The 72,089-nt window shown below is 40.3% G+C and overlaps 1 protein-coding gene across 4 annotated transcripts; it reads right to left on the bottom strand.

Annotated features, from left to right (window-relative positions):
- Window positions 1-2,053: 2,053 nt before the first annotated feature.
- On the bottom strand, window positions 2,054-36,226 carry wnt5a (wingless-type MMTV integration site family, member 5a). 4 transcript variants are annotated; one of them, XM_073072221.1, is made up of 5 exons: window positions 36,131-36,226; window positions 25,614-25,744; window positions 24,066-24,313; window positions 20,541-20,833; window positions 2,054-4,325 (listed from the first exon to the last, which is right to left on the bottom strand). In XM_073072221.1, the coding sequence occupies exons 2-5, from the start codon at window positions 25,691-25,693 to the stop codon at window positions 3,867-3,869; spliced, it is 1,080 nt and encodes a 359-aa protein (XP_072928322.1). In that variant the 5' UTR covers window positions 25,694-25,744; window positions 36,131-36,226; the 3' UTR covers window positions 2,054-3,866. The 4 variants fall into 4 exon arrangements, with proteins under 4 accessions (XP_072928322.1, XP_072928321.1, XP_072928320.1 ...); XM_073072220.1 differs by having other exon boundaries at window positions 35,972-36,208; XM_073072219.1 differs by having other exon boundaries at window positions 35,735-36,208.
- Window positions 36,227-72,089: the final 35,863 nt, after the last annotated feature.

Consider the following 72,089-nt stretch of genomic DNA (forward strand, 5'->3'; position numbering starts at 1 on the left):
CAAAGCATAGCCTTATCCCCACCGTTCCTCAATGTCGGGGTGAAGACGGGGTTGGCAAATAGTTAGCCAAACATACATAGGAAGTGTAACGTATGAACTCAGCGGCACTTTCACAAAATGGGGTTTTGCAGAGTTGTTAACCGTGTCCAACTATCAGCTACTCCCAACATCTGCATTTATTGCCTGGGAAACCTACCTACCGCCCTTTGCTTACAGGTTGAAAGTATAAAGAATTCAATTTTTGTGTTTATTTTGTCGCTTTATGCACTGCGAAATACACAACTGTACTCATTGTAGCGATGTTCTCTGGGTTTAAAGGGCGCCGTTGAAAGGATGTACGTGAAGACGATTAGAAACACAAAGCTACATTGAGCAGTAAAGCGGAAACTGGACCGGTCATCTTAACAGCGAAAAAAATATTGACATGTAAAATTTCTCAAAATGAAAGCATTGATCAATAATCTAGAGAAGTTGGAAGAAGAGTCTTGTAGGTAAAGAGACAGAAAGAGGCTGTTCACTGTTAAAGTACCACTTCATTTTTCCGCACAGGAACTGTTCCTGATGGAGCGGTTATATTTGGAATGGTGCCGACAGCAATCTGTTAAACGTAGTGAAGTTTTCAGAACATGCATGTCGATTATCATCAAATAAATATTTGACAAGTTTGTTTGAAGTGGAAGATTACCTTGAGAGTTGCGCAAAAGTGCTTGCTTCCGCGCATTCCAAGGTACTGGGCAAAAAAGAAAATATCGGGCAATTTTATTAAATCAGTACATCAGTACAACCTTTTGAAAGGTTGTCAGAAGAGGTAGGGGTTTTAGTAATGGATTATTTAAGGACATGTATTGATTAGGATTAAAATACACATTGCTGAACGTTTAGCAAACTGAATGTGTAAGTTTGTGGATGTTTGCCCCTCCTCCCCCTTCGTTATCCTACTCTGACAAGAGTGCGTGCCTTAGAAAATACGACAAACCCAAAATAACTATTGCAAACTTTTTTTTAAAAAAGAATATCTGGTTTGCATTCAAATGGATGCTGATGGATATTTGCAAATCAAATACAACATTTTCCCTCGGAGTGCGGCGACATCAATCTGCTAATAGGGATGCAACAAATGAAGCTGACAAAGTAAGTTGGAAATATTTGAACGGAAAACGAGCTTGGGAAGACTCGGCGAGCTCAGGTTTATACCTCAGGGTATTTCTCAGCATATGGGTTTGCTTTTGACTGCCTTACTTTCGGTTACTACCAAATTCCAGTAAGACAAGGAGGACGGTGGGGGGGGGGGGGTGGAGCGGGGAGCAATATTTCCTCATTTAAAAAGGTTTGGAAACAGATGGATTAAATGGCAAGGGAATCTGTCGCAGCAGCCGCTGAGCTGCTCTGCTTTGGAGCACCGGTACATGAAGAAGATTTTAATAAGACCATCTTTTCTTCAGTTTATGCCTTCCTGTCTCTAAAACAGTGGTGATGATGAAGAAGACTCTCAGACTTTACTACAGACGACTGGAGACGTGTTGTGCGCCTTTTAACGTTGCAGAGGCGCCATTTTAAAACTCCAGAGAGCCTCTTCGGTTGGCTTGAGGCAGAAAGCACCAATACTTGGCCTCCTACCTTCATTTGGATCTTCCAAAAATAGTAAAGACACTTTATAGCCTCTCTTCCCGTCTGCTTCCCAAGCTGACCTGTCAGATGATGATGGCGCCCTGGGTCTCCAACTGTTGGCAATTCAGATCAATAAGAAAAGGAATGACAGAAAAAATGGCGGAAACGTTCAGCCGGTTAGGTAGCATCTTTGGAAAGAGGAGGATGCTGGCTCCCTGTTATCGAAATGAAAAATAAATCGCTAATGATTCTCGTTAAGGTCTTAAGTATTAACCCAATTAATGGTACTGCTGATAGCGCCTAAAAATAAATATGATTCGAAGAGTCCACTTCAATTGAAATAAAGTTTTGGAGAGTTCTGTTTTCCTTAAAAAATGCCAAATTAATAATAAAAAACATTTCCGGAACCAACACACGTTTTCACTTGCTGATATACAAACAATAACACATTTGAACTATACCAGTTTTATTTTCAACGTTGAAAATAACTCTCCTTATAAATAGCCATTAAACATTAAGGGGTGGTATAAGAATTAAGGTTATTCGGTGAACCTCGATCAAGATACGGTTCAATAATCAGATCATCAAAAGCATACAACACAATATACTAGATTAAAGTTATCCACGGTTAAATTAATTGCGACGACATTTTTACTGGCCTGGGTTATATCTATTATTGCAATATTGAACTGTTATAACTAAAAAGAGATCCATTTTAAAATTGTACATTGAAGACATGTCGAATGCGAAGCAATAATGAAATTGTGCCTGGATCGTGAGGGACACGCAGACAATGTTTGCCTTATTAATATAAAAACACCAAGTCTGGGTGCCCTGTTTTCCGGGTAAACATTTTCCGCGCTAACCCGACATAAAATTAAGCAGCCTTTGGGAACAAACGTAACACAGATTATAAACCAAACCTCAAAAAATGTGTCCCAGACGATTTAATAAATGGGAATGTAGAGTGCACACGTGCTGACTGTAGCAATTTTACAACTTCTGTCAGTACAACATTCCGTCGGAGTTGAATGTTCCCAAACTGCTCCCGGGGTTGAAAATGAAACATCCCACAGACAGAAGCAAATCCCACTTCGCGTGACATTTCCAGAGATGTAAAGAACCAATGAAAAGTGTTCGGTGACCATTAATACAGCAAATCCGTTAAAAAACGCTGAAAGGTAGACCACTCTATTCTAAATATAACTTGCAAATAAATACAATTTAAACCGCTGATTGTAAACGTATATACAAAGCTGGAATATTAGACACCAAAATAAACCTTAGTTTGCCCGTAATATATAGTTACCATCCCAGCAAGTTCTCCCGTTTTCGACCTGCAGTTATATATCTACTATTTTGGAAATTAAAATATTGCAATTAAAGATGTTCAGTAAATTATTGCCTGTCTGTAAGACAGTTCATTATCCATGACATGTTTGGAATAGAATGTTGAAATGCATAGAAACCGGACAACCACCAGAGCAAATATTGTCTGCAAAATAAATACATGACAAGCGATGAAGTAAACTATGCTTTTAAATATTAGAAAGCGACATTAAACTGGACGTTTTCCATCAGATGACAGGAACCCTGTATGTTTAAGTCTCAGGCTGGCTAATGAACGACTGTCAGCGTAAGGTTTTTTTTTGCATGCTTTAATGCATATTCTGAAATATATCTAATAAATTGTCATTTTTATATTTAAAAATAATCCTTTAGTCGGGTTGTCAGCGTGGCGTCGTTTTCCTTAAAATAACGAGTTAGTTACGGGCGTCCAGTTGACATTGTTTTCGCCGTTAGGTCCATCCGCTCAGAATTCGTCAACGCCAACCATTTCATGTGGCCAGTCTGGACCATTTTACAGGCGGAATTAGCTAAGAGATTAGCTGCCGCTTCCCCACCTCTCCCCTCTCCCCAAAAAAGCGTGGCTGTTATTCCCGAGTGCACTCCTTGTCTATCAGGTTCGGCATTGCCCGGCTGGTCGGGATTGATAACCCGCCAGTATACAGGTGCTCATTGAACGGCAATGTCATTCACCTCCACTTTGGTCAGACTTTATATGATGTGTTTTCAGCAGAGATAGAGTCCATGTGCTATTGTGTTTTCTTTGGCTTGGTCAATTCGTTTTCAATTAGCTCAAGTATTAGATGAACTATTTCAGCTACGGCAGAGTCCCCTTCGGAGTCTCTAGTTCTCGGGGTCCCTGTGTAGCTCTAATTTTCAGGGGCTGGGGGCTGGGATTGGAATGAGTGGTGCTACTTGCAGACGAACTGATCGACTACTTCCGTGCACTTCTTGCACTTGACATAGCAACACCAGTGGAACTTGCAGTGGCAGCGCTCCGTACGCATGGTCTTGAATTGGTCGTAGCCACGGCCGCAGCACATGAGCGCACACCCGTCCATCCCCTCCGAGGTCTTGTTGCACAGGCGCCCCTGGGTGCCCAGAGAGCCGGTGCTCTCGTTGCGGATGCAGTAATCGGGGCTCTGGTCGACGTAAACCAGGTCCAGGGTGGTGGGCGCGTTGAAGCGGCTGTTGACTTGCACCAGTTTGCCGCGCCCGTTCAATTTCATGGCCGTGGCGCTGTCGTATTTCTCCTTGAGTGCGTCGCCCACTTTCCTGAAATCCGCCAGCTGCAGCCAGCAGGTCTTCAGGCTGCAGGAGCCCGACACCCCGTGACACTTACACGCCACGTCCGCCAGGTTGTACACCGTCTGCAGCAAACAGAGAGGGGTCACGTTAAAAGAAGATCTTAGGCAAACACGGTAAAGTGAACGCATGAAACATACTTTTAAATGACTGCAGATTGAGCAAATCTGAAATTTTAAAAAAATCAGAAAATGTTGGTAGTAAAAACTCAGCAGGTCTGGCAACTTCAGTGGAATAAGAAACGTCAATGTTTCGGGTCTGGGACATTTCATCAGAAGGAGTTTACAGTTAACTTCGGTCGCTTCAGGACAGGGGAGATGACCTGGCTTCCTGAATTTTCAGGCTCGGGGATTTCCCACTGATCCTGTTCCCCAGCCCTCCGAACTCAACCTGCCATTCTATCGCCACTCTGTTGACGTGCCCACACCCACAAACTGCGTTTGCCAATTATATGGGCGTTTTCCAACTGCAAAGGCTAAGCACTCCACCCCATCTCCTTCAGACTCCTGCTCTTTACTCCTACAGCGTAGAGATCACGCCCTGCTAGAAACCGAGCCTTCTCCCGCCCTCCACGAGGGGAAGACTTGCAGTAAAACCCCGCTGCCAAGATACACACTCCCACTTCTCTCTCATCCCCAGCCAGCAGTGGCTCCCAGTCCAACAGACATCCCCACACCGCCTCAGCCCCGTGAGACTCTCAGCTCCACTTGTTTAGCAGTCTCTGAAAGAAGGCGTCCTTTCAAAGTTATTCAAAATCTCTGGATGCAGAGCTGTGCATCTACATTGCAACCAGCTAATAATCTGCCAAAAATGTGCTGCACAAACACCTGGCTAACTTAAAGTCACTCTAGTCTGCTCAATATTTCAGGGTGGAAAGAAATACAAACTGGAAGCAAAATCAAGTACAGACACAGCATTCAACTGGATATAGCGAACACCAGGCAATATTTTTAAAGCCAATTAAAGGTGGCATTTCTGATTAAGATGGCAATTTAATCACTATATTATAACTTCTCACATCCCAGAACTCCTAGTCACAGGTGTGTGACATACCCAGAATACCAAAAAAGTGCAAAATAGACTTCACAGTACTGATGCCAAAGAAGTCCCATTGTCACCTTTTGTGCTTGACCTACACAGGTGAGTCTGTTTGAGCAGCATACATAGAAGCATTGAATTACAGATATATTCATACATTTACCAAATAGATTAAAGCTCTGGCATAGGTATTACAATCCAGGCAAATGTATAAAACAGATTTACTTGCATTTTTATAGTTAGAAGCAATGGGGCAAATGTGCATGAAATTTTAAAAATATGGAGAGTTGCAGAAAATGATCAAAAAGACCATTAGATGAATTTCTAAAGATTCAGAATACAAGAGGGCAGATGTTATTCCATACTGGCAAAGGTCCCATTAAATCACACCCGGAATACCCTGGGCAATCTTGTAGAAAGGACATATTGGATTTGGAGAGAACGCTGCTATGACGATTCTAAACTCCAAAGGCCAAATTAAAAGCATTAATAACAAACTAAGTTAGTATTGTTTGTAATTGAGATGGTTAAAGGGTGATTTGATTAATGATATTAAGGGGAACTGAGAGTATATACAGAGAAAATTAATTTTCACTGATTAGGGAATCCGGGTCTACAGGGCAAAAATGTAAAGTTAAAGCCAGGCCCATTAGTAGTGAACTTACAAAACTTAAGTAGAATTTTGTAGCTCTCTTCAGCAAAAGCAATTGATGCCAAGACATTTGTCATGGCCTGGATTTTCCTAATAAAATACAGCAGTTACAAATTGTGGAGTAGATGTTTGGGGTGCTCGAAGTTCAAACTTTGAGCAAACAGTTGGTGTTTGAGCAAAGGGGAAAGTTAGATCATCTGGTCAGCCCATCTCTGATCCCAGGCTAAGTGTAGACTTCTCACAGGACTTCCGCAGGAATACAAACATCTGACTATTTTCCACTATTTGAAGAAGGAATTTCCTTTCTCATTATTGAATTCAGTTAACTGTGGTGTTTTTTTTGTGGTTATGTTTCCTGAATAGTTTTATCTTATTAATTTCTAGTTTTCAAAAAGTTGTGAATGCCCAAAGACATGGCTTAACTGGCTCTCAAAGCAAATCTGGTGGTGGAATCTGTTAGTTTTTGATCAAATATGCTCTGCACTCCTTGGGGACTCATGAACCCGCTGATGAGCGACAGCTTCCTATAGAAACTGGTCAAAGTTAAAGCGGGCTCTGAAATTATGAATTATCATCTCAGAAAAGTTGCAACTTGTTGGTCATACAAGATCCAAGTCAGTTTGTAAATCTGAGATTGAGTAGGTTTTTCCTAACGAAATATATGAAGACATAGGGGAAGATAATGAGTCAATAGAGTAAAGTGAAGGTCATTGCTGACAAAACAAGATCGAGAAGTTCCTGCTTTTTTCATCCTACACTCCTAAATTCTAACACTAATCTCCTATCCAATGCCCAATTTCCTATTCATATATAACTATAAAGATAAACTGATTAAAATTTAAATATATATTTGCTTAATAAGGTAATACTGATTTTGTACTTTTATAAATATGTTGATTCATGTGGTCATCTGGGCATTATAAGCAATTATGACAAGAATTCTGCTTCTGAGGACAGTGATATTTATAACTGATTGATATAATTTTCAAATCTAAAAAAATCTGTGAAAATTCTTAGCTTTATCAGTCAAAAACTAGATAATTAATACATTTCTTTCCACATATTCAGCCCATAAAAACTTAAACCAAGTCCATATTGGATCAATAATTTTGTACAGGGGCAGCAATTTAAGTGAGAGGATTCCCTACATCCACAATGTCAAAGCAATTTCAAATATAGATAATTTGGGGTCTGGACAGGAAAGGCATACATTCCCAATGATCTTGAAACCAGTCTCAAAACTGTTCATCTATTTTGGATTAATAAAAAGCAAGGTGTTCCACTATGTTTTGTGAACTTATGTGACATAGAATAATTCTCAAGATTAACTTTATTATTTCATTATTTTGCTGTTTTATTCACCTCCTACAGGGTACAGGAAGAGCACTTTGAAATTACAAATACATAACAGAGAAAGCGATGCGGAGATAACATTATAACCATATAACAATTACAGCACGGAAACAGGCCATCTTGGCCCTTCTAGTCCGTGCCAAACGCTTACTCTCACCTAGTCCCACCGACCTGCACTCAGCCCATAACCCTCCATTCCTTTCCTGTCCATATACCTATCCAATTTTACTTTAAATGACAATACCGAACCTGCCTCTACCACTTCTACTGGAAGCTCATTCCACACAGCTACCACTCTCTGAGTAAAGAAATTCCCCCTCGTGTTACCTTTAAACTTTTGCCCCCTAACTCTCAACTCATGTCCTCTTGTTTGAATCTCCCCTACTCTCAATGGAAAAAGCCTATCCATATCAACTATCTATCCCCTCAATTTTAAATATCTCTATCAAGTTCCCCCTCAACCTTCTACGCTCCAAAGAATAAAGACCTAATTTGTTCAACCTTTCCCTGTAACTTAGGTGCTGAAACCCAGGTAACATTCTAGTAAATCTTCTCTGTACTCTCTATTTTGTTGACATCTTTCCTATAATTTGGTGACCAGAACTGTACACAATACTCCAAATTCAGCCTCACCAATGCCTTGTACAATTAAAGTTGTTTTTACAAAGACCTGATTAACCAGACGTAGCAAATTCCTAACAGAGGCACAAAAACAGTTTATCTACAGATGCACAAATTTTATGATCAATAAAATACCCATCAGTTAATTGTTTTTGGAAAGGCAGCAAGGAAAAGATGACTGCCAGAAGACTGAATAATTAAAGCACTCTTGTGTACCTCTGTGTGAAACACATTTGCTCCCATAATATAACATTGGAGCAAAATTAGGTCATTCAACCAATTGCGTCTTCTCCTCCATTCCATTATGACTGATGTATTAATCCCTCTCAACCCTATTCTCCCCATAACCTTTGATGCTCTTGCTAATCAAGTATCTATCAACCTCCGCTTTAAGCATACCCAATGACTTGGCCTTCACAGCCATCTGTGTCAATGATTTCCACAGATTCACCACCTTTTGGCTAAAGAAATTCTCTTTCATCTACGTTCCACTAGGACATCCTCGTATCCAGCAGCTGTGCTCTCTGATCTTAAGACTCTCCACCAATGACCCATATGGAAGTTTCTCAGTCTTTCCTTGCTAATATAGAAAATATTTGCTGTGAAGCAATGATAGTCAAGCAATAAATTCAAACCAATTGAAACTCCACAATTATGAATCTTAATTATAAATACTTTGCAATAGTAACAAGATGTCATCTGTGAAAAATCTACAGTACTCAATTTTCTGATCCTATTTTTGTGGCTGTTCTGGACAACATATTTTATAATGGACTCAATCAAAAGGCAACTATTTCCTGATTAAAGAACATAGATAAGCACAATTGGTTGCCATGTTTAGTACAAATACATTTCCTTCAAGAGTAATGTGGATGAGGGAAATTATACAGTACTGTATAAATACCAATTCCTATCAAAAGTGAAAAGAAATACGAGTTAACATTTCAGCGAGCAACCCTCTAACAGGAATTGGAGCCAGAAATGTTTTAAACCAATTAGACTGAAACATTTCATGGCAATAAAATTAGTATTAGTTGCCAATTGCCTTTTCCTGCAAATCATGGTGAAAACATGGTCTGAAAAGCAGCATAATACTTTTGGATGGTTAATAAAACAATGATTTACAGTGGAGTTTCAGAAGTGTCACTTTTAGTTTCAATAGATCAACTGAAGCAGTTGAATACAATATTAGAACACATATTGAGAAAATAGTTCATCTCCATCCTCTGTCTTGTATGCTTCTGGGTGAATTCTGTTTAGTTACCACTATATCCAATAATCACAATGCAGGAATTCACTGGTATGTCCAATAGCCAAATGTGCACATTTATTTGAAAAAATTGTCTCTAGTATGTGAATGCAGCTTAAAGTGTCTTATCATGAAATGGAAAGTACATTCTTAAGAACAACAAACAAATAGGTTTATTTTATTCAGTATTCCTTTTGAAAAAGACAATATACAACTGCTAGCTAATATATCATATAACAACCAATTTAATCAATGGGTGGGGGGGGGGTAAAGTAAACACCAATTATCTTGCTTCACCATAACACTGGATGATGATCCTTGAAAATATTAGAAGAACATTGTTTCCTCATTTTCCAGTTCTTTGTCCAATTTACTAATTACTTTAGTGAACCAAAATATTACTTTAATAAAATGGCCACATCTCAGCTATTCTAAATTACAAAGAAAAGAACAAGTGACATAGTTGTTCATTTAGTATCTAAATGATAAACAAAGATAGTAGCAGGTTCAATGCTTATGACACGGGGCTTGATAAGACAACATTATTTTATCTCTGCTGACATCAGTTTGACTGGCATTTGGAAAATCTGTGGGATTACAACTTCTGAGAAAAGTTGGGACTGTAAGAAACCACTTAAACCTATACTGAGAAATCTGACCAACCTCCTCCCTTCATCAACTCCAAAAAAAAAACCTACACTTTGATATCCTATTATCAATGCTTTAAAATATAAATAAAGTCAACATAAGATTGGCAGTTCCATTTTATGCTTAAACTATATTCAACTCTTGCACCAGATGATTTGGCTAAAAGCAGAAGTGACCCCAGTAGTACATCTTTGCAAATCATTGGTTAGGCCTAAATCCTTTAAATGTTTAAAATGTGGTTCATTTCAAAATGATATATCATTCTCAAAATTGGAAGGGAAAATTACAGGAAAAATAGTGAGTGGTCAAACTGCAGAAGATGAATTGCCAATATGGAGTTGTCCTCCAGGTCCAAAGGCAGTATAGAAGAGTGATTTTAAGGAAATAATGTATATTCTTTGGAGGAGTAAATGGAGTTTGCTTTGCTCTTTACATTAAACATTAGCATGTAGGTATAAAAATGCTAAAAAAAAAAATCATTGTCCTTGATCTCTAGAATGCTGGAATGATGAAACAAGGAATTTATGCTTCAACTATCAGATTCTTTAATTAGTACAGATTCAGTTTTATCCTCTAGGCCAAAAGATACATCATGCCATATTTTGCTAGAGTGGGCAATTTATTTAATCTAAGGTGTTCAGGCACATTTAGATTTTTAAATCATTTGCCCACATATTTGTTACATATTGGAAAAACAGCACAAGAAGCCAAGGCATCTCAGGTCTTGATGAACATTAGAAGAAACAAATATCCTCATAGTTAAAGAGAAATAAATGGAAAGGGGACTGAAAGGGAGGATGAATAGGGCCGGATGCTTTCACAGGGCATACTTTGCTGACCAGATCCCCTTGAACCATATCCCTGATTCACCCACATACCCATGTGCTTACCCTCATGCAATGCAGAGGGTCTATTTTCCTGTTCCTTTGGTTGACATTTGCACACCCTGTTACTGGAGTGTCCAAAACTCCAGCAATATGGCCTTTGTGAAGACAAGGTCTTCAAGGTCCCACCAAGGAAGCTGCATTTGCAAACCCTCCTCCGCACTACCAGCCCCACACCCTCCAAGAGTTTTGACAGCAGCCAAAAGCCCATCACAAATTTCGTCACCTGAAAAAGCCAACAGTAATTTTTAACCATTTGAGTCTCTGAAATTCGGAGACGTTCAAAATCTGTTGAAATTAAACACTTAAACAAATTAATTTGATTTTGCTTTAAAGTCAGCTAAAATATTGAGAAACAAATTAAAAACCATTAAACTAAAGCAACTTTTAAAGTAAATTCACCTCCCCTCAGCTTCCCAAATCTCATTTATACAATTCCTATTGAATGCAATGGGATTTCAGATCTTGTGCCAGTAAAAGAGGCAATATTTCACTATAAGTGCTCTCAATAAGGAGTGTATATCAAAACCACTGGCAGAGTTAACTGACAGATGCAACACCAAATGCATTAAAGTACTGGACATTGCCCAGGAAATGGATAAATAGCAAATGGTTCCATCTGGAATTGGCAAAAAATACACCCAAATCCAGTCCATCATTTAATCAAGTACAGAAAGAGAAATAAAACAAGTGAAAGAAAGCATGGATTAAAAGAGGGGAAAGAAAGCCAAAAATGTATCAGATATAATTTTTAATTTAAAAATGTCCTAAACAGGGAGACAGCCCCACCCACCCCACATGGTTTACTTTCTTGTGAAAGGAAGTTGATTGGCTACTATTAAGAATTGCCATGACATTAAAAAGTGCTTGATTATCATTATTCACCAGAATTAACTTTGTGGGAAGTTTATGAGGCAACTGATGTGTAATTGGAGCAAATTCAAGGAAATAATATTGGAAGTACCATTCTGTGAAGCTGAGACTGGAGCATCTCTAACCATCCAGCAAGTCATGGAATACCTCCTTTATGTTACGATTTCCTGCCAGACCTCTACGTATGTTAATGATGGCTTATGTCACAAAGATAATTTAAAGTTTTCAGCAAAATGTGGTTTGAAATTGGCTTTAGAATGGAAACAGCATGGATTCACTAGAATGAAATCAGGGTTTAAACAATGATCTGTGAGGTAGATTTCATCAGCATTTTTGAACTTTGACTGTTGATGGTTGAATCATGATCTAATTACAGTTTTTTTTTAAAGGTAAATGAATTTGATGGGATTGCACAAGTTGCTAGAACTAATTATTTCCTATTTTAGTAATGTAATGAAGAATTGCAAAATAAAAGTTAAATTATCCCTTCATGGGCCTCAGACAGATTCTCATCATGGTATGGAAAGTTTGTTAATTGGTGAGAGATATAATCTAGCTCTTCTAATAGCAGAAGGAAATGGTGACCTACAACTCAAAAGTCTTAATTTATGCTACTCAGGACTCCAAAGACAATTTATCAAGTTAATTTTCCAAACTGTAGGCTCAAATTCTATTGCTTACTGTATCCAAATGGGAAAAGCAAAAAATGAAACAGATTAACAACTAAATGTAATCTGTTTTATTTTCTCAATTAAAGTGAGTGTTGTGTTGATGTTACTATGATATATAATAGTTAATTTCATTTGTCTGGAATCCAAATTTCAATAAACCAGCTTTCAGATTCAAGTAGTCAAGTGTAAGTAAATGAACTTAAAATTCTTTAATAAATGGGTGGCCCTCTAAAATCTGGAAAGTCTTTAGATTCCAAGACAGTTTAAAAGTTAACAATAGAAAGTAGAATCTTGCTCAATTTCCATTCTGAACACGGAATAATTAATTGTAGTGCAGTTGTGACTTAATAATTTAATCAAGCTGCATTTTCTTTCACCTTTTGAACATTTCTAAGCAGTCGGTGTTTTTCACACCTTTAGAAAATGTCTACAGTCATCTCTGGGGACACCATTAATGCTCTACCATAATCCACTATGAAAAACTGTTCCTCTGTAAAAATGTTGCAGAATTTAATAATCTTTCCAATATGAAATGTCCAGACAAAAATCCAGCAGACTTGCCAAATGAGAAGAGCTTATTGTAAATAGTGATTTAGACAAGTGCCAAAATTCGAACAAGTCAGACAGAGTGGTTTGTCTGATCAAAATCAGACAAGTATCTGCGTTTGAAAGTTTAACATAACTATCACAGTTACTAGGTTTGCAAATCTAATTGTTTCCAATGCATACAATCATTCAATATTTCCATATATAGCTTTTGTGCCTCAGTGCTTAGTTAGGGAATGAGAAAGAAGTCCCACTGTTTGATTTATGAACACTGAAGTACGGTCGTGAGAGTATTGTTACTGGAATTTTAAAAAACTCAATTGTTTCCATCATAGTGGAGATACTGTACAAGCACAGCATTCACTTACCATGAAAATTTCTATTAAATTCACTTTAGCACCCAGATTAATCACATCAATATGATCAAACTGCAGAATACAACAATTAATATCTGTTTAAAAAAAGTACAATGTTCATGGTGCTGTGTTAATCATTAGAAAATGTACCTGCAAAAATCCACTTTAACCCGAGCACAGGCTTCTACAGTCTTTTAGAAATTGTCACAATTGTAAGCACATGCTGGTATCTATAGTCAGGGATTTGGGATTAATATTGGTATTTAATTACTCATAACATTACATAATGGATTTCCATACTCTGAGTAAGTGTATAGTGCGGAGTGGTTTGTAGTCTCGATCTCCAGGATGTGATGGGAAGTCTTGCTTAAAAAAAAAACAAGAAACCAGCCCCTGGCTTCTCTATTAAGGTAGTATAGTGGCTCAGCTCACTCACACCTCCAGTAACCTGCGTTCAGTCCTGATCTACTGTGCCATCCATCTAGATTCTGCAAGTTCTCCTTGTAAACCCCTGGGTTTCCTTCCAGTGCGCCAGTTTCCTCCCAAATTCCAAAAACACGTGGTCTGGCAGGTTGATTGTCCTTTGTAAATTGCCCCTAGTATGTGGCTGACTGGTAAAATCTGGGAGCAATTGATGGGAAAGTGAGGGGAATAAAATGGAATCAGTTTAGGATTATTGTAACTAGGTGCTTGAAAGCCCATACATTGTAACACTGCGACTATAATCATTGTTGGCAAGTACTTTTATCAGCACTGGTGAGAGAAAGGTGGAGGCTGTGTTTCTTCCTGTAGTTGAATTAATGACATTCATGTTTTACAGTGCATGTAGCTGAGTAAGATATTAGAAGCCGAGGACCCACATCTAATTGAACATGTCATTATCTTCAGGAAAGGAGGCAATTAAATCAAAATTCAAGAAACTTAGGAGATTAAATTGGACAGCATGAGAAAGGCAGCCCTGGGATCAGAACCTGCAAAACATTCAAACAAACCGCATTCTATTTTGCTTGCATGTTGTCATTATCTCAATGGTGAGACAATATTAAAATCGCTTATTTTGCCTTAGAGCATCACCACAGAGCCTGATTTAGGAGTATTTCAAGCTAGCTCAAGCTAGAAAAACCTCATCTCTTAGAACATCCGTCTTTGAACAAGACGTGTCAGTCATTATTACACATGGTTTCATTGGAAACCAAGACTAAATTTGGCCAAGTTTAGGCTCCCAAATAGTGGAATGCAATACTGGAAGGTTTGGCATACAAGAAGCAGAAGAACAGAGGTGTTATCTACTGCAGAGGACCACAAAATCCTCTAGGTCATGGGAGGAGTCTACAATCAAGATCAACATGAGAAGTAAAACCTCACCAGTATGGACACAAATCTTCTCCATTCATCTCACACACGTACTACGGTCAGAGAGCACATCACAATCAGTCCTCGTCAATCAGCTTTAAACATCACTCAATTCATCACACCTGCGTCGCTCACCTAACTGCAATCCCTGTCCGTAACACTGAGACTCACTGTCGAGCTGCTGCCCTGCAGGAGTGCCAGTAGCCCTACGGGGGAAGAGCTCGCTGACCTTTCTCAGGTGAGCACTCTTCATCATTCAGTCACTGGTACTCTGCAGGTGATCCCAGCGAACTCCACGGGGATACTTAGTGTAGAGTGCTCGTGGTGTAAAGGCGCAGGTGATACTGTGTCCTTAAGAAACACAGCTGCTCAAATTTGTCCTTCAAGGCCATCTGTAATTTCTTCCACTACCACAAACCATGCTACAGCCATTGGGAAAGCAGAAGATTAGGAGATGACAGGTACTAAGGGCATCAGTAGGCATTTATGTACTTATTTTGACATGGTTGTATTTAAGACCATAAGATATAGGAGCAGAAGTAGGCCATACAGTCCATCGAGTCTGCTCTGCCATTCATGGGCTGATCCAATTCTTGCAGTCATACCCATTCCCCTGCCTTCTCCCCATACCCTTTGATGCCCTGGCTAATCAAGAACCTATCTATCTCTGCACCCAATGACTTGGCCTCTGCAGCTGATCATGGCAACAAATTCCACAGATTTATCACGCTCTGACTAAAGTAATTTCTCCACATCTCTGTTTTCATCTTCAATCCTGAAGTCACGCCCCCTTTCTGACAATAATTTGTGATTTTCAGATTATGATTCTCAGATTGGTCACATGTACATCTGAACATACAGCAAGTCATTTGTGTTAACAACCAACACAACCCAAGTACGCGCTGCGGGCAGCACACAAGTGTCTCCACACATTTCAGCATTAACTCAGCAAAACAACACACAACACAACAAACAACTGCAGCAAAACAAGCCCCACACCTCAGCCACATCCTCCAGCTCCACAATAGGTTTCCAGTGATCGGGCAATTGAGTGATAATCAACCAGAGTAAGGGAAATAAAAACAGTGGTGCACCTGAGAACTGGGTTGTGATTGGTGGAAATGACAGCTAATTAACTGGACACAGATAGCTCAGATAGGATCTTTTCTTTCTCTTTTCTCCTTTCTTCTAATTCCCAGGTTGTCAAACATACAGCTTTCAGCCAGGAGTTTGAGGACTTGCTTTTCACAATGAAAACACTGCTCGAGTGCTTCAGCCACGTGATTGTCAACACTGGGGAGACAGTCGGCTGCTTTATGTAGGCACTTGCTGCTCTTTTGTCTGAATTTTAGTCTGGACTCAGCAGCCAATTTGTGAGACTATAGCTCTTGGCTCCAAGTCCCAACCCTTTGTTCTGACACGCAGGTTCAATAATAAGAATCAAAGCAGACTGTTTCAAAATGAAAGTGCTGTAATTTCTGCTCAGGCATCAGAGCGTCTGAATGTGGTAACAAACTAGCTACATATCCAGGGAATGCAAACTTTTGCAGTCACGGAACTTCACAGCACTGATATGTGACGGCCTCATCGGAGCAATCAAGGATCCCCTGTCCAATCAGAAGGCCTATAATCTAGGCAAGTCCTTGTTCTCCTGCTGTCAGCAAGAGGCGAGGATGAGAATTTGGCTCCCTTGAAACTGACAATAACTGGTGGATGTGAGACGAGTACAATGGTATTGCTATCTTCGGCATCATCTGGTAGGTCCAGGGCATAGCTATTGATAGCTACCATGATGTGCACTGCCACGGACACTGCAGTTCCGAGGCCTGCTCTGGGACTCTGGTTGAGGCTGCAGTAGAATCTCCTAGGTTAATGCATAACTGCTCCTTAGGAACACCCTTGGGGAGGGGGGGGGCATATGGAGGTTGGCCTGTGGTTCTTCTTCCCCCTTCCACTCATTGTCCGATCCTCCTCACTTTTTCCACCATACTGCACACTGAGAGGAACGGGCAGAGACTCCTGTGCCTGCCAGATACATAGTCTGGGTGAAGCCAGCAAAATGTTCCATTCTGCAGTAGCGCTCTATGTAGCCCTCAGAAACTCTGACAGTACTTGCAAACACCAGCAACTATTTGACACATCAATCACCAAAAGATATGCAGATCTTTGATAAACAAGAGAAAATCTGCAGATGCTGGAAATCTAAGCAACACATAAAAAATGTCAGAGGAACTCAGCAGGCCAGGCAGTATCTATGGAAAGAGTGTACAGTCAAGGCTTCACCTATCATCTTGTGTTTCCCTCTCCCCTCCCCCCCCCCCCTTTTAAATCTACTCATCAGCTTTTTCTCCCCAGTCCTGCCAAAGGGTCTTGGCCCAAAATGTCAGCTGTACTCTTTTCCATGAATGCTGCCTGGCCTGCTGAGTTCCTCCAGCATTTTGTATGTTTTGCCGATTACTGATGATGCTTTTAAATAGAACTGGCCAGGGGCTGTGACTCCTCTGCTGGCCTGTCCGTGCAAGTTGAACACATGACACCATCTGCATCTTGGGAGTCTGTTTCCAGCACTAGCAACAGACGTAAACAGCATTATAAAAATTATTTAAAGTGTTTACAATGCAGTGCAGTAACAGGCAAAAACAATGGCAGGGTGAAGGTGGAGGTGGCCAACTAAAATGGTTGATTAACTGCCTGGGGAAAGAAACTTATCAGATGCCATGAATTTTTTTTAAATTCTGTTTTAATAACCCTATCGCACTTTGCAGAAGGGAGTTTTTGGAAAAGGCAGATGCTGGATGGGTATTGTCCACAATACCGCTGTCGTCTGTGTCTGTGCACACGCGCATGACACCGAAAATACAAAGCAGAATAGGGGGGTGCTACTATGCTCAAACAACGAATAAGTATGGGAGGGGGTTCAACAGGCCATGTCTCAATGATCATGGATTATTCATCCTGTTGACACTCAGGAAAATCAACAAGAATGGAATTGTCAAAGGTATGGTTGTGTAAGCAAAAAGGTAAGCAAACAGCTGTTTTTTTCTACATACCAATGGTTTATGGAAAAATATCTTGTGTCAGGTTATTTCCTGTACACTGAAATCTATTTTTCATATACTTGAGATTACGGACATGTATCAAATGCTGCTTGATCCACGAGCTGCTTAAAAGCTACTATTATAACCTGTTTCATCTAGTATGGATGAAATTTCTTCTTTACCCGATATAAAATTACAGCTTCAATTCAACTCTGCTGTGCACAAAGCTTGTACTGAATAGGAAATAAATGGATCTCAGAAAAGTTAAGACGATAATCCAATCAAAAGGTTCAGATAACCTAAAGCATACAAGAAGACAAAGCTATTTTAGTTCTCCAAAGCAATAATAAATCTTAACTCTTACAACACTGTGGCGGAGTTTACTTATTCATACGCTATCGAATAACTAGAGGTGTCGCAATTCACTTATCGGTAATATACCTTTCCCTGTTCTGGATGCCATTTTCATAAAAAGTCAACCTGTGTATACCAATATTGCCACTGCACACACTGTAGAACCCTAGCTGTCAGCTGCGTGGAAATTCAGCTCTCAAATGGATTTGCGGTGCCATTATAAAAATTGAACAAAAGAATTTTGTACAAACTACTTGTGGAAGTATGCCTATATCATATTATGCCTTATGTGATTTTCTCCCCCCCCCCCCCAGTCTGTAAATAATTTTAAAAATAGCAATAGTATAACTGAGTAAAGCAGTAAATATCGGCTGCATTTAATTAGGTATTGTAAATAATTTTTATGTAAAGGCCTTAAACCAGGGGTTCCCAACCTTTTTTATGCCATGGACCATTCTACAATTAACCAAGGGGTCATTGGACCCCAGGCTGGGAAGCCCTGATTGAGGCAAAGACTAAATCTCCCAGCATCCAAAGTGCCAGCACAGAATCGCATACTCTCATCTGAGGAGCAAGGCCACATTTCAGTTTTTGAACCATGTTGTAATATTGGGACTAGTTTTCTAACTGCTCACTTCCAGTAGATAACCTGCACATTCTGAAGATCTGCTAGCATAAGATTTATTAACATGGCCTAAGAAAGTGGCAGAGGCCACCTTTTCTTCAACCCAGTGTTTTCTGCATGGTGCGAGGATCTGTTGAAGCGGTTGCACAGCTTGTTAGATCAATTTGGAGGGTAGATACTTAAGATACAACACATGCTGCTGTAAAAGTTTTAAGTCACAACCCACACTGAATAAACGACTAATGTGAATCAGCTGGATCTTTACAACACAGTAACCTTGCATTTTATTGATGCTAGCCTTCTAATGCATTTTAAAAGACAACAATTCAAATAGTGAATTTGTATATTGAATATTAGCTTTGATCCAGGATTAGTCAGGGATTCCGGAACAGTTGTACAGTCATAGTAAGAAGGACAGCGTATCAAAAACACTGGCATAGTGAACTGGCAGGTGTAGCACCAAATGCATTAAATTACTGGACATTGCCAAGTAAACAGCCAATTCTTCCATTTGGAAGTGACATTATCCAGCTAAATCCAGCCTATGATTTAATCAAGTCCTGAAAGAGAAATAAAGCAAGCAAAAGCAAATACAGACAGGGGGAAGAAAAAGTCAGAAATATTTCTCATTTTATAAACTCCCAAAGTAATTTGCAAGTTTAAACAGTAAGATAGCCCTTTTATCTTTAAGAAAGATACTATAACAAATAACTCATGTAGGTCTTTATGAGCTTTAGACTACATTGCACTACCAGAGATTACGCCAGTCATTGTAAGGTCCAGACTCAATCATTAAGTAGTTGGTTATACATATTAGTACCTAGTCAGACAAACTATAAACTATTTGGCTTGGTTGAAAGAGAAATGTAAAAACAACTATAATATTAAGTTTGAACAACTTCTACTCCTGCCAAATTCAATTAGATGCTCTCAGTATTTTTGTATAAAGCAATTAAGAACAGCTAAAACAACTGCTATCCTCATCCATTTGGTAGTTTTGAAATCAGTGAAGTACAGGACAATTAAAATATTTTATTTGAAGAACAGATCACTCATGGTGGGTATATTAAAAACACGGAGTCAATTTTTTTATTATTTTCTTCCACTTTTCATATACTCTTCAATTTCAAAGGAAGAGAATATTACAACTTATGCTAGAATGTAATTACTACTATGTGAGTAAATGTGACCGAGTTTGTACCAGCAAGATGTCACAAGCTGAAAATTAGTTGATTAGTCTACTTATGACATTGTCAGTTCAGAAAATGTTTCCAAAAAAGGGAAATATCTCAATTAATAAGATTTCCAACATCTCCCCAAGTCTATCTTCACTAAAACAAGTCACCACCTAACATTCCCAAATCTCTGTGCAGACATTTTCACTACCTCCAATGGATCTATATTATTCCCTGCTTCTTCCAGTTGAAATTGCTGAACCTGCCAGACAGAGAAAAAAATTCTCTAAGCATACTTCAAGTGCTCTCCTTTGAATTCTCTATTACTCAAGCTCCTAATCCTCCAGCCTTTCTGGTTTGCAGTTGTCTGTAATGTAACAATACCTATAGAGACTGACATTAATAAACAATAGGCTTCCCCTCTTTTACTTCAGCACTAAGACATGTATAACAAGACTAAATGGACTTTAAATACTGTGGGAGAAATTTACGCCTGTTTTATCAGCAGTGTTTACATCCCAAATGTACCATCCTGATAACATACTTAAGACTCCTGTTTAGAATTACCCAATCTGATATCATGGACCATATTTTTGTTACTAATCATATGTATAATCAGATGAATCACATATTCATGGAAATAGAATTTGAAATATGGGCATGATTAAATGTCCCAGCTCATCTACTCATCTTATGTACTTGCATAAAACATTATCCCATTGTTTTCCAAATTACAAAAATATAAAAACTATGAAAATTATTTAGCAATACATTTTCAATGTATTTCTACAGATGAACTTTGGAAATTTTTACCATAAGTGAAAAGAAATGAAAGATGATTTACCCTTCTTCCAGCCTCATTGTTATGCAGATTCATAAATGTCCTGGCACTATCATAAGTTCCTTTCTGATAGATCTTCTCCCTTTCCCTGGCGTCCACGAACTCCTTTGCAAACCTGTAGCCATACTCTACATTATCACCGCAGCCGCCCCATAGCCAGTCACGTGGTAAATCCTTGGGCCTTGCAGTGCGGCTGCAGCCACATGTGGCCAGCTCCCCCTCACGACAAGCTCGGCTGATAGCATGCACCACTCCAGCAGCAGAAATCCCGTAGGTGAAGGCAGTTTCTCGGCTTCCTAATAAAATAATACATAAATGGATTCAATGCAGAGGAGTAAATCAATCAGCTGTGTTTAAAAGTAGACTAATTCAAATCAGTTTAACAACAGACTTTTTCTCTATGTCAAAGCTATCTGCGAAGAATCTTGAAGGACTTTTAGTAGTTTCATAAATAAAAAAACTACATCTTACATATTATTCAAAAAGGGAGTATGTGTTTTCCTGCTATAACACAGCAAAATAACCATCTCCCTCAAACTGCTTGCAGTACAATTCTGAAGTAGTTAAGAATATGCTCGTGGTTTACAGTTTTAATATTTAACATTTGAACCAAAATCTCCATGTTAAGTTGAAACAAGAAAAGCAAAATTAGCACTTGAGTAATTTGCAACCTTGTCCTGATAGATCTTTTGATCATTTCCAACGGAGGAAAGATCTGCACTGCAGATGTTAACTCAGCCAACAGTTTTTGCTTTGGACATAATTGACAAACTGGGTATAAACTGTGCTCAAATTTGCCCTGCATATAAGTAGGCTATTTTTGGCTCAAATTTCTGCTGAAGTTCATTTGCATATCATCTACCACAAAACCTTCCACGAAGCAGCCGAATCAGGAAGCAGTCCAAATAAATTATTGGAAGTTCCTCTGCATAAATTCAAGAACACTAAATGGTGTCTTTTTATTATTACAGCCAAAAATATATTTATACTGCACAAAGCACAAGCATTTAAATTAGTCCTGTCCTCTCCCTGCAACCCAAATTTTAACAACTGAGGTGACTGAAGTTACCACAGGGCCAGTTACTAGTTACTGACAAATACTCAGAAGATTTAAAGCAAAATGTGTTTAAAGTATTTAACATTCGCGTGCTAGATTCCTTCCAAATACAAGTCAGGTTCTTTTGGATGCTGCACAGACAGAAGCAAGAAGCTGCAAAATGAGTTACTTCACTGAAGGCATGTGGTCATTGTTATAGGTGAGGCTGGACTCCGGCCTGATGTATTTTCCACCAGCACGTTTGAAGTAACGCATTTTCTTACATTAGTTTAGCTGATATGGTGTGAATTCAGCTGAAAGAAATGCATGTGCCTATTCAATCTAGTACATAAAAACTGAAATTGAACAAAAATTCAGGAAGAGAAAGAACATAAACCTTGCTCTCCTTGTGATTGGTCCAGCAATATAATGCAACTTTTACTGACAAAATGTTCGAAAAGGTTGCTTGCCATTTGGGAGTAATAAAAGTCCAGATTAACTTTTCACTTGTCATTTTAACCCAAGCAAATAAAATTGAATAAATTATAGCTTTGGTGCAGGCAAGGAGTTTTCCTGTTGGTTGGAGAAGTGCTATAAGAGGCCACATAAGGATCAGATGGAAAAGAAAAGCAAAGAGACTGTGAGGGGTTCCAGATGGAAGAATGCAACTTGAAAGCAAGCTAGTTCCTATGCACTTCAGCTGACCAAAGCTGGAAAGTAATTAGCCCAAGGCATGTTGCCAGTGGTGCTGCAAAATAACTGAAACCAAAGTTAAAAAAAAGGAAAAGCAATAAAAGTTTCAATATTATACAAAATCAATCTGAAATAAAAAATGAAGCTGAGTTATTATACCGAGCTTAAGCTATTGTAATTCTCAATACTTCAAAACAGAAAATGTGTTACTAGACACCAGCCAGAAATGGAATTGGGAACTGTAGCTGTGATGAACATAGTCCTGCCCAGGATTAAGCGTGCTTTTAAGTGGTATTGTTTAATGGATTTAAACATATTGTGGATAATTTGGATGAAAATTAGTTTGAATCAATAATGTCATTCCATGACAGCAGTTTGAGATTAGAAGTAATGCTTCACACATATTATAAAAAGACAGCTTGAACTTTTTATGACTTCAGGTCATTCCTGAGTGTTTTCAGTGAATTAGTTCTTTTGTTTAAAGTTTAGTTATTGAAGTAATGTAGGAAATGTGGCAGCCAAGTTGTTCACAATAAGTTGCCACAAATATTAAAGTGATAATGATTGGATAATGATATTTTAGTGGCATTGATTGGAAGGATAATCATTCAATTCAATTGTAGAAGCAAGCTGTTAAGCTTGAAGATGGTAAAATTGTATGAATCAAAAAATCCATTTCAAATATACATTATTTAAATAGCAAAAAATGGAAGATGTCAGAAATACTCAGCAGGTCAGGACACTGCACAAATGCTGAGCACTGCCAGTATTTTCCTTTTGGATTTCAGCATTCATGTTTTATACTTTTAATTTAGATAACATACACCTGACTGGTTCAGTGAAACTCTTTTCCTAAACATGGCCTTCTCAAAAGCTCACTCAGAACCAGCGGAGGAGTAAATTTCACCATCAATAGCCTTTAACTTCTACAACTGTTCAGCTCCTAAAAATATCCAAATGTTCTCACCAAGATATGAAAGCCAAGCAGGTACAATAGCTTTGTTGAAGGTAATCAGTTTGAAGGGGTTAGATTTATAACAAAATTGAGTTACCAGTTCAAGCTTCTTTTTGCTTAAGCTTTTACAGGTCTTCAACTTAATTTTCAGCAGTGAAACAAGCATTTCTATCCAGACCCTCTTAACATCAAGACTTGAACATCAAGTCTCAGAGCTTCCACAATGGAGACGTCTGATGGTGAGGGATTTACAAAGCTGTAGTATACCTTCAGCCTTGCAACTACAAACAGTAATTTACACCTATTGGTCTCAGAACACAAGTGCAACCTCTCCCTGGTAATCTTTTTCATTAAATCGAATATTTTGAATTGTTCAACTGATTTTATTTTACTTTAAATTACAACAAAGCAATAATGGTAGATGGGGAGATTTTACGATGATGGGATATAGTAGAGAAGTAAAGAAGAACTATTCCTGGATGAAGTCAGAAGACAAAAATACTTGCAACACCATAAAAGAAAAAAAAAGTCAAATTAACTGACAAGAGTGGGAATTCTTCTGGCTCAAAACTAAATGGCAATGCTTAAAACAGATTTTTAAAAGGCTGAGGATAACCAGAATGAATACCAGTTTTCATTGGTTTGAACATGCAGGGAGGGAAGCAGGAAAATAATATGACAGACAAAATGTCGACACTTTTTTTTCCAGTTTGTACAGTTATGTGAGCCGAAAAAGCAGAGATCTTCAAAAACACACATACAGTAGTGTGCACACACATGCGCGTGTACACACATATACATGCAATTCCTAAAGCAACACTGCATATATTTGGGGAGAGTATACCTATCTGCATGACCCTGCCGAAGACAGATGTGTTATCAACTGTGCTGCAGTTCCACCGCCGGTGTCTGAATTGATGTTGACATTCCTTGATGCCAGTTTTTGCACCCTCTCCAATGTATTGCATGTGATCCCGGTACAACTGGCAAAGCTTCTTCTGGCCTTGAGAAAGCCCAGCCAGCTGACTACACAAAGGTTGAGCTCCTATAATGTACACCTCGGGTATTTGAATTGGATTCATGGCTAAAGACCTGGAGTGGGGAGGAGGGGGAGGAGAGGGAGAGGAAAAAGTTTAGAAAGTAACATTTCTATTCACAGGCATTGTGACAACTGTAATCTGTAGAAAAATGGCCCATGCATTGGGTTAAATGTAAGATATATGGAATCTGTGAGGCATTTAAAAGAAGGACATGTGTTGGTAATTTGAGAGATCTATGTTACCTGGAGAGTTGACGTCCTCAGTAAAAGCTAAGATGAATATATGATATTGTGAAATATTTACACAAATGGCTTGCTATTTGGAAACTATATTTACTTATTAGAAATTACTGATTCATTATTTTTATTCTGCAAAGATTCCAGTTTCCATCCATTCCTGGAATACTGCAATTTAAGGCAGAACACATCACCAGATCAGCAAATATTTCCCTAGCTCAACTGAATTTCTTAGAATTATTCATCAATTGAAAGTTGGTCTTCATGTAATTATATATCAGTGTACCGTAAAGCGCATTTAACTCTGCCAATGCTGCGCCAATGTTTATTTTTAACACAATAATTTTATCGAAACATCGTTGTGCATCCCCCTCGCTCTCGAGATAACAAAGATCTTTTTTCCCCTTGCAAACAATCATTTCAATGCTGATTTTGAGTTTTTAACATTGTCCCGTTACGTGTAACAGAAACAACCTAACCGTGCATTCAAATACATCGCCTCTGAGCGACAATACGGCAAGATGTAATAAAGATATGTGAATATAGCTTGCTTTATATTTATTTTGACAAGCATGGGAGAAATAGAAGATGCGACGAAATTCGAAAGAATGACACCACCATCGCGGACCGACTCAAACTTTAACAATCAAGGCGAGTACGATTCCCCAAAGTGGCAACATTTTTAAAAAAACTAATGGGAAGATTCGTCTGTACGAGGAACTATCCCCCTTTTAACACTCCCTTTGAAGTCATCTGAAACGTCGCGCTCTGGTTTAGGACACTGCATCAACGGGCAAGTCGCCGCAGGATTACTGGAACTGCTCTGGCTCTACAGCAAGCGAAGCGACTTCCAATTTTCCATCTCTGAAAGAAGAACTTTGCTGTGGACTTGGCTTGCGCAATTAAAACATTTCAAGGATCTAACGTGAAACGAATACCCACGTACGATAGCTGAAGCACCGGGATAATATCGACATGTATGCCCATTTATAACATGGCTGTGTTAAAATGGATTTGCCCGGCAATGTAAATACACTAGAGATAAACCCGCACCCATGACATTGAAAGCTAACTTATAGTAGAGATAACATTCCTTTTCCACAAACGTTTACTCACCACCACGAGCTTGCTTCTACTAGGACTTGTTTGCATCCCGATAAGAGAGTGACAGTAACCAACAGGTACCTCCAGGCCATGACACTTTTCAAAGCTGAGTAAACCGCTCCTTGCACTGTCTCCGTTCCACTCTGCATAACATAAATCACAACGTATGCACGTCAAGGAAACCAGGGGGAATAGACAAACGTTCATCACAATTTTGACTAGCTACAGAACAACGCTACAAGAACCTCGAGGTGAAAAGGTAGCTCCTTATGTGCAAGGACCATCTTTAATCTCCTATTGGCTGACCATCAATTACACTGATTCATAGGCATCTGGTATAATTTAACAGATGTGTTTGAATCACCGTAATTGGCGGACAATTACAATCCAGTCTTAAAAGACCATTTGTCATTAGGTTGCTGTTACGCCTCGGTAAAACAAAGGCTAATGTCTGACGTAATCACCTACTTGGAATAATATTAGCAGGAATATTATGATAGCGTGTTCTAAATCACCAGCAAAATCGGGTAATACGGTAACTCTGGAACGTGGAAGTCATTTTCAACATATCAATGAATATTTCGCGCATATAGAAATTCCCTTGATGTTTGCGGACTGTTTCCAATGATCGTGTACCTATCTGTTTTTGATGGTTTTGAGTTATAGCCAAAATAACGAAATCAAAAGGGAGAACTCCCCTAACTATTCTCGTAGGAGGTGATAATTTAACAATAAATACTCGCCAAGAGGCAGGAACTCCTACCCTGAGGTTTGGCGAACAAAATACAAGAATTGATCTATGGAAGGAATTTGACAACATGCTGAAGCGGGATTCTTCAGAACACTAGAATCATTCCAATCTTCTGGAAACGATACATAATTGGTAATCATCGCGCAACTAATTCCACTCGTATGCCCGCTGGTTGTTATTTTAAATATTAGTCATGACATTGATCATCACGAGAATAGGTCCAAGTCTATGCGAGCTTATACAAAAGAAAGACGGGATTCGGGCACAAACACTGTACCCAAGTTCCTAGACTATTTACAAAAGATCAAATAACTGTAAGAATAAGATTTGTTGACACAGTAAGTATCTATTTCTACTGGGTAAGAATATATTTCTATTTAGAAGTTCAAATATACAACCTCGGGCAATCACTTTAAGGATGCTTTTTTGAAAGGTAGAATACTGAAAAACTTTTAACTCCACTCATTTGGCACTGACTCATCTGTCTGAACGACATTTCCCTCGGGATGAAACACTTCCCCAAAAGGCGACAATTACTTAGAAAACTTTCAGAATCAGAATCAGGTTTAATATCACCGGCGTATGTCGTGAAATTTGCTGTATTTGCGACAGCAGTACAATGCAATACGCAATAATAGAAACAAAAACTGTGAATTACTGTGAACTTCAAACGTTTTCCCGAACTTAATAGAAATAAAAGCAAATGCCGCCCACCAACATTTTAGATGCGTCAAAAAAAAAAGACCAGGAGAATGCTATTTCATGCTAAACTGTAGCAACAAAGATCTAAAAACATAATAGTAATAGCAAACAGAGCAAGTAAATTAATTGACTTTCTTTCACAAGTCTAATCCAAAAGAAGTCGTCGCGAAAATGCATGTCAGTGACCGCACGGTAAACTAAGGGACATTCTAGGTAACACATGATTGTTCAGCCGGATAGCCCTGTAGCTTGGCGCAATATTAAGTCTTCAATATATTTGCCTCCGCACATTCAATTTTTAGTCTATGTACACTTAGTGGGGCTCTGTATTGGGGTAAGAATTATATTTTCTGAAATACAACTTGCCGAGCTTCACAGCTTCCCACAATTCGCCAGGTGAATATAATGGAAATACCCACCACAGTTCAACTAAGGCGATAAATTCCACTGCAGATACCGAGTCCAAAACGCAAACTCCATTTGAAGCGCAATTCTCTAAACGACCTTTTATGTTTGGCAGCGCTAAAACGAATTAATTTTATTGACAAAGTACTCACCCCAATACAAGTTCGAACTTAAGCCAACACTTGAAGGGATCTGTATTTTGAATTCATAATTAGTTTATTCCCTACACTTTGTCGACCCCGACTTAACTGTCAAAGTATGAAATTTCTAAAGTATTTATTTTCTACAAAGCCATATAAATACTTCCGTCACCAATGTTTAATCAAGTCCTACCACTGAAACATCTGTTCTCTATGTTACCATGCTGCAGTGTATCTGACTTTTTTAAAATCCTAAATAGAACTGCACCGCGCCCATAAATTAAAGATCCTTTCAATTTCCAGCCTAGCCGTGTTCCTGTTTCCAATTCTAGACTGCAGTTGCGCAACTCCTTTTGCTGGTTTCCATTTGGGAAGCATGATATCAAATTATTCCAGAGAAGTTTCATCACAATTTACATATTGTAATTATTTCCGCTCGGCCCTTTGATATTGACATCCTATTCTATTTTTGGCAGGCGATAGAGAAACGACGTTAGGGGGGTTTTCTCCCCTCTCATTGTAGGGCTGCGCAAGAGCAATTATTGTCTGCAAGCACATTAAAATCTAATCCAACGGATTTGTTTGAAAACCTGAGTGACATTTAAAATGTTTACGTTTCAGCTAGAACAATTCCCCTAAAGAACCAGAAGTACAAAGCACCAGCAAAGTGCGATCCACGTGCAACGTAAAACTTTTACATTGATTGCCAGAACTGTGCATATGGATATGATTGAATGGTTCTACCAGTTGTGCTGTTGGCGTGAAAATGTACTGCCAACGGACCGGTGATGCTGAACACTCGTCAACATACTCAAACAACATCAAAACGGAATCCATAAATTTGAATGAAGACTAAGGTTTAGTTTCTGCAAAATAAAAAAGACGAACAAAAAGACGTCTATCTTCCAAATATGGGTTTCTATAATCCATTGTATTAACATATAATGGATATGTACACGTTACATTAGCATTTTGTAATGTATATACTGTAGTTGAACTCATCTCCATCGTTTGAGCATTTCCCTCGTGTCAGACAACTTTCTTTGCAATTATTCATAAATCGAAATTGCAATTTTCTACAGATTAATCTTATTTTACCAAAGGCTACCGGTAGATATTCACATGTTAAAAGATCGAATGTTAAAGTAACAGTGAGTTTCTTCCGCACCCCCTACAAAAAAAACGAAACAGCCATCTAATAATCAGCCTCCCGCCAGACTAAGAAGAAATATGTGTAGGAGAAACCTTTGTTTGCAAACGGGGACGCATCAGGGATTGAAGAAGGTAACATTATTTTCGGTTCAGATTGAAAATAAAGGGTCTGAAAGCTAGTTATAGTCAACAGGTACCCTCACTAAATAGAAAGTTACTTAATAATAATGTTATAATATTTATTATTGCTCTCTACCCTCAACAGACAGACAGACAGACTCTCTCTCTCTCTCTCTCTCACACACACACACACACACACACACACACACACACACACACACACACACACACACACACACACACACACACACACACACACACACACACACACACACACACACACACACACACACACACACACACACTCTACCACCAGCTTTTACAACCAATGTTTGCTCTACTTGTTCACATGCCAGCATTTAAAATTTAGTTCAAAACGCTATCAGGTATGTTGCCTGTTCTATAATGTATTTGCAAATGTATCTAATCTAGGACATTAAAAAGCTCAGATTTTCTACCAGGATAGACCTGAAGACAATTGGATCCCAAAACTTTAATCATATTTCAGGAACAGATGAAGATCCGGCTGCTTGCCTGTAAAGGCAAGGTGTTCATGTCATCCTCGGTACACAAATATATTACAAGTGAATAATTTAAACATTAAAAATCTGTCACTGCATGTTTTTTAACCATCATAGCCTTCGTCCATTATGGGTATGGAGTGAAATAAATATGTGAAACTTGAGATGTTATTTATCAATTGCTTCAGAAGGTTAAATATGAAATAAGCCTATGTTAAACTGGTTCTAAAATATAGCAGTAAGTCAAGAATTTAACAGTATTAAGTATGAATCCCCCAAAGCAATTTTCAGAGAAACTGACATATCTTAAGATGAGTTTTAACAAAAAGGCATGTTCCTGGGTATTTAATAGTGATTAGAAAGCAAGATGTAACTGATATAATTTGGCATATATATAGATAGGTAGATGCAGAAAGTTAAACAGCTAATCTTAAAGGAATCTTTCTTACGAAGAATGAACTATACATGCATGCATCAATATGTCCACATGCCATAATCTACCGATCTCTACTTCCAAGCTAACTGCATTAGATATTCAAATACCATCTGTGTTTCATTATTATAGAAATAATTAAAGCTCTGGAAGTCAGTGTTAACTTTAAATCGGAGCCAATGATAGTTATTGAAAACCTAATTCTGATTAAATCAAAGTATTGAGAATAAATCTGTGTAATCACACAATTGGACTGTTGGTTACAGCGGAATTTAAAGTATACTGCAATTCAAGATATTCAAATGCATTTTTAAAACGAAGCATATACAATATAGCTCTCGGACCAATTTAATCGGGTTAAATGTTGAAATGGACCCACAGTTAGACTGAGATAGCCTTTCAATTTTGCGGGACCTGTGGTACAATAACTCCGCCATGGACAGTCCCAACCCCGGCTGCGGAAGGAGGATTGGGCATGGGGCTAGCAACCCTATCCGAGGGGGCTGGGGGTGGGGGGGAACAGTGCTACAGAAATGCCAAAGATCTCATGCCTGGGACAGGAAGGATCTTCGAAGATGGGTTACACCTGGGGACCCTGACGAGCTAATGTCGCGGCCTATGCCCCTGTAAAGGTGATGGGGCTTAAGTGGTACCGGATATCAAGTGGTAGCAGAGAACACTGAAGCGATTTTTTTTAACAAACAAACCTCGATTTAAGGGGACTAAGGCTTCTATACTTTCTAAGCAAACGGACCCCATGGTTAAAAGGAACAAAATATAAACCCACAGCAGATAAGCATGAGTGGAAATAGAGGTATTTGACATTGCCTGTACACAGTTACGGTAACGGTAAAAATCCATTTCATCATGCCCTTAGACTTTTTAGTGAGGGTATGGTTCACGTTAATTCCAGTCGTCAGACCGAAAGATAAAATAACATGTTCTGCAGGCTCTGTTTTGCTTTTCATGTTTTATCACTGAAATATTCAGACTGCAATCTGATACACTAACAGATGATAGGATTGTGTGGAGTCAACCGTCCTTCTACGGCTGTTTGATGATAATCAATGGGAGATAAGCGCACTACCGCTAGTAGTCATAATATTTGTTTACATAAAATGTACTAAGTGCACTTAGCACATGTTAGGCTAGCATCAAAAAGTTATGTAAATATCTTCGCAAGCAGAGAGGAAAAAACTGAAACAGGAAAGAGTGTTAATCATAGAGGCAGAGTGGGGATTGTAGAAAACAGACAATACAGTCCAAAATGCGGCCAAAACCCGACATTTCCAAATTACCGCCAGTGATAGGGGGGAGATAAGACTAATGATCGATTGCAAGCCATCGTCCGAGAAAATATTCACACCTATGGGAAGCTCGCTGCTATCAGGTTCACTTGGGGGACTGGAACTATTCGTTTTTTACTGGAAGCGGACTACAATAGAATTCTAAAACCACCGTTTTGGTTCCAATAGAGCTATAATCCAACACATCTGATCTTTCTGCTATCGTTTTACATTCCTCCAATGCAAATGATAAGCATCGAATCTTATTGTGCCCGTCTTTTAGAGAGAGGAGCAGAACGAACCAGGCATCCCTTCGAAGTTGGTTGCTGTCTCACGACCAAACGCGAAACCGCACTGAGCAACTTTGTCTGACATCTGCATCCTAACATTAATCACCGAGGTGTCACGGCCTGTTCATTTATCACTGAGCTTGTCTCTAGGTAAACTTGCTTATCTGAAAATGCCAATGTCCAAAGCCAAATTGAAAAACAACATCAACACCGTCGTCTGTGCGAGGTTCTCACTAAGCAGACGCGTTCAGCGAGAATGATAGACAAGGTAGCCACAATTCAATGCTTCAGTCATTCCAGCCAGGACAACTCCGTGCAACAGAGGCGGTATGGACGGAGGAGAGCTCTCTACATAAAAACGACATACTTCTCCGGAAGAGGGTTAAACAATATCTATCAAAATAAAAGATGGGAATTCAGCTACAGCCTTTTAGAGGATTCACAGGACATCTACGGAGGTTTTTATTTTGCAATTTCTTTCGTTCTTTTCGCAGTTTTGAAACAAATTATCACTTTTATAAGATTTTACTTTCAGACCGGAAAAAAGTGGAGATGTGAAAATATAATACTGGGTAATCCCGCGGGATTTGAATTTGACCGTAACCCCCCCCCCCACAACCCCCCGATGTTTTTAATATATTAAACGTATGCAGATATTTAGTTTCAAAGTCTGGAAAACAGTTTCTCCCCTCCCGCCCGTCTCCCAGTCTGGGTGCTGAGGTTCCAAAGGTCCCGTGTTCAACACTGGGGGGCTCTCTTCCCCCTGTAATGGTTGATATGAAAGAGCGTGATGTTAGAGCCAAAACTCCTCCGAAAACAAATCATCTCAAAGCCAATAATTGAGACGATCAAGGACAATGCTCATTCTGAGTTCTATGATTCCGGAGTTGCTTCTACACTCTCCCACATCGGCACCGGCTGTCTAGAAGTCATCGCTACAAAAGCGAGTTCATCGCACTTCCGTACAAGCATTTCACATTCATCAGGTTTACACCGCGGGATAGATCCTATTGCTCCTTTAAACACGCACCAATCAATTAAAACTACAATACGACTTTACAATCGACTGCACTTTGGTGTATCAATTACACCACATATTTCCTTGAATCTTTTTTCTCTTGAAATAATTTACCTTCATCACATTAAACAATAATACAGTTGATCTGTCCCCACCCCCATTTTTAAATGACTTAAGGGCCAACATATTTCTTTCCAAAGTTCTGGATCCTTTATAGCATAGTCAATGATAAGGCTCAATCAAAATAATGTTTCAAAATTCTTAAAATCCCCATAGTAGTTATTGTGTAACGCCCTCCCTTTTACAAAACTCAAGTTCCACGATAACGATCTTTATTAAAATGCATATAGCTATTGTATTTTGGCTAAATTAAAACCAACTGGTAAATTATAAATGTGTACTTTAAAACTACTTTTGAAGGAAATGAGTCTCAAATGTTCAACTAGTACCAAAAGAAAGTGCTGGTTACTTTTGACGGTTCCCTGGCGACCCGGTTGGAGGGAATGAAAGACCAGATAAACACTAATGCTCCCCCAAATCCCAAAAGAGAACGAACCGTGTCCAAGCCTTTTCCAACTGTCACCTCTAATAGTAAACTCTACTGCACCATACGCTCTCCCCCCCCCCACCCCCAACTCACTTTGCTCTCCCACTGCCACGCTGCTCTCCCCTTCTCTGCGAGGAATTCAGAATCACAGCCAGTTATGGCACGTTATGCTTACTAACATTTTATATTTCTGTAACAGGCTGCCTATTGTCTTCACTGACGTCCATGCATCTCCCTTATAGTGACAAACGCTTCGCATTTCAGGTTCCCGGTCACTACTGTTAACAGTACTGTTACCTTTTCTTACCGAACACCCGCAGACCCTCACCCACCCCATCCCAGCCCCAACTCACAACATTATAAGAATTTGGCTGCTCCTGTTGGTACTTACTGCTTCCATTAAAGACTGCCCCCTCTTAACTTCGGCTCTGTAAAATTCTCCGCACAATTACACTCCCTTTAAAGGTCAATCGGTAACTTCAGCAATTCAGGACCATCGCAATTGTATGGTAAAACTTCATTAATTGGTTTCAGTCGCTAATATTAAATTCTTGATCTTCCGAATATTTTATTAGAGGAACGGCCACAAATCTCTGAATTGTTGTGGAATCTACTGTTGCTCTTTTTATACTGTGAATTTTTCATTCACTCCAAACTCTTAATACAATCAGTTGACCCGTAGTAGGCGTTTAAACTTAATAGGAGTGGTTTTCTGATAAATATGTAACTTGAGCAACTGAATGCCTGTAAACTAAGAAAACATTTAATTTTAAATCAGGCATTTTCTTTCTAGGTTGGTTTTCTTTCGCTTAGCCGCCTGAATATAATTTCGGCCGCAGAATGTACGATTTCAAATGCACCAGTTTAAATTTTATTTCTTACACTTGAAGTCCGATGGCGCTCGACAATCCGGGTCTTGCGTCTATTAACTTTGCCGAACTTTTTTTTTAAAGGGAGAACGTAATATCTGAAGAGATTGGTTTTACTTGTCATCCCTTGGCAACCTCAGAACCACATCTTTCAGAAGTCCTTCCTGCCCGGGTCAGCCAGCAGTGGTTGGGGTTAACAAGCCTTCAGCTCACCGGTCATCTGAGACCACTACATAGCACTATTTTCTTCGACACTTAATTAAAATCGTGAGTTTAACAGGTTGTAAATCAAATCATATTCGTTCTAGTCACGCATTACTGTTTTATTTCGGCAGGAGTTTGTACGTTCAAGTTTTACATTGGAAAAACTCAACATGCTTTCTGTAATTACAATTCTCTACGTTCTCGAAGCATCAACTCTTCCCCCCCCCCCCCCCACCACACACACACACACACACACACACACACTGACAGATACTTAAAAATGATTCTCCGTGTGTCATTATGCCTACTTTGATTTCAGCCTGGAGTATAAATTGGGCGCTAAGAGTTTTGTTTGCAATATTTAGGGTCGTTAGTGGACAACATCGTGGAGTTAGAGCGTTAACAATAATTTTGATTAAATAGTACTTGATCTGATTTTGACTTTTCGGCTTGAGTTATTTGCGTTTAAAATGATTAACGAGTTAAACAAACGCACGAGGGACAACTCCACTAGATGGGGCTACACACCGCTTTGAAACTTGTGGTTATTACCACACGGGTCAATATTATACTTATAACATTTAATATATTCTTGATCAGGCGTCCTCTGCGTGTATTTCGTGTTATGTCGAAACAATACGCATCCGATTAAATAATGTAAGCACAGCAATACCTGCTCTACCTTTTGGCAAAAAGTGCATGTTATCCACGTTGGAACTAGTCCTAATACGTAAGACATTTTGCTACTTATTGCATCGTATCGAGCATAAGTTCGCGTACTATAGGAAGAAGGAGAATAAAAGACGCCGTGTGCTGCTTGAAATTGTGTTAATCGGTGATGCAGAGGGTTATCAGATGGTGCGTTAGTTGGAGACTGCTTGTTAGAAAAGCCATTTTGTACAAGTAAAATGCTCTGCAGTTTTTTTTTATCTATGCAAGTGTCTCGACTGAAAACGGCAGCAAACAGATGCACTCCCTGGTAAAGCCTAATGTTAGTACACTATCGTGTCGATTTTGGAAGTGGTCACTTTCCGCACAGCTAACTCTTTTACCAAAAAAAAAGTTTACGCAGAGAATTGTCGCCGAGTGCCTTGCTAATTGAACACTAAACAAAGCGTACATCTCTACCTAGAAAAGAGAGCCACGAGCGATGTTGTAGTCTGGTTGCAAACCTACCCCCATATTTCCCTGGCAAGGCGGTCGCCAAGTAATCCAAGATTACAGTATCAAGCAGGTAATTCCTCAGCGGCGATCTGGTGCTTAAAGTCTTGATCCCTACCATCAAAGCATGAAACGGGTTAAGCACGAGATGTCCTTGCAGGAAGGGCTCCTAGGATCAACGCGGTGAAAATCGAACTATTTAAACCCAGATCAATGAATTAATCGTCTCAACCGCATTCCCCTTTTTCACTGATCCAAGCGGAGAATAACACGACTATTTCTCTTCCAGGGAATGAAGGCTATTTACAACAATGTCCATCTGCAATAGAAATAATTAGTGTTCCTAACAAACTGTGGGCGTGATGTGCGGAAACACTTGGGAAGAAATAAAATATTCAGGAACAAAATGCCTTTGGCCAGATCGTCAGCAATAAACTTCCAGAGCGAAGCCCCCCATCCCCTCCCCCGCTCACACACTTCTGATCCCCGTTGGCACAGGTTTCAAACAGGCAAGCTTCGGGAAAATTTCCTTACTCAAGTCCAAATAAAGTTTCTGCTGGATCTTTGGTTGGGATTTTGCAGTCCTGTTTTCCACAGTCTTCTGAACTTCTAGCAAACCAACCTCGCTGGTAGTAATGCGTCTGGCAAACATGGTTCTAAAATTCTTGCTGACATTCTGAGGCTGTGGTCAGAAGGCTGTGTTTAAGAGCTTGGAGATTTCCCCCTGATTGCAGCCGCTAAGTATTTCCTGCGCTCCACTCTGCGGCTCACCCTTCAGCTCCGCAGAAGCAACCCCAAGCCCTTCGCATAGAATCCACTCGCGTCTGGAGCAACTGCCGGGAAGCACGGCTCAAGCGAAGCTGTGCGAGTCGGAGAGGACCACGATCCGCAAGCACCTTCCTCCTCGTCGCTTCAGTCCCTCGATCTCACCTGTCCGCTCCGATTCTCACTCTAGCTCTTCTCCTAAACTGGGGACTTTTGACTCCTCCCGCAGGCAAACGACTCTGCCACTCGCGCATGCGCCACTCGCTCTGCGACCCAACTTTTCAGCAGAGTTGGATTTAATGCTGGGTATTCTGTTCCCTCCCTCCTCACTCCATTAAAAAAAAGGGAGACATCAACATTAATTTTGATTTTACACCGGATGTTTATTGAAGAATAACAATCCATTATCAATTACTTTGCACCTTCAAATAACTTGAAGCGAACAATAAAAACCGTAACACACTGGATGGTTGTACATGCCCACATATTTATAATTGGAAGAAAACTAATAAAAAAAAAGGGTAATAGTTTATTCATAGGTTTTGGGCCACCGGTAAAATGTGTGTACTTGAACTATTCTTTTTACCAAAATCACCTAACCACACATTTATAATTCTCGTATAAAGCGGTGGAAGAGAACAAAATAAAGTCCAAAAGCAACGCGAGAACACTGAAAGGAACCGTGAAAGTGTCCAAATGTTCATCTTGTTACATGTATGTTTAAAGTGGCACGTGCAGATGCAGAGAAATTCTGGTTCCACTAGTTTGTATGTAGGAGAGAGTGATGATGTGATTCAGTATTTATTCAAAGGACGTGAAGGTAAAATCTTTACGCGAATTCATTCTGAATCAATCATAAGCCATGGCAAATGGAATTTGTAAATACAAGTCGGGCTGGGTTACTTGGCTTGGAGGGGAAGAGTTTAGATGACATCTCAAGCAGAACCTGCACCAAGGTTCACAGTTCCTTAGCTGCGTTAAGTATTGACCTAAAACGCCGCTAATTCTCGCCGTCCCTACAGCTGGGCTCACTTCAGTTGGAACGGCAACAGAGAAAAGTCCGCTTGTTTATTATGAGTGTTTCTTTAAAGAATAAAATTGCTCAATTTCACGGGTAACGAACGCCGCAACACCAAACGGAAGTTGCAGCCGGCAGCTCGATCACCGATTCTTCTATGCGCCCAGCGCATTTAATATCGAACAAGTGAGATTAATAGGAAATAATCGAAATTAGTCTTCCTCTGTTTTTAGAGAAATGAACCTTGGTTAGTTGTGGAACTGCAACAGAAAAAAAGTCAACAGTTTCAACACACAACCGCGAGATTGAATTGAGATTAGAAGAATCTCACTTCAGCATTACAGCCAGAGAATCGGTCGATCTTTTATCTTTCATTAAGAGAGTCCATGTATCATGCAGTGGTCTCTCTCAGTGTCATTCAGCTCTTAATGCTTCTCCAACGCTGTAATTACTGGCGGTTTTACGTCCGGAAAGGGTGGAAAACCGAGCGAGCGAGAGAGAGATCGTTCCGATATTGTCTGTTAGAGCCTCTTTTTCGGGGTAACAGCAATAAAATGCTTTCCTGCAAGGGGTGGTATTTTACATTAGTAAGATTTCCTATTAGACCGAAGATTTTCGTGGTTGTTGGAAGCCATTCCCCTCCAGGAAGACAAAGAAACACTGTTCAGCCTACAGTCTCTGTCTAAACAGGATGCAAACCATTGCAATTATTGGTTTTTAAGTTAGAGCTCTCGAGACTTTTTGGGAAAGGTCCACTGATGGCAGTTCATATACGCAAAATTCACATAAAATGCGCATAATGTTTGATATAACAGTCGCACTATTACAGAAAGTCCTTGTGTTGGGAATACAAAGGCGCGAATACAATGTCAGGAGTGATCACGGCATTTCTCGTGTTTAAACTCGTGGGATTGAAATGCACATAATCAGTCAGCACTTCAAGCCATCTTTCTGGGGGACTACGTAATAAATATCAAATCCTGTACTGTACATATTGCTGCACGGTTAACCCTGTCGTAAGCATCATGTGCATGGAGGGGAATGGCGCTTAACTCCACTACAACCTGGGATGTAAACCAACAAATTTTGTTTGTCTTCCTCATTTTTAAACAGGTGAAGTTGTGAACTAAGGAAGTTGCACAGCATTTGGATTTTAATTGCGAATGTTTCAAACGTTTGTTATTCTTTATGAAGGGTAACACTAATATTCTGCCTCCCGTCATGTGGCGCAAACTCATTACGAAGAGATCTATTTATTACTTTATAAAATAGTCACCGGAATTTGTCCCATTATTGCCGGGGGGGGGGGGGGGGAAGCAATGGTCAATCCACTGATTACCCTGTAATTGGAACATAGGACGGGACAAAGAATCTAGTGATTGTGAATAGTGATTTCTACGAAATAGAAATTGTTTTTATCTCAACATTGAGATTATATGGAATTAGTAATTTTAGATGGAAATGTCATAAATTATTACACTGGGCTGTTACTTATTCTAACATCTCCCCTGCACTTAACAAAGTAACCCCCCGCCCCCAACCCATTCTATTTAGAGACAGATTTAAACCATTAAATCTACAATCAATCATACATCCACTAACTGAAGAAACAATCATAACATTCAAATGAACTGCACAGTCAGAATCTGCTTGAGATATCTCCCCACAGAAGCTACCTGTCCTGCAGAGAATTTCCACTGTTATTAGTCATCAAAGGCATCCAATCTAATATTTTAATTTAAGACTGCAGGCGAATAATGGCTGGTGGAAGAATAGAATTCTATAATATCATCAGTTTCAAATTGCTAACTGAGAGGTGCTGAAAATTAATCCCCACCCAGTGGCAGCTCAGTATTCTTTTTTTTCTATTGTGTAAATTCCAACAGTTCTAATTTTATCTAGATAGCAGCCACAGTCTCTTGTAATGGACGTATAACTGCTACAAATAATTGAATATGACTGCAATAGTGGCAAGAGTGGCCACTCATTATACCCAATCCTCTTCTGCTGTTCTGCGATCTTTCATTTACTTCTGTCAATCCACCATAACTCTAAGACATTCAGAATATTTGCTGAACAACAACTATCAGGCTCCATTTTGAGACTTTGGAGGATTGAAGCTTATCAGATTGCTGAAGAGGCACTTCTATATTTCCAATATTACTTTAATGCAGGAGTGTTTCCTGGCAATACTGCAGAACAGCCAACCTCTAAGCTCAAAGTTATAGACCTTGTTCTGGGCTCACCTACCAGAGGAACCAGTTCCTCTCCGTCTGCCTGATCAAATCCTATAATTTAACTGTATTAGTGAAATCTCACCTGATCCTTTTACATTCATGAACGATGTATCCTCATCCATTTTTACCATGCCGTGTTGCTTTTGAATCTAAGGCATATGCTGCCTGCCCCACACTGCAACTAATCCCCCACCCACCCCACGAATATACCCCTCCTGAGGTAAGAACTGAATCCAGTTTTTTGTTTGCTTATCCCAATCATGTATAAGCATACTCACTGGCCACTTTATTAAGTACATCCAGTACTTAATAAAGTGGCCACTGAGTGTGTGTTCATGGTCTCCCGCTTCTGTAGCCCACCCACTTCAGGGTTTGATATGTTTTGTATTCGGAGATGGTCTTCAGCACACCACTTTTGTAAAGTGTGGTTATTTGAGATACTGTCACCTTCCTGTCAGCTTGAACCAGTCTGGCCATCCTCTAATTAACAAGGCTCTTTCACCCACAGAACTGCTGCTCACTAGATCACTGCTTTTTTTGTTGTACAAACCATTCTCTGTAAACTCTAATGACTGTAATGCGTGATAATCCCAGGAGGTCAGCAGCTTCCAAGATATGCAAACCACCCCTCTGACACCAACAATCATTCCACAGTCAAAGTCACTTAGATCACATTTCTTCTCCATTCTGAACAACAACTGAACTTCTTGACTATGTCTGCATGCTTTTGTGCGTTACTTGCTGAATCATGATTGGCTGATTAGATCTTTATATTAATGAGTTGGGGTACAGGTGTACTTAATAATATGGCCACTAAGTGTAAAGTGATAAGGTCACTGAGTTACAATAATCATCTCCCAATTTCAAAAACTGAAATGATGAGAAAGATATTGGAGGTCACTGCCATTACATCCAACCGTAAAACTGATAGCAACTTTGGGATAGAGTTAATGTGGAAATCTTGTTTATGTACAGTGATTTATGCTCCCTCAGATGGTAGGCTTTTTATAGGCAACTCTAACCCTTACATACTGTTCGGGTCAAATTTGACCCATTTTGACATTCGACAGCAGTAAAAACACCCTAAATGCCATTTTTTAAGCCAAAATTTGATGACTTTTCCTAAAGTGACCCAAAATGCGCAAAAATAAATATATTTAATTTTTTTAAACTTTTGTACAGGTGCTACAAATTTTTGTACATTGAGGCTGTTCTGGGTCAAATTTGACCCGTACCTATTGAAATGGATTTTAGATCTCTGAAACATTATTTAAGGATTAATCACCCATTTATTAATGTCAGATAGGCTACTTATACATTCTAAACAGACCTGTGGTTCAAAATTTGGTATAGACACTTGTTATGAGGGGATTCTTGGGGTGGGTCATAATTGATCAGGACCATACTGTGAAGGTATAGAATATGAACAGGTTGCCTGGGCTAATAAAGTAGAATCAGCTGAATTGTCAGGAACTCTAGGTTTCTTTGCACTTTCAAATATGCTTAATGCATTATATATTGTTGTTTGAATTCTAAATGAGGTTTCAGTGATATACAAAGCCATAATTATGGACTAACACATTCTGGTTGTAATAAATTTGGTTGCAAGTACTTCAAAAATTAGAGGCTGTAAAATGAAATCTTCATTTGTTGAAGAGATTGTTAAATTTAACTTCTTTTCTTATGTGTGTATTTTAATCCCATCTGAGGCTCTGGAGACTGAAAAGTTTATGTTTTTTTTCTTCTGGCAATATTTTTATTTACATTTATGGGAGGTAGGGAATGCTGGCAATACCAGGATGTAATGTCTATCCCTAAACATCGCTAAGGAAATGATGGTGAGCTACCTTCTTGCCAGTCTGCAGTCCTTCTGTTGGAGATAGTCCTGTGTACCCCTACTGGGTATGACTTACATCCAACAGCAATGGTGATCTATCTCCAAGTGTAACTTGGAGGTGAACCCATAGGTGGTGGTATTCCATGCTTCTGTTTTCTTCACTCCCTTTGGGGCTGGAGGTCACAGATTTTGGAAGTGCCATTTTTTCCCCAGTCCACTAGCAAGGCTGAGCTGCTTCTCATTACAGATGTCTAATCAGTTCTCAGTTCTTGCCAAATGTTAGACCTATGCTCAGTTACTGCATGAGTACTCGATGATCAGACCATGAATTTGATAGCAAGGTTTTAAGGATTCTAGATAGGATAAAAATTACAAAGAAGTGATATTAAAAAGTTGTCATGCCCAAGGTGGGATAGTTACAGAGCTGGATGGGTTGCGTTTTTTGATGCAGTAGAAGTATGAATGGAAATGGTGAGGGTCTAACCTGAAATTTCCCATGTCCAATGGAATGGGATTGCAGGTGGAGGTACCGGAAAATTAGAACCTGCAAATATTTCAGCAGTTTAAAACAGAAAGAGGGACAAATATGACAATTAAAGTTCAGTTTATTTGCAAGTTAGCAGTGGAGAGGATATTGGTGACTTTAATCCAAGTCAAAATTAATTGCAAAAAAGTAAGTGAAAGTCCATTTATGCTTGTTAAAATCAAACTTCATTTGGCTAATTTGATTATGTTCTTTGGTGAAACAGACATTGATGAAGGTGAAGGAACTGCGCAAACACATTTTCAAATTTTATTTCATAAAACATTAAATAGATTTACATGCAATATTTCGATCTACATAGTTAAAGAGACAGTAGCCAAGAGGCAAAAAAAAAACTGAACTGTTGCTTTAGACAGGTTGATATGTGCAGGGATGTTTGCAGATGAAAATTCTGGAAGTTGAAGAACGGAAACAAAATGTTGGAAATACTGTGGATTCCAGTTCATTGGGCCCTTGGTTAAATGGACAGCCACTTATTTGGGACAACTCTTAAAGAACAAAAACAAATAAAGAAAATAGCCGAGATACCCATCATACAAATCCCATTTCCAGAAAAGTTGGGATATTTTCCAAAATGCAATAAAAATAAAAATGTTAATTCACGTGAACCTTTATTTAACTGACAAAAGTACAAAGAAAAGATTTTTAATAGTTTTACTGACCAACTTAATTGTATTTTGTAAATATACACAAATTTAGAATTTGATGGCTGCAACACACTCAACAAAAGTTGGGACAGAGTTAAAATAAGATTGAAAAGTGCACAGAATATTCAAGTAACACCAGTTTGGAAGACTCCACAGTAAGCAGGCTAATTGGTAGCAGGTGAGGTATCATGACTGGGTATAAAAGTAGTGTCCATCAAAGGCTCAGTCTTTGCAAGCAAGGATGGGTCGTGGCTCACCCCTTTGTGCCAAAATTTGTGGGAGAATTGTTAGTCAGTTCAAAAGGAACATTTCCCAACACAAGATTGCAAAGAATTTAGGTCTTTCAACATCTACAGTACATAATATTGTGAAAAGATTCAGAGAATTCAGAGACATCTCAGTGCGTAAACGGCAAGGTCGGAAACCACTGTTGAATGCGTGTGATCTTCAAGCCCTCAGGTGGCACTGCCCTAGAAACCGTCATGCTACTGTGACAACTATAGCCACCTGGTCTCGGGAGTACTTCGGAAAACCATTGTCACTTAACACAGTCCGTCGCTGCATCCAGAAATGCAACTTGAAACTGTATTACGCAAGGAGGAAGCCATACATCAACTCTATGCAGAAACGCCGGCGAGTTCTCTGGGCCCGAGCTAATCTCAGATGGACCAAAAGACTGTGGAACCGTGTGCTGTGGTCAGATGAGTCCACATTTCAGCTAGTTTTTGGAAAAAACGGGCGTCGGGTTCTCCGTGCCAAAGATGAAAACGACCATCCTGATTGTTATCAGCGAAAGGTGCAAAAGCCAGCATCTGTGATGGTATGGGGGTGCATCAGTGCCCACGGCATGGGTGAGTTGCATGTATGTGAAGGTACCATTGACTCTGAGGCGTATATTAGGATTTTAGAGAGACATATGTTGCCATCAAGGCGATGTCTCTTCCCGGGACGTCCATGCTTAATACCAGACCACATTCTGCACGGGCTACAACAGCGTGGCTTTGTAGACACAGAGTGCATGTGCTTGACTGGCCTGCTGCCAGTCCAGATCTATCTCCTATTGAAAATGTATGGCGCATCATGAAGAGGAGAATCAGACAACGGAGACCACGGACTGTTGAGCAGCTGAAGTCTTATATCAAGCAAGAATGGACAAAATTTCCAATTGCAAATCTACTACAATTAGTATCCTCAGTTCCAAAATGATTAAAAAGTGTTATTAAAAGGAAAGGTGATGTAACACAATGGTAAACATGCCTCTGTCCCAACTTTTGTTGAGTGTGTTGCAGCCATCAAATTCTAAATTTGTGTATATTTACAAAATACAATTAAGTTGATCAGTAAAACTATTGAAAATCTTTTCTTTGTACTTTTGTCAGTTAAATAAGGGTTCACGTGAATTGACATATCACAGATTTTTGTTTTTATTGCATTTTGGAAAATATCCCAACTTTTCTGGAAATGGGGTTTGTATATTTGGGACACAATGCCACTTAACTGGGACAGCAGACTGCTGCAAACAGTTTTTAACTAGCCTCAGTCATGAGCTTGACGTGAGACTGTTAGACACAACACCATGCTTAGAGTGAACAGATCTTAAATTATGTCAGTTGCGTGTGGTGTGTTCAAAAAGCACTGGTAGTTGGCAAGTAATAAGGAGGAAGACAATTTGGAACTGATTTGCTCACGTGGTTTCCAGCATTCAGGCTAGGAAATGCCAGGAACAGCCAGGAATGAAAATGAAACAATTTCACTACGTCACCAAGTAAAGGAAATACAATGAATTTGAAGTTATCAACAATCATCTTGAATGTCACAATGAAAGTGAAGACTTAGATGATGCAATAGTCAGAAGCATTGTTTGAAAGCTGTCCATTATCTGCACTAGGTGTCTGCGCTGATTTTGTTCATTTACAGTTAACCAATAGAACAATAGATTAATTCCTCCATCATTAACTAATAGGAACTAATGTACTGTAGTTGTTCTGGTACTGTACTAATTTTTGTTCTGTATTTCATTTAAATACATAATTTGTTAGTTAAATGGTAGTTTGTCTTTTTTAATGCCTTTTTAACTATTTTCATGAAAATGTTCCATGAAAAATCTTTAACTATTTCCCAGTCAGCTTCGTGTTGATAAAGAACTTTGCAAAGTTATATATATTTTTCTTATCCAAGTATCATGAATAGCTGGGATCTAAGCACTGATCCATATAGCACCTCACTAGTGTCTGCTCACCACATGGTTCCTGCTCTTTGGTTTTCTTAGTTCCACCCTCACAGAGTGCACATCAGGATTTTCCAAGCCAATGTCCATCTTCCTCATTGCATTGATTGTCTCTTTACTCCAACTCCTACCCCCTTTTTGTCTGTCCGTCTTAAGTATTGATTAACCACGGGGGCTCGGTTTTAGTTCTTGGACATATTTGATGACTATTTCCAGTGATAGAAGGGCCAAAGACCAAAGGGCATGAAGGCAAGAATGGAGATAAGAAAGCTCATTTCTTGCAGAGCAAGCATTGTAATTTGAGGAAGTGGTGGGAAAGGATTCAATAGCAATTTTCAAAAGCAAACAACATGAGCAATTTAAAGGAAAAAGCTTTTCAGGGAAATGGAGAAAGAGTATTGGAGTGGGTCCAACTGGACACAGCGATGTTGAGCTGAACAGCCCTATTTTGTAGGGTCATAAATTCAACAATTAAGGTAGAAGTATAGGATAGCCATCGAGCACTTATTTACACTAATCCTAGCTTCATACAATGTTGTTTTCCCCCTATTCCCATCAACTCCACCCAGATTCTACCACTGACACATTGGCCAATTAATCTAATAACCCATATGTCTTTGAAATTTGGGAGGAGCTCAGAGCTTTTGATTAAAATTCATGCCACCACTGCGAGACTTCACACTGACAGCAGCTTTACCAGTGATACCATTGTACCACCCACTGCACTGGATTATTCTTTTATTCTAAGATCCATTTGCAACGTAAGTATAATTCAAATTGCATTCTCAGGTACTGAGTTATTTGATCCCACGCTCAAATCCTTAATATAATTAATGAAAGCAAGCCAGTCTCTGTGGGCCACTTCTGCATTTCTTACTACGTACTGTATAATCATCTTCTGCTCTCTACTCTGCTATCTATTTTGTTAATGCATATTTGAGGTCCCTGCAGCTTTTTGTCTTTATATTCACCTGACCCAACGTATGGCAGGATGGTTTTTCTCCACCTCGCTTTGCTTCAACAGGCTAAGCTGTTTCTCATCTCAGTCTGGTGGCTCTTTTAAATTTTCGGTCTCATTACTTTTCTATTAATATTTCTAATTGAAGGTTTAAATTTGTGAATCCGGCATTCTTGTTTACAGATAGTACAGTTGAAATCTGGTGGTGGTCATAGACACTGCAGCAAGTAACAATGTCACAAGTCATTGACTGGGGCTAGAGGAATAATGGATCAGCCATGATGAAATGGCGGAGCAGACTTGATGGCCCAAATGGCCTAATTCAGCTCCTATATCAGTCACCCCCTCCTGATGTTCACCTTTTGTAAAATCAAGGTATCTCCACAGTTGACTGATCTCCACACGCAAGGTGGCCCCTCTCATCTCAAACTGATCACACAACTTTCTTAACTACCTTTGAAAGGCCCCTTTAAGTGCACTCCATGTTAATGCCTGTTACTTTCTGCTTCAGCTTCTTCGTTTTGCTTTTCATGTATATTCATTACTGTCTTTATTTTCCATATAACATGCTTCTTTGTTAAATCTATCCATAAATCTCCTTCTCCTGCTTATCAAAGGAATGACAGCCCCAAGCACTTTATTTCTATTTATCATGTATTTAACTTAATTGCCATCTATAAATGAGTATACGTCCTACTGGTAGTTCGATGTTTGATTGCTAATGTGACTTCCTGAATTAATACTTTCATCTCACTGCAATTATCGTATTTCCAACCCAATATTTCAATGCTGCAATTTGTGACACATAAGGCTATTCATTTCAGCTGCATATCCCCATTCAGCGCAAAGGCAGAGCTGTCGATGTGTTGGTCATTGCAATTTCTTCCCCCCCCCCCCCCCCATCCCTCCCATACAAGTCGGTGCCAAGGGGGTGGACAAGGAAGATTAACACGAGCAGTTGGTGGAATTAGCAGGAGAAGTTAATCAGAAATATTGTACTTGACCAAGAGGTCAGGAATGATATCTAGATGGGAAAAGATGACCAGACAGGTCATCTGAGGGTTAATTGGGCGAGGACCAAATAGATGGCTTTGGATCTATACCCCTCCCAATTCCATGGTTGGAATATAGAACAGTACAACACTCAGGCTGTAACACCCACAACGACCATGAAGCCACACACCCTGTCTACAGCAGAAAACCCAGAAAGGCCCACTTGATACGTCGCTAATGGAACTAGCTGTCCTGAACCCTGAATGCAACTGGCTGGCAATGGCTACATTTAAAGAAGGACGCTTCAAATAGATGTTAAGCCATCACTTTGCATTGTGGGGAGACTGAAATCTGATTCAAACACTGGTCTCTTGATCCTGCATTTCATTCTTTGGCAATATAGAACCTACATCCCATTCCACCTGCCAACAGGACACACCAATATTTGTTTTAGAGCGTCATCTTGGGGACAGTACTAACTAAAGTGCAAGACAATTCGTTCATTCAGCCGATGCTCATCTATCGGGGATCACATGCCCCATCTCATTACTTTGAAATAAATCTACCATTGCCTCTTTCAAAACAGAAGTGCAACACGTCAATTGAAGAAACAGTTCTAGATGTATTAAAAGGATCCTGTAACCCTCAATTTGATCAAAGTATCTGTGCATATCCAATTAATCTTAATAGTCTTCTGTTACAATTTTACTGTAAACTTCAACATTTTGCCCACAAATCTTAATTTATTTGCCTTATTTTGTGGTTATAACATTTTCCAAGTATGATAGCCATATTCCTTATTAACTTTAATTCAACACAGGTGCACTTCATCAGAGTACCATCAGCAATAAAAAATGATTCTTCCTACAGCTGTGAGGAGTGCTTCTCCCTGAATTCATTCATGGCCTTTACTACATGGCAATCACAACCGCTGCACATTTATGACTATCTGCTGAACCTCTCTCTTTCTTCCTCTTCTGAGAAATTAGACTTGCGAATCAATCATTTAATCTTCTTGGGAACATGTACTTCTGTCAGGATTAGACAGCACGTGTAAAACCTGGAACTGAAGCAAGGCCAAAAGGAAACACATGTTTTACTGACATGTTCCTATTATTTCTATGCTGTACCTATTTGCTAAGTCATTATTAAGTGAGACATCTTCCTTGAGAACATTGTCCTTTAAGAGCAAGTTCCAAATGTAACATTAATCAGCTACAGGCTGGAATGCAGCTCTCTGGAATGATCATATATGAACTTCTGTTTGCTGATTCTAATGTCCACATAGCCTAGGCAGATCACAAGATCCAATACATCTACAGCTACGTATTTGGTTTGTCACCGAAGACACTTGAAAACTTCTACGGATGTACCGTGGAGAGCATTCTGATAGGCTGTATCACTGTCTGGTATGGAGGGGCTGCTGCAAAGGATTGAAAGAAGCTACAGAAAGTTAGTCATCTCCATCTTGGGTACCAGCCTCCATGGTATCCAAGACATCTTCCGGGAGCGGTGTGTCAGAAAGGATGCATCCATCATTAAGGATCCCCATCACCCAGGACATGACCTATTCTCATTGTTACTGTCAGGAAGGAGGTACAGAAGCCTGAAGGCACACACTCAGCGATTCAGTAACAGCTTTTTCCCCTCTTCCATACAATTTCCAAATGGACATTGAACCCATGAACATTGCTTTATTATTTCTGGTTTTTCACTATTTTTAATTAACTATTTTATATATATATATACTTTTGTAATTGATCGATTAATTGTTAGATCGATTTTCTGAATTACCATGTATTGCATTGTACTGATATAAGTTAACAAATATCACGACATATGCCGGTGATATTAAACCTGATTCTGATGTGCTTCAAGCACAGAAGGGTAAAACAGAAGCAATATTTTGCTCAGTTCCTTGCTATCAACATTGTGCCAGCAGCTTCAAGTAGCCCCACGGTTAAAAAAAGAAGTTGCAGTTATACAAGCACCTTTCAAAACCTTTCAACACTCCGGAGCACTTTTCAACCAGTCACATACTTTGAAAATGTGATTATCATTGTAATGCAGGGAAACTAGGATGTTGGAGTGCACCAGGTGGAACCCATAAAACAGAACTGAAGTAAGTAATCACCAGAATTGCTACCTTGTTGAGGTTAGATAAAGGATTTACACTAGCCAGCATATCTATCATAATCACACAATATGTACCAATTAACACATCACCAAATGGCCATTAATAAAGAAGGCATTGCAGAACACCTCCTGTAGGCAGATGTTACAAGTTGGACAAAACACGTTTAATAGAACATGGTGGTGATTTCAACTACCTTGATCAATAAAAGCATTGCAAAGATATTCTGAAGATATTATGGAACCTTTGCAAATACCAAAAGAGAATTGGGAGACAGAAATTTAACCAAGCTGGTAGATTCATTACTGATTTCCAAAGCAATCTAAATAGATTTATCCAGCTTTCCCAAGATATATCAGTATCTGTGACTATTGATTGGTAATTTCTTCAAGCAATGAGGAAATTGAAATATGTTTGTTTAATTAATAATACATTTAATGAGACATTGGTATAAAAAAAACTGCACAAATGATCACCCACATACTGTATTTGCTTCTGCCACAGTGACGGTGCCTGACCAGAAGCTTGGGAATAAAACGCAAGACACTAAGCAAAAGGAACAGAAAACTCAGAGACTTGATTAAGGCCAGATCACTGAGCTTCCTCATTCATCATGGCACTGATGTGGCTTTCTAAAAATTTGCCTTTAGTCACATTCAGATAAGCAAATGTAGAGGGAGACCATCTGTAAGGAATAGAATTTAGCTTACGAGTAGCAAAAGAGGAAACTTCAGACTGAAGTGCAACAAAAGAATATAATGATTACAGGAGGGGGAAGAGAACTAGAAGAGTCATTCAGCTTCAATGGGCTGGCTACATTGTTCATAGGCTTAACAGCAGACCGCAGAAACAGACACTCCATTCTGAGTTTTTCCTAGAAGGATGTTACTACATGGACAGAGGAAAAGATATTCCCAGACACCTTAAAAAGGTGTAACATCTTCATTGATGTGTAGAAATCCCCGGGCCATGAAATGGGGAAAGAGCAGACAAATATGGCATCAAGGACTTTAAGTCCCTTAGTTGGGAGAATATAGAAATTCAGCACTAAGGGTGGAAGGAGAGCATCACGTCCTTAACAACCCACCCTCTCGCCACATGAAACACCTCCTGCCCCTTCTGTGGACAGGTTCCACCCATCTTTCAGCCACACAATGGAGATGCAGTAAGTTGTTCTTGATCCCAAGGGGCTGCATCAGAAGATAATATCACTGAGAGCTGGACCAGGTCTGATGAGCTAACATGTCTGTTCTTTTTCCTACGTTTTCATAAAACATTTGCATTTTTTCATAAACCACACCTACCCCACCATCCCGAGCTCTTTTTTAAGACTAGCATTCTGCATGTCTGTGAACCTCTTTCCATTACCTGTTTCTGCAAGGGCTTCATCTAAGTCTACTGGAAGCGAAGTATTTGTGTGTCCACAGCCTCTGGGGCTGCAGTGAATTTATGAGTGCTGCCATTAAAACGCAGACCTTTGGAAGCAAGATCACCTAGATTACAAAAAACTTCGGCATTTTACACTGTTGGTATCGTGGCACTTACGCAAAATATCATCCAGTAGCAGCTCATTAGAACTACTGAGATTCTGGGCTAACTAACTTAAAAAGGATCTGAGGTGAGCAGTTTTTTCCACACATAGGGTGAGGTGTATATGGAACGAATTACAAGAGGAAGTGGTGGAGATGGGTACAATTATAAAATTTTAAAGAATTTTGGAGAGGATTCAGGGAAGGTTTAGAGTAGGGGTTCCCAACCTTTTTTATGCCATGGACCAATACCATTAAGCAAGGAGTCCCGAGACAGCAGGTTGGGAACCCCTGGTTTAGAGGGATATGGGCCAAACACAGACAAATTAATCAACCACTCCAGTAATGGCCAGCACTCTCTGCTCTGGATTTTGCTGGCTTTCAGTGTGTCACTTTATCTTACTTAGGGAGAGGCAAGTATGTTAAAGAATGGGTTTGGATATCTCTTGGTGATATGACCATTGCAATCAAAAGAAAGGAATTCTTGTAAGATATGAGACCTTGATGCAAGTGTTGGATTTATTCTAATCCAATGAGGATGCATGGAATATGAGCTGGATATGATGTAGTTGGCAGAGTCTGCTCTTAGATAAGTGATGAAGCATTTGTACCGTTGCATATGTTAGCATCCGCCTGCCGTCACAACATGACACACCTGGAGGTTTCCTGGACTCCTGGATCTGGAGTCTCTGCCTTATATTCAGAGCTGTAAAAGAATTATCTGGTTATCTCCTCTCTTTGATTCTCTGTTTTGTCTTGTCCATATTGCCCATCAGGGCTTGGAGATCAAAAGACACCTTGAATTTGTAAGGTGTGCCAGGTTTCAATCTGTGATGATAGCTTCATTTGATGCTTATGACTCCCAGTACTGCACCACATAGGTACTGTATGTAGTAACACCCTAAACAGAGCAAATGCCACTACTGAAAATTCCAATCAGGAAAAGGGATGGATCCATACATTGTAAGACCATAAGATATAGGAATAGAATTAATCCATTCAGCCCACTGAGTCTGCTCTGCCATTTCATCATGGCTGATCTGGGATCCTATTCAACCCCATACACCTGCCCTCTCACCATGTCCCTTGATGCCCCGACTAATCAGGAATCTATCAACTTCCATTTTAAATATACCTATGGACTTGACCTCCACTGTAGTCTGAGCATTCCACAAATTCACCACTCTCCGGCTAAAAAAAATTCCTCTTTGCTTCAGTTCTAAAAGTTCACCCCTCAGTTTTGAGGCTGTGCCCTCTAGTTCTGGATACCACCACCATAGGAAAATTCATCTCCACATCCACCTTGGCTAGTCCTTTCAACATTCAGTAGGTTTCAATGAGATCCCCACACATTCTTCTCAATTGCAGTGAGTACAGGCCCAAAGCTGCCAAACGCTCCTCATACGTTAACCCCTTCATTCCTGGAATCATCCTCGTGAACCTCCTCTAGACTCTTTACAATGACAACACATCCTTTCTGAGCTAGGATGCCCAAAACTACTGAAAATACTCCAAGTACGGGCTGACTAGCGTCTTATGAAGTTTCTGCATTATCTCTTTGTTTTTATATTCTATTTCCCTTGAAATAAATGCCAACATTGCATTTGCCTTCTTTGTAAGTAGAAGTAGTTTTGCCTTGCCTTGTAAGTAGTTTTGCCTTCTTCAAGTAAGTGCAATCTGTGCTATCTGTGCCCAAAACTGGTGTACGATTTCCAGCCCATGATTCCAGTGGCACATTCGCCAGTCCTTGGTTCCAGCTCACACTTTATAGCATAATCCAATTTCTTCCTTCATTTCCTCTGAAGAACTGAAGGAAGATACTTTTCTAGTTTTTAGGCACATGTGAGATTAAAATGTAGATAGATAAAATAGCACATAGCAGAATTAATCACCTGGTTTTGAATACGCATGTCTTCAGTACACTTTAAACACATTATGAAACAGTAAAGCTTGATTCTGAAATACTAACACAGGCAACCTGTGCTATGTTGCATGTCTTTAAGAGTTTTAAATTGTGGTATTAAAACAGGAATAAGATGAAGGTACAGAAAAATAGTGATTCTGCGGATTCATTTATGTCCATAAGACATGGGAGCAGAATTAAGCCATTCAGCCCATCAAGTGTGCTCTGCCATTCCATCATGGCTGATTTATAATTCCTCATAACCCCATTCTCCTGTTTTCTCCCCCTGACCTTTGACCTCTGATTAATCAAGCACTTATCAACCTCTGCCTTAAATATACCTAATGACTTGTCCTGCACAACCATCTGTGGCAATGAATTCCACAGATTCACCACCATCTTGCTACAGAGATGTTTACTCATCTCTGTTCTAAATGGACATCACTCAATTCTGAGCTGTACCCACTGGTCCTAGATTCCTCCACAATTGGAAACATCCTCTCGACATCCACTCTATCTAGGCCTTTCGTTATTCAATACATTTCAATGAGATTTCCCCCCCCCCCCCCACCCCCATTCTTCTAAACTCCAGAGAGTACAGGCCCAGAGCCAGCAAACACTGCTCATATGCTCAACCTTCCATTCCTGGGATCATCCTTGTGTGCCTCCACTGGACCCTTACCAAAGCCAGCACATTATTTCTTCGATAAAGGGCCCCAAACTGCTCACAATACTCTAAGTGTGGTCTGACCAGTGCATTATAAAGCCTCAGCATCACATCCTTGCTCTTATACTCTAGTTCTTTCAGAATGAATGCTTACATGGCATTTGCCTTCCTCAGCACCGACACAACCTGCAAGACGGCCTTTAGGGAATCCTGCACAAGAACTCCCAAGTCCATTTTGAATTTTCTCCCCATTTAGAAAATAGTCCACGCCTTTATTCATTCTGCCAAAATGCATGACCATGCACTTCCTCACACAATATTCAATGTGCTACTTCTTTGCCCATTCTCCCAATCTGTCGAAGTCCTTCTCCAGACATCCTACATCCTCCACACTACCTGCCCCTCCACCTGTCTTTGTATCTGCAAATTTGGCCACAAAGCCATTAATTCCTTCATTCAAATCATTGATAGTTAACATAAAGAGAATTGTTCCCACACAGACCCCTATGAAACACGACTAATCACCAGCAGCCAAATAGAAAAGGCTTCCTTTATTACCACTCTTTTCCTCCTGCCAGTCAGCCAAATCTTCTATCCATGCTAGTACCTCTCCTGAAATAACATGGACTCTTATCTTGTTAAGCAACTTATGTCAAAGTCCTTCTGAAAATCCAAATAAACAATATCCATTGACTCTTCTTTGTCTATCTTGCTTGTTATTTCCTCAAAGGATTCCAAATGATTTGTCAGGTAAGATTTTCCCTTTAGGAAACCATGCTGGCCTCGGCAGACTTTATTATGTGCCTCCAAGTACCCCAAAACCTCACCCTTAAAAATAGAGTCCAACATCTTTCCAACCAGTGAAATCAGGGTAACTGGCCTATAGTTTCCTTTCTTCTGTCTTCCTCCGTTCTTAAAGAGTGAAGTGACATTTGGAATTTTCCAGTCCTCCGGCACCATTCCAGAATCTAATGATTCCTGGAAGATCATTACTAGTGCTTCCACAATCTCTTCCGCCACCTCTTTCAGAACCCTAAGGTGCAGTCCATCTGGTCCAGGTGACTTATCTACCTTCAGAGTTTTCAGCTTCCCCAATGCCTTCTCCTAGTAATAGCAACGACACTCACTTCTGCCCCTTTGCACTCTCACATTTCGGGCATTCTGCTAGCTTCTGCTGCCCAACTCAGTCTTTTCCAACCTTAAAGAACAGATGTCAGCGTTCTCTGTGGAGAACTAATGGGTTTCTCCACTAGACTTCAAAGGAAGAGGCTCATAATTATTTGCAACATGCTGCTGCAAATGCAGTGTGGACTCTCTGCAGTTATCAACAGAGCACTACCGTGTGAGTTAAAATGATTGTCTTTGACTTTTCATTGCTTGCTTGGGGAAGGGGTGGGATGGATGGTCATACCCAGGGGCAGTTGGACAATTCAGATCAGGACAATTAATACTTGAGAACAACATAATTCACTGCTTCCTTATTACACATTGCTGCCTCTAAAGGTTTTCTCCACTATTTTGTCAGCATCTGTTAATGACCTTATTCAACACCATTTGGCGCTTTCTTTAACAGCCTCCTGCAGGAAAGGAAATATAACACTAAAAAGTGAAATTACTTGTATGTCTGCTGTATGGACTAGAGCAATTATAATCTCAACAAGGATTGCCATTTTCACAGCAGAAATTCACTGCCACCGCCATTTTGCCAAAGCTCCTTTCAGCAGAAGCAAAGGACTTTAAAACTCATTGCTAGGATATCAAGTAAAATATTTTTTTCAGATAAAGGATGTTTTTATTTCAACTTAAAACCTGGCAGGAGAATTGAATTCCTCATAAAGTGGAACATAGCGAGGAATGAATTTTGTTTCTGTTTGGGGCTTGGCGACACTGCTGGACATTAACTCTTGTATTTGTTTCTGTGTGGCAGTCTTCCAGTCCGGACTCATGGAAGACAGAAGTAAATCATCGAAAATTCAGAACAGCCGCAACAGAATGATTAAAAGAATGAATGAGAGAATGTTTCCTGTCCTATAATCGGTAACTCCATGGATCTGCCCAAATGACCCCATCACAAAATTCCAACGTGCAAACCATTTCCTGTTCCATTCTAATCCAACCATAGCAACGAGACGAACATCCATCCCATGCTTGCATATTTTTCCATTATCTTTTATTCATGGTCAAATATTTAGCACATTAGACTGTAGATTTTCCAGCCCTGGTTAAGTGGAGCCAGGATTGGTTAGCTGCTATCCCAGGGCTGGCCAAGGTGCTGAGGTCAGCTCATATGGGCAATTATCCTGAGATTCCATCACAGCTTTGGCCCTGTGTTGAAAGCAACTCTAATGAGAGATATGGAAAAATATGTCTTACATGCTGTCCTATAAAGGCAGTAACTCAAACTTGAGGGGCTGCAGCTGCTTAAAGGCAAATATCTCCACATGAAGGCAAATATTGTTTCAATTTTGATAACGTTTCAAAATGAGTCTCAAATATTTGTCAGCCTTTGCCAAGTCAGGAAAGGAGAGGGAAAAGTAAAAGGAACCCCGATTCAGTAGCATTAATCAGAGTGTCTGTGAAGGGATGGAGTGGCACAGGATTTGAGCCAATCCTCTGCATGCATATTTATCCATTATCTTTTATCCATGGTCAAATATTTTCCAGTCCTGGCTAAGTGGAGCCAGGATTGGTTCCAATTGGTGGTTGCTAAGGTAAACATAAGGATGGCCTATTGGTGCTTCAGAGAAGGCTCCTCAGGGTACAGCAGTATTTTATGCTTGTCAGGAGGTGGCAGCCAGGCTCAAAGTTCGATAGAATATCTGTAACAACTTTAACTAGAACAATGAAGAGATGACACATTTAAAAAACATGACAAGATACATACCACTTATAAAACCAGGAGACTGGGATATTCGAAGGTCATGGAATCACCAGATCCTACCACTGATGATTGGATGCATTCACTGCTTGGACAGGTTTGGCAACTTTTTTGCAGAATCTCCTGACTGATGGGATCTGCAGAACAAAAGGCTCCTGCCTGATGTAAGAATGAAGGTCCAAACAAGATGAATAGATGTGGAGTGTTGCCCTTCCTGCCTGCATCCCATCATGCATCCTCCATAAACAGGAATTCATCCAAACCTCTACCACTTATAATTTAAGTCTGTTACTTGGAGACACAAGAGACTTCAAGTGCTGTTTTCATACCTGACTTGTATATGCAGGTCAACCACAAATCCAGTTCTGGTATACTAACTCCTCTGTTCAAATATTTTCCTTCTCAGATTCTGTGTTAACCCATAGTATTTTCCTTACCAAACATCCAGCAGGTTAGTTCCCTGATGAACACACTGATAGGAAGCTATTCCAGGTTGGAAAAGTCCAGAAGTCAAACACTATGATAGTGGGCTGAAAATAATCTTCCCCACCCATTACACTCTAAATGATTTTTTTAAAAACTGTAATTATTTTCCATAGATGCTGCCTGACCTGTTGAGTTCCTCCAGCAATTTATGAGTGTTGTTTTGGATTTCCAGCAGCTGCAGAATCTCTTGTGTTTGTGATTATTTTCAGTCTGAGATATCTTGCATTGGTAGTGCTGGTTGAAGGCATGTCGGAGCCAATATTCTACCATCTGTACTATTCCCGTTTGCAAACTCATTTCTTAGCACTATGTTTACATTGTTATGTGCCTGGATCCTTTGCAATATGAACGTATACACTTTTTGCACGGATGTCTGTGTAAAGGGCCCATTGGTTTATATGTATCAGGACGTTTCCATTGTTCCGTGGCAAGGTACTTTTTTTTTGTTTTTCTCTTCTCTCGAACAACTTTTAGGAAACCACGAGGAAAAGTGAGTGGAAAGATGGAGGGGAGGGTCGCAAGCAAGTGTAATGTGAAGAGAGCAGATGCAGTTTACATCAAAAATGTAAGCTATAGGAGATGAAGAATCTTCAGGATTACTAACTGTATGTACAGAGATGGTTCCACCTGTCCAATTGTACAGTATTAGTGACTATAAATACAAAGTAACAATTAGAAAATCAAATAAAGTAGGATAAATGTATTTACAGAGAATATAGTAAGAATGTGATTGTTGACATATAGAATAGTTGAAGCAGAAAGCAGCATTAAATTTACTGGAAGGCTTGTTATGTGTCTAATGGCGAAGGGAATGTAAGGATCGGCCAAGGATGGAAGAGTGTAGAATAGGGAATGTTTGAAGCAGCACCAGGTTCACCTTAAAATGAGTTGCCAACCTGGTGAAGATGCATCAGAGAAGTGGATTGCGCTGAACAGAAATAAGCCTGTAGCAGACAGACACACTCCATCATATATCCAGAATATCAGATCACACTTCTAACTATCACAGATGGTGATGGATAGTTAAATAACATATGGGAAGAGGAGGAAATTTCAAGAACATATCCATTCTCAAAAGGCTGGAAGTCACTATCTGATCTCTAAAGCTAAAGCAATCTACCTTGTTATGGCCCTTGAACCTTGTTGTCTACCTTTACTGCTCTTTCAGAATCATCGGATTTTGTATTGGGAACAAACAGCAGGAATGAGAGTTGAAAATGAGACAAGTGATTTTGTTCGGATTAAGAGGGGAGTCAGACATAGTTGTGTTCTCTCCCCCAACCCATTCAACCTTTATAATGAGAAGATTCTAAGAGAAATTAGCAGTATTCCAGGCATGAGAATTGGTGGATACAATTGGAACAACCTACAATACACAGATGACACAGTGCCGACAGCTACTTCTAAAGAGAAGCTCCAAGAAATAATAGATAAAGTTGGCAAAGAAAGTGCAAAGACAGGATTGACCATCAACTGCAAGAAGACTAACTGTTTGGTTGTCACAAAGAAGACAGAAATACAGAAATGCTAACTTAAAGTGGGCAACAAAACATGGAAGGTCAATTACTTACGATCACGATAACATCTGACTGTAGGGCTGATGTTCAAATTAGAAGGAGGACTGGGATTGCTGAATGCATGTTGGAACCTTTGAGCAAGATACTAAAGAATAACTTAATTTCTCTGGGTACAAAGCTCAGAGTGTAGCAGTGCTACGTTCATTCCGCACCTACATATGGAAGCAAATTTTGAGCAAAATCAAAAAAAAAAAATGAGAGAAGACTTGAAGCTGCAGAAAAGTGTTTTCTGAGAAGAATGATGAAAATATCGAGGAAGGACAGTGTAACAAATGAGGAAGTGCTGCAAAACGCTGGAATAAGAAGAGAGTTGATATCATCAATCAGGAAGTGGCAGATGGAATTTCTGGGACACGTACTGAGAAAGAGAAGCTTAAACATCTTGCAATGACAGGAAAAATTGATGGAAGAAAATATCACAGTCAACAGCGCATGACATTCATGAGGTATATCAAGGGAAGGACAGGCAAAAGTTTTGAAGAGCTTATTCTCAGATTAAACACAGATGGACAAGACACATAATGATGATGGCACTTTCTCTGCAACACTTAATTCTTTATTCATTTGGCTGTAACACATTGCACGGTTGTAATGAGTTGATCTTTATACATGCTATGTAAGGCAAGTTGTTCACTGTAACTTGGTACAAATTTCAATAATAAACTGATTTAAACTGATTTACCAATTTACCAAGCATTTGCAACTAGATTTAGCCAGAAATGCTAAGGGATAATCCAGCTCAGTTTTCTCAAAATCCCAGCCATCACAGTAGGCAGACTGCAGCTAATTCAATTCATTATTGATACCACGAAACAGCTGAAAGAACTGGATACAGTCAATGCCACGAAGCCAGACAACATTCTGGCAGTGCTGCTGAAGGTCTGCACTGCAAAACTAATTCTGCCTCTAGCCAAGATGTTATAGCACAGTTACAACCATCAGGCACCCACCCAACAACATGGACAATTATTCAGGTATGTCCTGTTCACAAAAAAAGGACAAATCGAATCAAGTCAAGTTGAAACAAGTTTGTTGTCACATGCACAAGTACATGCCTGCGCAGGTGTAATGATATCTTACTCACAGCAGCATCTTGAGCACGTCCCGTCACATAAGAAGCCTTTACAAGAAAGACACAAATTAAGCAGAAATTATATATAATTCTTACAAGAAAGAGCACGACTAGAACAAAAATCAACAAAGTCCATTTTAGTGCAAAGGGATTAAAGTGATCACGGTCTCGCTGAACCGCAGTGATTAAGGTTTTGTTGTTTGGTTCAAACTCCGAACGACTGAAGGGAAGTAGCTGTTCTTGAATCTGGTGGTGTAGGATTTCAGGTTGTTCTAGCTCCTGTGTGGCGGTAGCTGTGAAAAGAATGGCACGGCCTTGCTGATGGGGATCTTCCATAAAAGAATTGCCTAGTTGAGGCAGTGCCCCCCACAGATGCTACCAGTGATGGGAAGGGATGTACCTGTGTCCTGGTGGGCAGGGTCCACTACTCTGCTGCTTTATACATTCCAGTGTATTTGAATTGTTCTACCAGACCAGGATACTTCCAAACGTACATCTGTAGAAGTTTGTTAGAGTTGTTCAGTGACACACTAAACCTCCTTAATCCCTGAAGAAAGTAAAGACACTGCCCTGTAAGGAAGTAAAGGCACTGGTGTGCCCCCTAAGGGAGTAAAGGCGCTGGTGTGCCTCCCTAAGGGAGTAAAGGCGCTGGTGTGCTCCCTAAGGAAGTAAAGGTGCTGGTGTGCCCCCTAAGGGAGTAAAGGCGCTGGTGTGCCTCCCTAAGGGAGTAAAGGCGCTGGTGTGCCCCCTAAGGAAGTAAAGGTGCTGGTGTGCCCCCTAAGGGAGTAAAGGCGCTGGTGTGCTCCCTAAGGAAGTAAAGGTGCTGGTGTGCCCCCTAAGGGAGTAAAGGTGCTGGTGTGCCCCCTAAGGAAGTAAAGGCGCTGGTGTGCTCCCTAAGGAAGTAAAGGTGCTGGTGTGCCCCCTAAGCGAGTAAAGGCGCTGGTGTGCCCCCTAAGGAAGTAAAGGCGCTGGTGTGCTCCCTAAGGAAGTAAAGGTGCTGGTGTGCCCCCTAAGCGAGTAAAGGCGCTGGTGTGCCCCCTAAGGAAGTAAAGGTGCTGGTGTGCCCCCTAAGCGAGTAAAGGCGCTGGTGTGCTCCCTAAGGAAGTAAAGGTGCTGGTGTGCCCCCTAAGGAAGTAAAGGCGCTGGTGTGCTCCCTAAGGAAGTAAAGGCGCTGGTGTGCCCCCTAAGGAAGTAAAGGTGCTGGTGTGCCCCCTAAGGGAGTAAAGGCGCTGGTGTGCTCCCTAAGGAAGTAAAGGTGCTGGTGTGCCCCCTAAGGGAGTAAAGGCGCTGGTGTGCTCCCTAAGGAAGTAAAGGCGCTGGTGTGCCCCCTAAGGAAGTAAAGGCGCTGGTGTGCTCCCTAAGGAAGTAAAGGCGCTGGTGTGCCCCCTAAGGAAGTAAAGGTGCTGGTGTGCCCCCTAAGCGAGTAAAGGCGCTGGTGTGCTCCCTAAGGAAGTAAAGGTGCTGGTGTGCCCCCTAAGGGAGTAAAGGCGCTGGTGTGCTCCCTAAGCGAGTAAAGGTGCTGGTGTGCCTCCCTAAGGGAGTAAAGGCGCTGGTGTGCTCCCTAAGCGAGTAAAGGTGCTGGTGTGCCCCCTAAGGAAGTAAAGGTGCTGGTGTGCCCCCTAAGGGAGTAAAGGCGCTGGTGTGCCCCCTAAGGAAGTAAAGGTGCTGGTGTGCCCCCTAAGCGAGTAAAGGCGCTGGTGTGCTCCCTAAGGAAGTAAAGGTGCTGGTGTGCCCCCTAAGGGAGTAAAGGCACTGGTGTGCCCCCTAAGGAAGTAAAGGTGCTGGTGTGCCCCCTAAGCGAGTAAAGGCGCTGGTGTGCCCCCTAAGGAAGTAAAGGTGCTGGTGTGCCCCCTAAGGAAGTAAAGGTGCTGGTGTGCTCCCTAAGGAAGTAAAGGTGCTGGTGTGCCCCCTAAGGAAGTAAAGGTGCTGGTGTGCCCCCTAAGGAAGTAAAGGCGCTGGTGTGCCCCCTAAGGAAGTAAAGGTGCTGGTGTGCCCCCTAAGGAAGTAAAGGTGCTGGTGTGCCCCCTAAGCGAGTAAAGGCGCTGGTGTGCCTCCCTAAGGAAGTAAAGGCGCTGGTGTGCCTCCCTAAGGAAGTAAAGGTGCTGGTGTGCCCCCTAAGGGAGTAAAGGCGCTGGTGTGCCCCCCAAGGAAATGTCCCACGTCATTTGCAGGATCTGATGATGGAAATGAATATTGTGGAATCAACAGTAAACATCACTAGTCCTGCTCTAATGAAAGAAGAGAGGTAAGATAGTTAAGCCTAAGACTCTGCCCTGAGGAGTTCCTGCAGTGAAACCCTAGGATTAGAATGATTGACCTACAGCAACTTCAGCTATTGTCCTCTGTGTGAAGTATAGCTCAAACCACTAGCTTTCTCTCATAAAACCCATTATCTTCAGTTTTAGCAGGACCTCTTGATGCCACACTCAATTACACATAGTCTTGAAATCAAATAGAGTCACTCTCACCTCATTGCCAGATTTCAAGCCTTGTACCCCTACTTTGATAAGAATGTGTTCAGGCTGGAAATGGAGTAGTCCTGGTGGATCCCAGGCTCGGCTGTGGTCGTTGGTAAGTAAATGATTCTCAATGGAACAAAGAGCAATGGTGTATCACTTTGCTCATGATTGAGAATTGACTAATTAGGTGGTAATTAACTCTGACCCGTTCAGGGCCCAGATGTAATCAGAAGGAGAGTGCACCAGTGTCTTTACTCTCTTAGGAGGCACACCAGTATCTTTTCTTTCTTAGGCTAATAAGTAACAAATTTGATCCTCAGAAGTATCGGGAGATTGCCAACTCCAACAGTAGATGAAGACCATTTGCAAGCAGATGGAATTAGTTTTGACCGTGGTCAGCACAGACCCACCATGGGCCTGTTCCTGTGCTGTCCTGTTGCACATTCAACAGCATCAACATTAACTGAGTCCTTCATTAACATTCTGGGAGAAGCCATTGACCGGAAACTCAAATGTTGGAGATTAATCATGCTAGAATTCCTTCAGCTGTTTCATGATAGTCCTTTCCTTTCGGTCAGAAGCAAGAACTTTTTACTGATGAATGCACAGTTTTCAATTCAGATCACAGTTCCCCAAACAGTGAAACAGTCCATGCTTACATTTTTCATCCTCATCTGGAGCACCATATACTAACCACTAAATGCACGACAGCTCCTCGACCGAGCTCCCAAATCTGCTTTGCAAGATGACAGTTCACCACCACCTTCTCAAAGGTATTTAGAGATGGGCGTAAATCCTGGTCTTCCAGCAAAACCCTCATTCTATGTGAAAATTATAGAAAAATAATTCCTATGTAGCCTTTAGCCTCTGGAAATGATTTATATATATCTAAATCTAATGGTTTTAGTTGGTGTGCACTGCTTTACCGGCCTGATATTTTGCTTTGAAAGTGATGAGAAATGCAGCAGGAATCCCATGTATAGTACAACGAGTGATCCATTGGTTAAAACTGGGCACAGGAGAACAAATAGTTTCACAAGGGATTCAGACTACATGTGAGATCCACGGTTGAGAGCAGGAGTAAAATTTTGTGGAATACATGCCGAACAGCAAAAGTAAATTGCTTGAGCATGTGTCAAACAAATTACAATTTGCTTCAAACTAAATCTCCAAGGCATAAATTACTCCGTCTTAAACATCACTTTATCATAACTGACTCAGATCACAAGGTAGCTTGTCATATGCTTCTTATTAAAAGGATGATTTTCACGACATCCCTTTATTAAACTGGAATGTTGCTTCGCCATGATGAACATCTTGAATGATGTTCCGATGCATCCTAATTTTAGTAGGATTATAGAAACGGCATCATACAGCATGGAAACGAGGCCCTGTGCACCAACCCATCCATTTTCAACAAGATGTCTGTCTGAGCTTGTCCCAGTTGGCACCATTTCCGTCGAGCATTTTCTATCCATACACAGAACTGTGCAAAAGTCTTAGCCACATATATGCAGCAAGCGTGCCTAAGACTTCTGCACAGTGCTGTGTTTGTCAACGTGGAGATGAGAGTGAGTTTGTAAATCTGGCGGGAGCAAAGAATGTTAGGAATGGCGAGGGTGGAGCACTGTGGGAGGGTTGTGGGACAGGTCGCAGAGAAGGAATCGTGGATGCAGACACACCCAGCCCTACGACACCAGGCAAGGTCGCTTGATTCCAAACAACTGGTTTACTGATCATTACGCAATGTCTCTCTCTGGTGCTTCCTGTACCTTCCCCTCTCCCAACCATGATTCCCTTCTCCCTGCCTCCTTCCCACTCTCAGTCCACAATAGAGACCCATATCAGAATCAGGTTTCTAATCACTCACATGTCATGAAATTTCTTTTTTTACAGCGGCATCAGTACAATGCAAAAACATAAAATTACTACAGTTCTGTGCAAAATTCTTAGGCACCCTAGCTATATACATGTGCCTAAGAATTTATCACAGTACTGTACCTAAGTAAATGATTTCTAAACGTGGTAATTGCACATGCCTTGGCTGCATCCTCTGGCATTTTGCTCCATAAACCAGCTCTCCTCTGCATTATCCCTTTTCAATATTACCTCTTTCAGCTTAAATCTATGTCATCTAGTTTTAGACTTCCCTATCCTAGAAAAGACAGTGTCCTCCACTTTTGATGATAGTATCTCATCTATGTCACCCCTCAATTTCCTGTACCCCAGGAAGTTATATAAGTCCTCCTGTGCCAGTAACATCCTGCATCTTTTCTAGCTTAATCACATCTTCCCTACAGCTGGATGATGGGAACTGCACATAACACCCCAAGCGTGGTCTCACCATTGACTTGAAAGGTTGTAATATGATGTCGCCACTCTTGTACTCAGTGCCCTGATGAAAACAGGCATGTGAAATGCCTTCTTTCCCACCTGAATCACATTAACACAAAGAAAAGGGTGTCTGAGGTCTGAGCAGTGTGATCCAGTGGTATCACTCTGTGGAGTGGCTCTTCATCCTTATCTTCTCTTCCTAGAGCTGTCCGTTAGGATCTGCTCGTTCTAGAGAGTGGAATTGTCTACATGTGAATTATTTTAATATTGATTGATTGGAGACTAGACTTAGCACAGAAACACCTAATGCAGGAAATTTGCACGGAAGGTCACTTAGAAAACACAATGCATTGCGACCCCCCCCCCCCCACACACACACACACACACACCACCCCCACCCCCCCCCACCCCCAACTTGGGATCCACAGACCCCTTGCTTAATGGTATTTGTCCACGGCATAAAAACATTTGGGAACCCCTACCAACTCTTTCCCCCTTCCTCTAATGGTCTGTTTCTCTTTAGCCCTTTGCTTCTTTCTTTCCCTCTCAATTCCCCCCGTTCTCTCATCCTGCAGCTACTGTCTCACTCGCACTCTTGGACTACTGCTCAGCTTCCCGGGGCAGTTCTGAGTCCTCCAAACCCAGTCCCTACTGCTTCACTGCCCAGAGCGAGCAGACAACCCTGAAACTTCTTGGAATTCTCCTAACAAACATTAGGAGAATCTTCAGCCTTCCCTGGAAATGCCTATGTCAGCAAATCATGGCCTCCCAGTAGATGTGATTTCCAACCTATGGAGGAGAATTCATCCCAAAGGACCAAGGGTATCTCACTCAACTACCATCATCAATCAGGATATATAAATGGCTCTGGGCCTTTGTGTTCTACTAGGCTTTTCAACTCATGGGCCCTGTTCTCATGAGCCTTTTAAACACAATGGTCACTTATCTCCTATGCTCTCCTTCATCACATGGAAGCTCAGTCTTCCAGAAAGATTTTAAACATGGGGGACTTCTGTCTCTCTTGCTCTTCTTAAACTGCAGTTCTCCAAAATGCCTCAGATACCAATTTTCTTTTGTCAACCAACACACACTCAAAATGCTGGAGGAACTCAACAGGCCAGGCAGCATCTATGGAAAAAAGTACAGTCGGTGTTTCATGCCGAGACCCTTCATCAGGACAGAAAAAAGAAAATGAGAAGCCAGAGTAAGAAGGTGGGCAGAGGGGAGGAAGAAATACAAAGTGATTGGTGTTAGGTGAAACCGGGAGAGGGGAGGGGGTGAAATAAAGAGCTGGGAAGTTGATTGATGAAAGAGATAAAGGTTAGGAGGAGGGGAATCTGATAGGAGAGGACAGAAAGCCATGGAATAAAGGGAAGGAAGAGAAGCACCAGACAGAGGTGACAGGCAGGTAAGGAGATAAGGTGAGAAAGGGAAATGGGAATGGGAATGGTGAAGGTGGGAGGGATGCATTACCAGAAGTTCAAGAAATCATTGTTCAGGGTTGAGGCTACCCAGATGAATATAAGGTGTTGCTCCTCCAACCTAAGCGTGGCTTCATCACAGCAGTAGAAGAGACCATGGGCTGACATATCAGAATGGGATTGGGAAGTAGAATTGAAATGGGAGGCCACTGGGAGATCCTGCTTTTCTGGCAGTCAGGGCATAGGTGCTAAGTGAAGCAGTCTCCCAATCTACATCGGGTCTCACCGATACACAGAAGGCCACACCAGGAGCACCAGATACAGTAGATGATGCCAACAGGCTCAAGGGTGAAGTGTCGCTCACCTGGAAGAACTGTTTGAGACCCTGAATGGTAGTGAGGGAGGAGGTGTAGGGACAGGTGGGGCACTTGCTCCACTGTTGGAGGATGCACAACAGGTGTTTTGGAGGCATCTGGTAGAGGTTGTGCAATTGGCACATTGGAGGTTGCGCAATAGTCATTTCGGAGGTTGCGCAATAGTCATTTTCGAGGTTGTGCAATAGGCATTTTGGAATTTGTGCAATAGGCATTTTGGAGGTTGCACAATAGGCATTTTGGAGTTTGTGCAATAAGCATTTTGGAGGTTGCACAATAGGCATTTTGGAGTTTGTGCAATAGTCATTTCGGAGGTTGCACAATAATCATTTTGGATGTTGCACAATAGTCATTTTGGAGGTTGCGCAATAGGCACTTTGGAGGTGTTGAGTTTGTGTCAAGTTTTCTTTTTCAATTATGATCTAGAAGGCATTAGCACTGCAAATGAACACTAATAAACAATTTCATCCCCTAAATATCTACTGTAAAGTTCAGCCCTGTACTAAACATTGAATTGCTACTTTTGCAGAATTCAGACTTGGGAAAAGGACACACTTTACAGCCCCAGCGTTCAGCTTATTTAGTCCACAATGAACCAAGCACTAAAACTTAGAGCGTTGTGCCTCTTCCAATCAGAACTTCATTTAGATTACAAAGCTTAACTTTGTGGTAAAATTTAATGGATTGGATATTATCTTTTAAATGTTTTGTCATTCTCGTTCAAAGGCGGATGCTTTACCTCAGCTTGAAAGATTCGCGTGTTTTGTTTTCTTCTTTCTTCCACCACATTCAAAACAGTTACTTTCCCCAAGCAGTAAGGCTGATCAACAGCACCACCCACTCCTCCAAGCACCTCTACTTTATCATTTCCTGTCCGAGTCACCTTATGTACAGACACTCCTGTGCCTAGCATTACTTTATGGACATACAATCAATCTATGAAGTATAAGCTCATGTGTATTTATATTTATTGTGTTTTTTTCTTATTACAGTGTCCTTTATCTTATTGTGTTTTATTGTGCTGTATCAAATCCAGAGTAATAATTATTGAGTTTTCCTTTACACTTGTGTACTGGAAAAGGTATTAAACAATCTTAAATCTTGAATCTTAACTTTTGGGGTATTCACAAGAATCAGAGCTGACAATTTAAATAGAATTAATTCTGTATTAGATTAAGCAACACACAAAAAAATGCTGGAGGAACTCAACAGGTCAGGCAGCATCAATGAAAACGAATAGATAGTTGACATTTCAAGCCAAGACCCTTCATCAGGACTGCGAAGGAAAGGGGAAGATGCCAGAATAAAAAGGTGGAGGAAGGGGAAGGCGGTTAGCTGGAAAGTGATAGGTGAAGCCAGGTGGGTGGGAAAGGTCAAGGTCTAGAGAATAATGAAACTGCTAGGAGAGAAGAGTGGACCATTGGAGAAAGGAAAGAGGAGGGGTCCCAGGGGGAACTAATAGGCAGGTGAGAAGAGGCAAAAGGTCAGAGTGGGGCGTAGAGGAAGAGTGTGGGAGAATTTGACTAAACAGCTTAGTGGGCAGGAGATTGGGATGAAGGTTACTATAATGGTCAAAGACACTTAAGTGTTAACCATGCTATCTAGAAAAGTAACCTAGCTGGTCATCCATAGTGCTGAGACATAAAATGGTCTTTTGAAAGACTCTTGCTGTATATTTCTCCATAATCTTCAGTGGCCAAAGATTAGATTTTGTTTTTGTGTCGCTTGGTGTAATTTTATAGTTTTTCTTTTTCCTTCATTTCATTTTAAAATCTTTTTATTAATTATTATTAAAGATTAACAAAAAAAGATACATTGAGTCAATATGTCATTATATACAATAAGGAATTAAATTAGCAAATAAATGATTAACAAAGCTAAGCAATATGTCAATAATAATGAGAAAATAAAGTGTTAAGAATATTTTTTTGAAAGAAAAAGGAGAAAAACCCCTACTAACTAAAAAAAACCCCTACTAACGGAAAAAAACCCAGAAAAAAACAAAAAACCCATTGGGAGCACAATCCCGGAGCTATACATCATACAAGCTTCCATAAAAAGACATCAATCCGCCAAGTCAAATCCACTTAAAGAAAGATCGGAAGGAAACTATATTAATTAACACAAATCAGACGATAGTAGCGGGCGAACCCCACCTTTTCTCAAAATCAAATCGAGGATCGTAAGTTCGACTTCTGATTTTCTCAAAACTAAGACGTAACATCACCTGAGAAAACCATTGTATCAAAGTTGGAGCAGAAACATCGTTCCATTTCAAGAAAATAGCCCTTCTGGCCAATAATGTAACAATTGCAATTACATGTTGGTCTGATGGAGAAATACCATGAATATATTGAGGGATTATACCAAATAAAACTGTCAATTTATTAGGATGTAAATTAATTTTTAAAAGTTTAGAATTCTTTTTCCTTTAATGATTGAATAAGGAGCTGTTGAGCATTGTGCAGAAAATACCCCAAACATAAATGAAAGGCTATATCAATATGTCATTTGATTCGCATCAAACAATTTCATCTTGGGGTACAAATGATTTCTCTTAGACCAGAACGTTAGTCCGACTCTATACCAGTTTGCTGAATTCTTTCTCACTTCATTGGATCAGTGGTGCATTTTCTGGGCCTGAATGGAAGAGTTCTACTCACCCCAGCCACCTTTGCTGCATTGCCACCATTCAAAAATGAACATCTTTTCTTATTTAATACACCATTTACTTGTAATAAGCGAGGTCATTCTTACAAGTGTGATACGGTGGGTCTAGCCAGCACCATCATGAAGATGATACTGCCGAGGTATGGTGATGCTTTGCAAGCAGCAAAAATAACCCACTAACGATCCTACTAAATATACTTTATCAGGACTATGATCACTACAACCCGCAGCCTGTAATTTCCAGATGGGAGGTGTGCCTTCCAGTTGCCTGTATGACCTGTCATTTTTGTGGTATCTTGAGATGTTTGGTGAACTGCACGCTCGAGAATGCAGATATGGCCACGGTGGCCATTGCTGGAGCAGACTTGGGGCTGGACTGAAACCTCGGGCCAGATTGAATTGGTGGGGCCCATGCCCAATAGCGAATAACAAACCGACGTTTGGCTGATTTACAGTAAGTGCTGAGACAGATTAAAAAGATTAAGGCGTCAGGGCTGAGGGCGAAGGTTGAACTAGTGTTCAGCTTAATACTCCGTAAGGCTTTACTCACCTTTTCACTGAAGAAATCTGCAACTGTGACCCGCAGCCATCGGCACGCGTCTCCCTGGGTGTGACACGCAGCCATCTGCACGCGTCTCCGTGGGTGTGACATGCAGCCATCTGCACGCGTCTCCGTGGGTGTGACCCGCAGCCATCGGCACGCGTCTCCATGGGTGTGACACGCAGCCATCAGGCTGTAGCACAGAGCCGGCTCTCTCACTCTGGACTAACTTTCTGGGACTTTGTAGTTCATGTTCTGTGGACTGTTTGCTTTTTTAAATTGTTTGCATGAATTGTTCTTTCTTTTTCGCACAGTGGATGTACGACTGTCTTCGTGGTGTGGGTTTTTCCATGAATTCTGCTGTGTTTTTTATGGCCGCCTGCAATGAGATGAATCTCAAGGTTGTACGTGGTATACATACTTTGATAATAAATCTACTTTGAACTTTAAACCTATATATGAAAGGGGAAGTGTGAATTATGAAGCATGTACATTTCCTGATGAAAGAGAGGGAAACTGTCACCTTTAACTGTTATGTCAGTTTCTTGGCTTCCTGGCTGAATTGTTTCTTTGTGTATGCTCCTCTCTGTACAATTCTAGAATACATTATGATGGACTGTGTAAAATTAATTTAGACCAGGCGTTCCCAACCTGGGGTTCACCGATCTCTTGGTTACCTGGGGGGGTCCATGGCATAAAAAAGACAGGAACCCCTGTTTTAGACATTTCATAGCATCTGGGTTTAGTGTAACTATTGAATATTGTACAAGATTTGTTGAAGCAAAACAACTTCAAGCTCCCGTTACCAGTTCACAGGCAAATACTCTTAAATGACATGACATACACCTCTCCTGTCTTTCAAAACAACAGGAGGCATATCAGACTGCTCCACTGCTGCTTTAAGAAAATATCTACAGTTAGAATTTGGAAATTTTCTATTGTGTTTTAAGATTATTTTATCTTCTACAAAATTCCTACAGAAAATACTAAGTACTTTAGCGTCAAAGCTAAGATAATTTTACACTCTTGTCAACCAGTTCTAAGAGGGATTCAAGGCTGAAAGGATTCTCTTAGCTCATCAAGATTATAACATATCATCGAATGCAGCTCATTGCATACTACATGTAATCACTCTCTCACTTGTCACCTTGCTTTGCTGGGGCACAACTCACAGCATGTAGCTATGGCTGATCACGTGCACAAGATCACAATGTTTCCCTCACCCTGCAGCCTTTCTGACTGAGATGTAAGAATACATTGGAAAAACTCTAAATGAGGCCTGATACATTAAAGAGTGAGGCCTGAGTATACTATAAGCAAGCTGAGGAGTCTGGCTTCAGGTAGGTCTTCAGGTTTACTTACTTTTCATGATAGCTGTCCAGGAACAGGCACCCTCCAATTGCAGCCTCCAGCTGATTACAGCCAAGGCTCTTCCCTCCTGATGTCTCGGTCCTTCATCCACCGGCTGGATGTTCCAACCTTCCCCAACTTCAGCATCACTTCTCTTTGAGATCCCCCATCCAAGACTCACTGTCTGAACCCATGAACAACAGGGCTTTGCTCATTTATTCTACGGTGATGGACCATGCAAAGAAAACCCTGTCCTTTCCTGCATGATGCTACAGACTTCATACGCTTTAGTATATTGCATAAAAATACTCATTGGCCCATAATGCACAATCAAATTATTCCTCTGCTGAACAATTTCTAGGTCAGAGTCTTACAAGACACAGGAAAGTTGCATCTGAGAATGTAGTTCAGTTCATTTCAACAGTATTTGTTCAGGATGATCCTAACCACTTCATAGTTGAATGCTTCTTAGATGATTTAATGTTTATTTCAATGATAATTGCTCTTTGAATGAACAAAACGTACTGTTATTGGTCAACATTCCTTTTTACTTTTATGAAATTATGGGTGATAATTTTATACCACTGGTTAGTTCTATCAAAATTCTCTTATGTATTGTTTTCAATGCACGTAACCCATTATTCACATCAAAATATCTACTCATGTCTATGGGGTGAAATTTTCATAATAGAATTTTTCAAAAGGTACTGGATTTCAGACTTAAGTTTTTCTCAGAAATGCCTCCAGCATTGGAAAGTTTCTCATAGCTTAGCAAACACATTACAAAATGCAAGACATGGCTTGAACCAAACATTCTCCAGTTTTCATTGACCCCAACTGTATACACATGACTGTATGGCTAGGCATAGCTCAAATACCATCTACAAATTTGCTGATGATACAACCATTGTTGGGAGAGTCTCAGGTGGCGACGAGAGGGTGTACAGGAGTGAGATATGCCAACTAGTGGAGAGGTGCCGCAGCAACAACCTGGCACTCAATGTCAGTAAGACAAAAGAGCTGATTGTGGACTTCAGGAAGGGTAAGATGAAGGAACACATGCCAGTCTTCATAGAGGGATCAGAAGTGGAGAGAGTGAGCAGCTTCAAGTTCCTGGGTGTCAAGATCTCTGAGGATCTAAACTGGTCCCAACATATTGATGTAGTCATAAAGAAGGCAAGACAGTGGCTATACTTTATTAGGAGTTTGAAGAGATTTGGCATGTCAACAAATACACTCAAAAACTTCTATAGTTGTACCGTGGAGAGCATTCTGACAGGCTACATCACTGTCTGGTATGGAGGGGCTACTGCATAGGACCAAAAGAAGCTGCAGAGGGTTGTAAATCTAGTCAGCTCCATCTTGGGCACTAGCCTACAAAGTACCCAGGACATCTTTAGGGAGTGGTGTCTCAGAAAGGCAGCGTCCATTATTAAAGACCTTCAGCACTCAGGGCGTGTCCTTTTCTCATATTATGGCTGTTCCATCAGGTAGGAGATACAGGAGCCTGAAGGCACACACTCAGCAATTCAGGAACAGCTTCTTCCCCTCTGCCATCCGATTCTTGAATGGACTTTGAAGCTTTGGACACTACCTCACATTTTTAATATACAGTATTTCTGTTTTTGCACATTTTTAAATAATCTATTCAATATACATAATTGATTTACTTGTTTATTTATTATGTTTTATTTTATTTATTATTTTTTTCTCTCTCTGCTAGATTATGCATTGCATTGAACTGCTGCTGCTAAGTTAACAAATTTCACGTCATATGCCGGTGATAATAAACCTGATTCTGATTCTGATTCTGAATTCATACTTTATTGCTTTCGTTCAATATATTTCTATATTTAGTTCTATATACTTATTCATTATTGTTAATTGGCGAGCGTGTCTACATTTTCTTTGGGCCTCTTTCAGCTTCACCCTTTCTAGGGTCACACTGCGCTTCACAATAGTCTACATTCAGTCATATCTACCTTCAATACATACAACACGCTGGAGGAACTCAGCAGGTCGGGAAGCATCCGCGAGAAAAGAGCAGTCAACGTTCTGGGCCGAGACCCTTCATCAGGACTGACGAGGGGTCTCGGCCCGAAACGTTGACTGCTCGTTTCCACGGATGCTGCCCGACCTGCTGAGTTCCTCCAGCGTGTTGCTTTGACCCCAGCATTGTGTATATCTACCTTCAATGTGTCCATTTGCTGATTGTACATCATTTATGCTGCTAATCTGAGCTTCCTTTTCTAAAATCACATCCTTGTT

Source organism: Hemitrygon akajei, chromosome 19, assembly GCF_048418815.1.
Source record: "Hemitrygon akajei chromosome 19, sHemAka1.3, whole genome shotgun sequence".
Taxonomy (NCBI): domain Eukaryota; kingdom Metazoa; phylum Chordata; class Chondrichthyes; order Myliobatiformes; family Dasyatidae; genus Hemitrygon; species Hemitrygon akajei.

What these genes read in the sequence shown, in the direction of transcription:
- wnt5a (XM_073072218.1), bottom strand. An exon ending in GTAGAAGCAAGCTCGTGGTG is followed by an intron (nt 24,314 to 25,613) that starts GTGAGTAAACGT and finishes TCCCCACTCCAG; the next exon opens with GTCTTTAGCCATGAATCCAA. An exon ending in CGGCAGGGTCATGCAGATAG is followed by an intron (nt 20,834 to 24,065) that starts GTATACTCTCCC and finishes TTATTTTATTAG; the next exon opens with GAAGCCGAGAAACTGCCTTC.